Source organism: Triticum urartu, chromosome 2A (genome assembly GCF_056163025.1).
Source record: "Triticum urartu cultivar PI428250 chromosome 2A, HENAU_Tu73, whole genome shotgun sequence".
Classification (NCBI taxonomy): Eukaryota; Viridiplantae; Streptophyta; class Magnoliopsida; order Poales; family Poaceae; genus Triticum; species Triticum urartu.
This window is the reverse complement of record NC_141874.1, coordinates 332,904,762-332,976,850: the sequence shown is the minus strand read 5'-3', so window position 1 is coordinate 332,976,850 and position 72,089 is coordinate 332,904,762.

Sequence of the window (72,089 nt, the reverse complement as noted above, 5' to 3'; positions counted from 1 at the left end):
GAGAGGATCGGCCAATCTAGAAACAAGCTGGGATTGGATCGAGTAGCATCACGCAGAGAGAGAGAAGGGTTACTGAACTCCTCCTAGCAGTTCATCCCCCAGCCAAGAACAGACCCTCGCGAGGCTGTTCTTCCTTGTATTGCTCATCATCATCAGCCCAAGAGGCAATCCGCCACACCATAAACTAGAATAGGGTATTACACCACAATGGTGGCCCGAACTAGTATAAACCCTGTGTCTCTTGTGTTGTTCTTTCCATAGCTTAGATCTTAGCAAGGCGGTGGGGTGCAGGTAGGTAGAAGGCGGAATCTCCGCACGCACCCCAGTGTTCGAACCTCTAGGGTCTGCTGGAACCCGAAATCCGACATTTGGCGCGCCAGGTAGGGATGCGCCGGAATCCACCTTCTACCGATTCGTGTCCCATCGCGTCGTCATCACCATGTCCGGCCACCAGGCGGGCAACCCAGATCCTTGGACGGCATGGCCCGCCCGCGTAGAGCCACTCGCCTCGGGCGACCCCGTGCCCCAGGCAGCTCGCGGTCCGCTGGGCGCTGCGGGACGCGGGCGACGCGGACAGGCTTCGACAGCTCTCACACCGCGGCAGGCGCGGTCGGCAGCAAGGGCCTCCAATCACGCCGCGAGCACGACACCGTACACCCGCCGGGAGCAGGCGAACTCGAGGGCCGCACTCATGGTGGCCCAAGAGCTGCTGCAGTGCAGGCTGCTGGAGGGCGGCTGCGACGTGCTGCTGGAGCGGGTGGCAGAGCTCCTGGGCTTTGCCGCCTCGGGGGCTCACCCCTTCTGCACCCAGCTCCCATCTCAAGCCCAGGGCGGCCCGCGCGGGGGGCTCCGCGCGCGCCCGTGGGCTCCAAGGCTACTCCAACGCCAGCGAAGCTGTCGGCACCGGACCGGCGGCGGCGCTGCCCCCACTCCCGGTCCACGAAGAAGAAGGACTCGATGCGACCCACGGCCCCAGTGGACAGCCGCGCTACCACCCCACGGTGGGTGCGTCAAGCAGAGCCGCATGGCACGCGGAGCACTACGGCGTGGCCTTCGGGATGACGGCGCCAGAAGAATACGTGCCCCACATGATGGACCAAGGGCACCCTCACGTGGGCGAACAAGGCTCGCTCCTCAGCCCAAGCTGGGGGGACGAGGCGCCAGAAGCTGAGCTCTTCCAGGATCCACGGGACGGTCCCACTGGCCACGCTGGAGGCAACGATTATCGGGTACCGGTAATTCCACAGGAGCAGGCATACGCTAATCATGGATCGCAGGAGGTGTAGGTCGCCACAGCGAGCAGCTCCCCCGCTCCCTTAGTCTCCTACCCCTCGGGAGGAGGGCGCAGGGGGCTGCAGGAGAGGGGCCGAGATCCTACATCGCCACCGCGGCGTTCGGAGCAAGGTGTCCTCAGGAGGTAGGCCCTCTGCTGGGGAGGTGCCTCAGGGCCTGCCCCTGGCGGAGGACCCGTGGTCGTCGGGGGAACCGCTGGCGACCGCTCTACCCCATCGGCGGCGTCCTGGTTACCGGTCGTCGTTGATGGCACTAGAGTGTGGCACAAGGCGGGGCCCTCGTCTGGCGATATGAAGCAAGGCCGGTACCTATGAAGAAGGCCCAGTGCCTATGAAGCTCGCCGCCCCGTGACACTCTCACGTAATACTGAGTGGGGCTGTACATGCCCCGGAGTCTCAGGGGTGCCGGCCTCAGGCCCTGGGGCTCCCTCCCACGCCCAGTGGCAGCACTTAGCTCCGCGCTGGTGAGAAGACGTCCAAGACTAGATTAGGTGCCGGACGCGGCCTTTTGTCTGCTTTCATTGCTTTTCCCTTTGGTTGTCACTTTCCCCCGCTGGATTTAAGTTGGATTCGAATTTGAGATTTGCGTGTGTTCGAGGAAGGGGTGCTTAGTCTCGTTCGAGCAATTTCTCGCGTTTTGATTACCACTCCGCCTCAGCTGCCTCCCCTCGTGAGCCCCTCGCGAGCCGGGTCAGGCCTAGCTTGCGCGCAGCCCAGACAGCCGCCGCCGCATCCTCTCAGGAGGGTTTTTTACTACAGATCCTACGGATTCGATCAGGGAACACTCGGGACACCACAGCCTCCCACAGGCTACCTCAGGGCCCGCACGGAACGAAGGTAAAACTAGCCAACTAGCACGTCGCTTAGCCAACCACTTGGCGCGGGCGCATGGGCAATGCAACATCTACTAATACGATGAACACAAGTTTTACATGAGGGTCTCCCCCTCCCAAAATGCTCTCACAGCCATCAGGCCAAGACCTGAGTTCTATTCATGCAGGCTAAGGAAACAGGAACGATGCTTAATCAGTCGGATAAATCCCCCAATGCGTCCTCAGGAGCACCTCCCGAACCGTTGCTGGCGTCGCTGGACTCGCCATCGCTGTCTGCGTTGCCACCAGCGGTGTCAGGGCCGTTCACCACGCCGCACTCGTCGGTGGCCACGATCATGCCGTCGTTGTCAGAAGCGAAGGCCCTGACAAGAGCATCCACATTGTTTTCCACCCAGTGCGCCAGGTCGTCTCGGACGGCCTGGGGGACTGGGGCGATGGCGGCGTCGAAATCGAAGTGGGAATCCATGTTTCGGATATGGCTGAAGACGCGAGAAAAGGCGCGCCGGGCAGGGCGCAGCTCCTCTCCTCCACCAACCTGTCGGCCCTGACTGACCGCGCCTCCAGCTGCGTCACCACGTCGGTGAAGAACTGAAGATTGCCGGCGTAGTTGACTGCGTGCGGCTCGCCAACAGCTGCCTCGCAGATGTTGCCCAAGGCTGTGTTGGCTCTCTCCCGGAGCATGGTGAGCATGGGGCCGTGCTCATGCTCCAGGATCCGCCGCTGACGTATCTCATCCGCATTCTGGCGCGCGACGGCCTCAGCCTCCTCCACCCAATGGCGAAGAAGGAGCACCTCGGCATGGGAGGTGGTTGACTCCCCTTGCACTACCTCAAGGGCGGCCCGAAAAGCATCGGCCCGCCGCGTCGCTTCCTCCAGCTTGGCCCTCAAGGCAGCAGTCCTACCTTCAGCCTCGGCCCGGATCAACCCCAGCCTCTCCTCGAACTCGCGCTCGAGGTTCAAGCGCGCCATCGCCACCTAACGTCCGACCTCCTCCAGGACACGGGCTTCCCATGTAGCGACATCATCCTCCGCCTGCGTCACCAAGCGCTCCCTCGTCTCCAGACGCTCGTACTCGCGTGCACGTTCGGCGGCTTCCAGCATCAGCGCCTCCTCATGCTTCTGGAGCTCCGCTGGGTCGCCAGAGGCCACCTTCATCGACGCGAGGGCTGCCTCGCGCAGCTCCACTTGCTCCTCCAGTGAGTGGCACCAGGCCAGGAGCTCCCGAGCCCGCTCCTCCGCCGCCTCTCGCCGCCGGTCAGCTTCTCGGGCCTCCTCAGCGGCCAGAGATCGGGCCTCCCGAGAGGCCACTAGCGACGCCTTGGCCTCTTCGTCGTCAAGATCGCGCTGATGGCGTGCAAGGGCGATGGCACCCTCCAGCTCACGCCTCTCTGCAGCCAGGAGCAGGCCCTCGGCCTCAAGGCACGCGTCTTCATCAGCAAGCTCCTCATCGAGCAGGTTCACCGCGTCAGCCGCCCTTCGAAGGAATCCTTGTCGAAGAGCGCGACGCTCCCGGGTGCGCTAGAGCACGTCTTCCACACCATCATATGCCCCAAGCAAGCGCAGGGGGCCACGAATCAGCACACCCCCTCCAGGCTGGGGGCTGGCACCCTCATGACGGCCGGGCACGCCACGCCAAAAGCCCGGCCTGGAGCCAGCCCGTCCCCAGATGAAGAGCGCAGGGAGTGCCTCAGCCAATCGCAGTCCACGACCAGGCGAGAAGCCCACGGCAGGCTAGCTATGCCACGAGAAGGCCCGCGAGGGAGGATCACGAGGTGTGCAGGGCCTCGATGCGCCTCGGGACGGTTCGCCTCTCCAATCGCCCTCACCACAAGGGCTCTGCTGCTCAGAGCGCTTGAGGACGGTAGAGGGGGCGAAGCAAAGGGGGTGGCACCTCAGCCATCTCCGTAAGCTCGGCTGGAAGGGGCCTGCGGATCAAGGATCAGTAAAAGAAACAGAAGGATCGGGAGCTGGAAAAGGAGAAGGCTTACTCATAAGTGGCGAAGTACTTCCTACGCTTCAGCAGGCGACAAGGGTAATCATTGCCCAGGGCCTCCCTTCTCTTCCGGAGGGCCTCAAAGTCCACGCGGAAGCGGCCCAAGAGTTGAGCGCAGGGATCAACCTGCGACGAGGACGAAGCGTCAAGGCGATCCGCGTCAAGTGCGCCTGCCTGATGCGCACTGCCAGTCGCCTCGCCAAGAGAAGCGGCTGGGGCCTCAGCCGCAGGCGCTGAGGGCAGCTGCTTGCCGCCCTCAGCCTCAGCGGGACGGGCCCCAAGAGCTGCTCCCTCATGAGCATCGCCCGTCGCTGTCACCCTCCAGGAGCCCCCTCGGCCTCTGGCGCCTCATGCCTCCCTGCTCCGCCACTTGAGGAAGAGTCGCCTTGGCCGACTGAAAGGGCAGTCACCGTCACTGGGTTCTCGCGAGGCCCCTGGAGGCTGGCGGGGCACGGCCCCCACTCATCAAAGATAGGCATCTGATTCAGAAAATCGCCCCTGTTCTGGCAGAGGTAGAGCAAGGCCCCTCCTTGCTGGATGCTGCCAGGGTTGGGGTCCCCAGTCAGGATCAAGAGCACTGTCCTCAGCACTTCAGGGGTCAAGTCCTCTTCCTGGAGCCTCATACGATCATCACGCCCGCTGAAGGCCCACATCCAGTGGGAGTGGTGTTGGAGAGGAGAAATGCGGCGTAGCAGGAACTCCTTCACCACCTTGGGCGCTGTCACGCCAAGCGACCTCAAGAATGCGAAGCGGTGCCAGACGAAGACGAGCCGGGGACTCTCGAGTGTCTCCTGGCCCCAGCCTGAATTGGGGACGGCAGGCGAAGTTGGCTCCGATAGCAGGGGGCTGGGCACCCCTATTTCCACATACAGCCACCGCTCGCGGAACCCAACCGCAAGCAGAGGGAGCCTGAAGTCAATCCCTGAGGCCGCTGTCTCAGACGCGGCAGCGAAGCTCACGCACGCCGAGCATTGGGTAAGGTCGACAAGGCGTAGAGACAAGAAGTGGCGCAGCAAGGCAACCGAAGGAAGGATGCCCATCATTGCCTCGCAAACAAAGGCGAAGATCGAAATAAGGGTGATGGATTCAGGACCCAGATGCATCATGTGGATCTGATAGTGGGAAAGCACAGCATTGAAAAAATCAGAAAAGGGGGGAACCAAACCCGCCCACAGGGCGTCGGCAAAATACTGGACCTCGGTGACTATCCTGTCGATGGAGAAGTGAGACGCGGGCCAGGCCGTCGTCCTCCCACATTCGTTGAAGATAGTGGCCAGAGCCGAGCTGACCTTGCCCAAGCCCTCTCGATTGATTATGACCGACTGGTCAACGGCGGGGGCCGCCAACGGCGGCGAGCGAGGCGGAGGCATGGGTTTCTTCCCTCTTCCCTTCTTCGTCGAAGCCATGGCGATGGGAAGGGGGGCGAGGTTCGAGATTGGGTTGAAAACAGAAGCTGGAGTTCGAGAGGAGGAAGGACAGAGGGCGCTCGAGCAACAGAAAGGGGAGCGGCTGTGTACGACTACGAGTCCGCCTAGCATGGCGCAAAATAAGGGGTGCGTGGGGGAACAGTGCTGCCCACGCCCAATCAACCGCCACGCGGCGCCCAAGGCCGCGGGCTGTTAGGGCCCATGGCGCTCCGCCCTTGCCCTTTCGCCTCCCTGCACGGCCAAGTCCGGGCGCGCCTTGGGCCCGGGGGCTACTGTCGGCGTCCTGGGAACGGGGGTCCCCAGACTTGCTTGCCTGCGGCGTGGCTCAAAGTGGGGCCCAGCACGGCCCATCTTCATCAACACAGACCCAAGACCCTCGCGAGGGGCCAAGCCTCGCGGGGTGGACGACACGGAACTTCCTCAGGCACGGCCTCATCAGGCTGGCTCGCGAGGAGGCAGAGAGATCAAGGCGGGGTACCTCACGAGGTGCCCATGACGCAAGCCATGACGACCAAGGGCGCCAGGCGGGCGCCAGCCCGCGCAGTGTCCTCCTTTCCTCTTTCGTGCACAGGGAGCAAGCGCAGCAGAGAGCATCAAGCAAAGGCACGCGTTTCGGTGCAACGAGACCAAGACCAGCCCAACGGCAGGGAGGAAGTCATTGTGGAGCCCAACCCAGCGTCACCACCCGAGCCTTTGGCAGGCGAGGACCAACTTTAGTCAGGATAAGTGTACCAGATGTTCCCCTTCAAAATGGCCAATTGTTGGTGCCCTTCCCGCTCAATATTTGGGAAGAGGCCCAGGGCCTTTGCCTATAAATAGGACTAGCCACCGCCAGGGTAGAGAGGATCGGCCAATCCAGAAACAAGCTGGGATCGGATCGAGTAGCATCACGCAGAGAGAAAGAGAGAGAGAGAGAGAAGGGTGACTGAACTCCTCCTAGCAGTTCATCCCCCAGCCAAGAACAGACCGTCGCGAGGATGTTCTTCCTTGTATTGCTCATCATCATTAGCCCAAGAGGCAATCCACCACACCACAAACTATAGTAGGGTATTACACCACAATGGTGGCCCGAACTAGTATAAACCCTGTGTCTCTTGTGCTGTTCTTTCCATAGCTTAGATCTTAGCGAGGCGGTGGGGTGCAGGTACGTAGAAGGCGGAATCTCCGCGCGCACCCTAGTGTTCGAACCTCTAGGGTCTGCCGGAACCCGAAATCCGACAGCCGCGAGGACTTCAGTCCTTTTGTCAGCTAGCAGATCTTGATCTGCTTGAAGCTGCTGCTGCTTTTTCTTCAGGCTATTTGTTGTGGCCATAAGCCGGCACTTGAAGCGCTCTTGTTCGACGGGATCCTCTGGGACGACGAATTCATCGTCGCCGAGGCTTGCCTCATCTTCGGAGCGGGGATGTAATTGTCATCCTCCTCCTCTCCATCCGCCGCTCTCTCAGGAGAGCTGGCTCCTTCATGCTCCTGCTCTAAATCTTGCTGGAGGGGATTGTTGTTGTCTTTGGCACTATCCGGAGTATTATTATCTCCTGTGCCAGTATCACCACTTTTGCTTTGGCGGGACTTAGAGCGGCGCCGCTGACGTCGGCGCTTGGGTTGCTTCTTGGAGGGGTCATCCTCCGCTATCTCGTCGCCATTGCCTTCATTGGGTGTATCCACCATGTATATGTCATATGACGAGGTGGCTTTCGAGTGCCCTATAGGTGCTGGTTCATGTTCGTCTCCTACATCGTCGTCCATACCGTCGATGTATTCGAAGTCGAAGTCGAGCATGTCGGTTAAATCATCGACAGTGGCTACGAAGTGGGTGGTGGGTGGGCGTCGAATTTCTTCGTCATCCGCATCCCAATCCTGTTGGCCATAATCCGGCCAGGGCTCTCCTGACAAAGAGAGAGACCTTAGTGAATTCAGAATGTCACCAAATGGCGAGTGCTGAAAGATATCTGCGGAGGTGAATTCCATGATCGGCGCCTAATCGGATTCGATTGGCAGGGGCGCGGGCGGTTCGGAGTCAGAAAAAGAGTCCGGCACCTTGGAGTCACAGGCTGCGCAGAGGATTATGCTGGTGTTTGGCTCGATTGCTGTTGAGACTGCAGCCCCTGAGGCGGTGTCTAACCACCTGTCCTCGATTGGCACAGCTGGCTCCGAGCTAAGGGTCGGAGCTGGTGCGGGCGCGGCCTCTGGGGTACTGTTCGGCGACAGAGCTAGGTCATACCCATCGCGACAGTGCAGCGCGCCCGGCTGTGGCTCGAATCCATCGAAGATCAAGTCTCTGCGGATGTCGGCCATGTAGTTCAAACTTCCAAATCTGACCTGATGGCCAGGGGCGTAGCTTTCAATCTGCTCCAGATGGCCAAGCGAATTAGCCCGCAGTGCAAAGCCGCCAATACGAAGATCTGTCCGGGGAGAAAAGTCTCACCCTGGACCGCATCGCTATCGATGATAGTAGGAGCCATCAAGCCAAACGGCGACGACACAGAGGAACTCTCAATGAAAGCACCAATGTCGGTGTCAAAACCGGCGGATCTTGGGTAGGGGGTCCCGAACTATGCGTCTAGGACGGATGGTAACAGGAGGCAGGGGACACGATGTTTTACCCAGGTTCGGGCCCTCTTGATGGAGGTAAAACCCTATGTTCTGCTTGATTAATATTGATGATATGGGTGTTACAAGAGTAGATCTACCACGAGATCAGAGAGGCTAAACCCTAGAAGCTAGCCTATGGTATGATTGTATGTTATGATTGTCGTCCTACGGACTAAAACCCTTCGGTTTATATAGACACCGGAGAGGGTTAGGGTTACACAAGGTCGGTTACAAAGGAGGGGATATCCATATCCGTACTGCCTAGCTTGCCTTCTGTGCCAAGTAGAGTCCCATCCGGACACGAGACGAAGTCTTCAATCTTGTATCTTCATAGTCTAACAGTCTGACCAATGGAGATAGTCCGGCTGTCCGGAGACCCCCTAATCCAGGACTCCCTCAGCGGCCATGACGTGTTGCTAGAACATGTCGCTGAACTGTTGGATGCTGCATCCAGGGGTACACCACCTTTCTGCTCCCTACTTACATCTCAAGTTGTGGCCAGATTGCACGGCTGGCCTCATCGCGCTCGCATACTCCCACGTGCGCCAGGAGGGCTCGCATGACCAGCGGCGCCGGACATCCGACCATGCCTGTGCTTCCCTCAGGTGGCGTAGGAGCGGGCGTTGCCCCTCGCGGTCCCAATCGGGCACCAACCTATAGCCACCAGGGGCGCAATGGGCCTGGCGGCGTGGGGCGCGGGGCATCTCGGCGGGGGTTCTGGAGCGGCGTCTCCGGAACCCTATGTGCCTCGCATGATGGATCAAGAGTACACACCGAAGGATGACCCCAGCTCATTCCTCGAGCTGAGCTGGGAAGAAGAGATGCTGGAAGTGGAGGCATTTCGAGAACCACCCAGGAACTTCACCGAACCCGCCAACAACAACAACCACAGGGTACCACTAATATCTCAGGAGCAGGCTTACGCTAACCATTGGTCGCAGTTGGACACTGACATAGAGGCGGACGACGACCCCAGCATAACACCAACCCGGGGCTGCGCGCTGGGGGCTGCACGGGAGAGGCCTGGAGCAGGACCCTTCCCTGTGCCGCACGGAGCAAGGCATCGCCCGGAGGTAGGTTCTCTGCCGGGGAGGCGCCGGGGAGCCCTCCCCCCGGTGGAGGGCCCGTGGTCGCCGAGGGCACTGCCAGTGTCCCCTTTGCCCCTTGGCACTGTCCTGGTTTATGGATGCCCCAACGATGGTCGAGGGAGGCGCAGGGCGGGGCCCTCGTCTAGCGATATGAAGCATGGCTCACGCCTGTGAAGGTCTTCGCCCGTGACACTCTCACGTAATAATGAGTGGGGCTGTACACGCCCTGAGTCCCCAGAGAGCCACCCTCGGGCCTCGGGGGCTCCCACCCACGCCTTAGCGAAAGCCCTGACCAGAGCATCCACATTGTCATCCAGCCAACGTGCCAGGTTGTCCCGGATGGCTTCGGGCACTAGGGAGATGGCGGTGTCGAAGTCGAAGTGGGGGTCGAAGTTCTGAAGATAACTGAAGACACGGGAAAACGCGCGCCCAAGGAGGCCTCGGCTCTTTTCGTCCACGAGCTCGCGAGCCCTCTCGGCCCGGTCCTCCAGGCGCGTCACGACGTCGGTGAAGAAGCGAAGATGGCTGGCATAGTCCTCTGCGTGGGAGTGAGGGGCGTGTTCGTCGCAGATGGTACCCAGTGCATGATTGGTCCTCAGGTGCACCAGCATGATGTTCTTCACGTTTTGGAATGACTTCTTCAGCAGATTCTTCGGTAGGAATGACATTCTCAGTGGCCTTGAACTTAATGGATTCCTCAGGTGACATTTCATCTAGCACAGGAGGTGGGTGCTCTCTTTGTGAGACGTTAGTTTCATCGAACTGCACATCTATAGTTTCAACAAGCTTGTGGTGATAGGTGTTGAAGACTCTGTAGGTGTTTGAGTCCTTTCCGTAACCAAGCATAAAACCTTCATGTGCTTTCGGTGGAAATTTAGAATTGTGATGAGGATATCTAATCCAACATTTAGCACCAAAGACTTTAACTCACATTGGGTTTCTTGTCAGTGAGGAGTTCATATGAGGTCTTTTTGAAGAATTTGTGAAGATATACCCTGTTGATGATGTGGCACGCAGTATCAATTGCCTCAGGCCAGAAGCAAGGGGTGTCTTGTATTCATCAAGCATAGTGCGAGCCATCTCAACAAGAGTCTTGTTCTTGCGCTCCACGACGCCATTCTGCTGAGGAGTATAAGGAGCAGATAACTCGTGAGTAATACCAAGTTCATCAAGATAGTCATCAAGACTAGTATTCTTGAACTTGGTCCCATTGTCACTTCTGATGGCTTTATCTTCACACCAAAGTTGGTTGAAGCCCTTGAGGAAAATCGTTTGAAGACTTCCTGCACTTCAGTTCCATAAGTGATGATATGCACCCATGTGTAACGAGAATAGTCATCAACAATGACAAAGCCATATAAATATGCAACATTAGTGAATGTGGCATAATGATTAGGGCCAAAGAGATCCATGTGAAGCAATTCAAATGGACGAGTGGTTGTCATGATGGTCTTTGAGGGATGCTTGGCCTTGGTCATCTTTCCAGCTTCACAAGCTCCACACAGATGATCCTTGAGGAATTTGACACCCTCGATGCCGATGACATGCTTCTTCTTCGTGACTATGTGCAAGTTCCTCATGCCAGCATGACCAAGTCATCGATGCCATAGCCAGCCTTCTGAAGCTTTTGCAAGTAGACATGTAGCAGGTTGTGGTCCTGTAGACAAATCAACAATATACAAATATCCTCTCCTAAAGCCTTCGAAGACTTTGGAATTGTCAGCTTCCATGATCACAACACAACGATACTTGCCAAAGACAACAAACATATCAAGATCACAAAGCATTGCGACAGGCATGAGGTTGAACCCTAAGGACTCGACAAGCATGACTTTGTCCATGTGTCGATCCTTTGAGATCGCAACCTTACCTAGACGCAATACCTTGCTTTTGCCTCTGTCAGCGTAGGTGATATGCTTCAGATGCGATGGAGATAAAGAAGTGTCCATCAATAGGTTCCTGTCACCAGTCATGTGATTTGTACATCCACTGTTGAGGACCCATTCAGTGGCTTTGGGTTGATTATCCTGCAGATGAATTAGTGCATCTTACGAACTCATATACTTCAGCAGTGAAGAATATGACATCAAATTCATTAGATCAATTTCATCAAGCAATAGAACAGATATATCAGTATGAGGACGTGATAAATGAAAATCCATTTCTTCAATTTTAGCTTGTGTCCTTTCAAGCATATTCAGGTCTCCACCTATTTCTTCAGACGTTTAAGTTCGTCTGGAGACCTGACCCTGCATAAGACATTAGTTCTCTTTCTTCACCACCCACATCTGTAGGGGTAGCAAAGAGTTCAGCATTCTGCAAGCTCCATAAGGGAAAGGTGGCATAGAATCCAGTCCACTCCGTTTCACAGAAGAGGGGTTAGAGTAAGCATATGAATAAGCAGAGAAATTCTTCGTGGACTTATGAACATAATGATTTGACGAATAATGCATATATTCATAACCCTTAGATCTTCCTTGTAAAACAGAGGTGTTAGCATGATGGTGTTCATATGAAGTTCTGGATCCATATGAGGAATTTGATCCATGTGAGGAATTTGGTCCATATAAGGACTTGGATCCATATGAAGATTTTGGTCCATATGAAGAATTTGATCTGGGGTTTCTATTTTTTCATAGGTGGTGTCATGATGACATTCACCTAAAGACTTCCAAGGCACCTTTTGGGAACCCAGATTTTCTTCATAGGGGGGCCATTCCTATAGTTAGTGCCAACATATCTAGCAAATACTTGACCATTCTAATTTTTGAACAATTTATAGTTGGAGTCAAATGACTCATTAGAAGAATACGAAGATTCACATGTAAAGCCAGATAAAGTAGATAGATCCACTAAAGGTCCCTTTGCAGCAACCCATGAGGTTTTGGGATACTGCTCAGGTTTCCAGTAGGTCCCATCAGCATTGAGTTTCCTCTCAAAGGCAATACCTTCTTTCCTAGGGTTCCTCTTGAGGATCTTCTTTTTAAGCACATCACAAAGAGCCTGATGCCCTTTGAGCCTTTTCTACATGTCTGTTACATACAATTGCTTCAGCCCTGTATGGTCAGTGATACTAGCAGCATCCTTAGATGAGGAATTTGTGATAGCTGAGACAGTTGAAGAATTTGCAGCAATATTAGCATTTGAACTTTCAGGTGAATAATAAGAAGATTCACATGCAATGCATTTCAAACATGGTGGAATGAATTCAACCTGAGCGGAATTGATTTGTTGAGCAAGCAATGAATCGCGTTCCTTCTGAAGATCTTCATAACTCACCCTTAGGTGCTCAAGATCTTATTTTCTTTGAAGAAATTTATAAGGAAGCTTCTCATGATCAGATAAGAGAGTTTTGTGATGACTTCGAAGGTTATCAAACTTAGACTGAAGTCTGTGAAGATTTTCAGTCAAAGTTTTAGTATGATCCATTCTTCACCCAACATATCATCGCTCTCATCTAGCATGTTTTGAACTTTTTCCAAAGCACTTTGTTGTTTAGTGGCAAGGGAAGCAACTTTGGTATAGCTGGGTCCAAATTCATCACCAGATTCATCATCACTAGACTCAGATAGGTAGCATTTATTTACCTTGGCACCTTTTTCATAAGGCATGGTGCAGAGGATGATGATTCCGGATCGAAAGTCATCGCATGGAGTGATTCCTTGAAATCCTCAAACCAATGATCATGACAAGTTTGATGACCTTCATAGACCACAGCGAGTCGGTCCCAGATGAGCTACGCATGGCTGAGATGCATAATATTCCTGGACTGATTTTGGGAGAAACAGAAGCAGATGATGTGCTTCGGCGTGAGGTTAAGTAGAGTGAACTTGCGAATATCATCATCCTCTGCCATCTTGCATAGATCAGTAAGACCAATTGTCCACAGTTTGTTGTTTATCTTGATGAGGCTCCTCTTCATCATGGCCTTCCACTTGGGATAATCATGACCGTCAAAGATGTGGCATGTCACCGTCTTCATTCCTGTGGTTGACATAACTAAAACTCCAGGCGATTAAACCAAAATCACACAGAACAAGGGAGTACCTTGCTCTGATACCAATTGAAAGTGCGTTATATCGACTAGAGGGGGGTGAATAGGCAATTTTTACAAATTCATCACTGAGCAATTTCAGGGTGAGGAAATTCCTAAGCAACGAACTACTTAGCAGCGGAATAAGTACTCAGACACAAGCATAACAGAGTAGTAGCACAATCATCATGACGAAATGAAAACAAGCACAGAGTACAGGTAGCATAAACACATGATAAGCAGGTTGAAGACAAACTGACTGAAGAAATAGGATTGAGGAAATTGAGGAAGTCCTTAGTCAATGTCTTCAAACAGTAACGATCAAGTACTTCTACACAGAATTGAGGAAATGAATGGGTTGAGGAAATAGAACCAGTAGCTTGGTGAAGATGATCATTTGGTAGACCAGTTCCAACTGTTGTGACAGTCGTACGTCTGGTTGGAGCAGCTACATATTTAAACCTAAGGACACACAGTCCTGGACACATAGTCCTCACCGTATTCTCCTTGAGATAAGGTCACATAGACCTTGCCCAATCACTCGTGGTAAGTCTTCAGGTGACTTCCAAACCTTCACAGACTCGGTCACTCGGTGATCCACAATTTCCTCTTGGATGCTCTAGACCATGACGCCTAACCGTCTGGAGGATGCACAGTCCTCAAAGGTAACAAGCGTCGGTTCCACACAAGAACAATCTCTTTAGTGATTCTCATTCACTTTGGGTTTGTAGGTGTTTGGGTTTGGGTGTTCCTCACTTGATGATTTTTGCTCAAAGTCCTTAGAGGATGGGATGCTCTCAATGACAACTGTCAGTTTCTCGCAGAGCAGCCAACCAGCTAGTGGTTGTAGGGGGTGGCTATTTATAGCCTAGGGAGCAGCCCGACATGATAAGACATAAATGCCCTTCAATGATATGACCGTTAGGTGGGTAGATATTTTGGGATAGCTGGTGCGTAGCACAGCAACGGTCAGAAATTTGAGCTCTCAAATTCCTCAGGGCTATCATGTTCCACACTTGTAGGCAATCCGCACTGGTGAATTCCTAACTCCTCAGTCAAAACAAATTCCTCAGAGACCAGAAGATCTACGTCTCTGTCACTAAAGAAATTGACTGAACTGTATTAAATTTCCAATGGCTTCACTCGAAATGATTAGTAGGTGTAGGATTTTGAGATGAGCATCACTTGGAAACTTTTCCTTAGTTTTGCCTCGACCCCCTTTAATAGTACAGTGTTTTCTATGACTCAAGAAAGAGAAAAACAAAACTACGAAAACAAAAGTCTTCAAGCTTCATATTCCTCGCATGAATATCAAGTCTTGAGGATCACACCAATTTCTTCATTTTCAAAGTCTTCAGAAAGCCAAAGTGTTCAGTTGAAGACATTCATTTTTAGGGGTCGACTTTCTCTGTAAATATCAAACTCCTCATAGACTTATAGACCTGTGTACACTCACAAACACATTAGTCCCTTTACCTATAAGTCTTCAATACACCAAAATCACTAAGGGGCACTAGATGCACTTACATCTACCAGGATTCGAGCGACGTCGCCATCATCTATGCCAAGCACTGTTCGGAAGCCATGGCGTGGGCCCAACTCCTACTAAGATTCCCACCAGCGGCCGATCAAATGGATGAGTGGAGAGGCACTATCCAGAGTTTGATCGGCTTTGCTGAGGCGGAAGGATCACAGTGGGCAGGGCCATTGCGACGCCCACAAGCAATCACAATAGCCCGAGCTGCTAACCTTGTTGAGGGGGTCAGTCCAATGGTGCGGTCCCCTCCACGACAGCAACCGCCGAGGCTACAACTAGAACCATGCGACCAGGAGCCTGACGAAGCATCAATGTCTTCATCTAATCCACGAGCCCGTCGAGATGAGCGACAAGTCCTAGAAGATCGGCGCAGGGAAGACGGACATGTCACCATAGAGCGGCACCAGGAGACCCACTATCGTGGTGGAACATGATCACCTATGGGGCCGCTTGTGGTTTGGTGAGGGGGAAGGTCACATTGCGCAAAGAGAAGAAGCCATGAAGCAGCACAACAGTGGTGACACTAGTAGTTTTTACCCAGGTTCGGGCCGCCGAGAAGCGTAAATCCTACTCCTGCTTTGGTGGATTGAGCGAACATTTACGATGGGTACACAACATTCGCTCCCAGCAAGGTCTCCTTGGAGAGCAGCTACGCCCATACAAATGTGCAAGGGTCCGAATCCTTCTCTAGTTTGCCATGGCCCTCCTTTTATAGGCTAACAGGTAACCACAGTGGAAAAACAGTCATGGTCTAGTGATTAGATAGCTAACAATGCTATCATACCTAACTCCGGCAGTTAGGACAAAGTGCATTAAATGCACTCCTAGGTGTCATGCTGAGGAAGTAGCCCGACAAGCCTGCCGCGCCGCTTAATCATCTTCTGCTTATCTGCTTGACACGCCTCTGGACGGGTGTCATATAGAGGTAATTTGCCTTCCAAATGGCTGCCACGTCCTTAGTAGAAGCCAGTTAATCATCTTGAGGGCTCGACACTACATTGCTAGGTGATTTGCGTTGCGGCGTGGTGGAACGGTGGAGCCTTGGTGGGGACATTTGCCCTTGGCGGACCCAGCAAGCCTGCTAGGGAAATCTTGGACTTGCCTTCGGGGCGGCCTCGACCTGACAAGGCTCTCCTGCTCGGCAAGGGAGGCTTTCCCAAAATAATATATTGTTGTCTTGGCTTGCCTTGTTCTTCTTGATCCTCCCTTTGATCTCTCAAAAAGCTGCTTCTCTGGCTTGGTCTTGATTTGGATGCTTGGTGCAGTTGTATCCTTGCCATCGTGCCTGTGTACTGTCCGAGAAACATATGTGAAGGTTTGTTGCACCGACAAGAGCCCCCGGGCCTGGTCCAAACGTGCTGCCAAGCACCGTTGGGGTAGGCCCTATCAGGTACACAGGCCGGACACTTGTGATAACTTTCTCCTCTTCCTTGATAATTTCCTTGCTTCTTTGGTAACCTGTGCTTGAGTCAGTTTCTGGTTTTCTTGTGCGCCGTGCGAGACGTCGTGGGGAAATTTATGCCATGATCCACGGGCTGCCCACATCCCACATCCACGAAGCGGTAACTGCCATTTCGCTAGTTCTACCACTCCTGCCGTTTCCGCCAGGTATGTTGGCATAGGCAGATGGCGCGGGAATGAGTGCCATGGCAGAAAGCCATGCGCCACAGATAGGCATAGGAGGGCGGCCCTGATTCTGTGCGCCATTGGTGACGCGGAGGAGCCGGATTGGTGGAGTGGGTCGGTTGCCTCCTGGGTGACGAGCCAGCGCCGACCACGTTCTCCTATAAAAGGGGACGTGGGCGAGGTGCTCACACACATCTCCTCCTTATTTCACCTGGCATCATTCCTCCACAATGGTAAGGGGGAGAGGGTGTGGTGGCACTCTAGTGGTGGCCACGAGGGTCTCTGCTCGACAGCCTGTCCCTCCTCCCGCTGGGAACGCAGGTGATGAGGACATCAATACCATTGTCACACCCACAGCCCCTACTGTTACATATACTGGACCAATTACTAGAGCTCGCGCACGCCAATTAAATTACCAGGTACTTTCGTTTCTTGGTAATGATTCTAATGTTCATGAGATTATGATGCTGCCTAAATTGGATACATTTGTTTTGCTTTCAAATGAAGGGCCTAGCTTGGAGAAGGATGAACATTGGAGCAAGAACACGCATGAAGTTGATGGCATGCGCAAGGGGATCAAGAACGGAGTTACAAGTGATGATTTCAGGACTTTGAAGCCGCCATAAGGAGTGCATGAAGCCATGGAAGAAATATACAAGATGCCACTTCATAATATTCGTCCATAGGCTATTCTAGGTGCTGCGTCACCTTATTAATGGGCCAGGCCCATGTAATTTCGAAATACTTAAGTATAGGCTATTTTTAGAGTCCGTATGTGTGGGGAAACAAGAGTTAGGGTTGGTTTCGGACCCCACCCTCAAGGGCCACGAAATTCCCCTCTCTTCCTCCATATATACAGCCCTTAGGGCATCGTTTAGACTTTGGGGGTTTTGTTTAGATTAAAAGTTCGCCATAGCTGCAACTTCGCGTACTTCGTTTGTGTCCAACGACCAGACCAAGACGTCACAGAACCCCACCTTGATCAATAAAGCTTTCATCTTATATTCGCAATATCCAGATTGCAATCTCAGTTTCTTGCTTATTCTTCGTTTGCTCGCAGGAAACAGGCCCTCGTGGTCAGGTTGATCGTGCTCCGGCGTGGTCAATAACCCCTCGGAAGTTGGTTTAGCGATTGCTAAGGCGCGACGTCTCGCACGTTCGTAGTCGGATCGTCAAGGTCGACTCCCACAGAAAACGATAGCCACCATCTCATCGAAACATCGGGACACCTTTGCCTCTATCAAGTGGTATCAGATTTCCAGGTTGCTCGGTGAGATTTTACAGTTTTTCGTAGATTAGATCGAGTCTGTTCTTCATACCTACAGTCCACGAAAAAGCCACACAAAAAAATTAGGGTTAGTTCATCATATCCGAACCAATCTGAGCCTTTGCATAATCTTTTTAGGGTTTTTGCTTTGTTGAATTTGCGGTTGCATCGTCGTGTCAGGTTGCTGGTCTTAGAGTCTAGTCTTTTAGAGTTTCGAGTTCTGGTCATAAGTTGTCATGCCGCCGCCGCACCATCGTCATCGCCCATCTACCACTTTTGCTTATCCGCCACCGCTCTGAATCCTTATCCATATACCACTACCAATCCGTATCCATATACCACCATCAATCTCTATCCATATACCACCACCGCTACCATATACCACCACCGCTGCCATATACCACAACCATATATCCACCACCAATCCGAGTTCTTCTCATATTAGGGGTGGATCCCAGCCTGAGAGGAGGCAGTAGAGGACGAGGACGCGGTGGTTGTGGTGCCCGGGGTCGAGGAGGGCGTGGCGGTGGCTTGATAGCCCCTCCTCCAGTTGCCTTGGGCCCGAACGAAGGCCGCGCCGGGGACCAGCCGCTGGAATTCATCGTCAAGCTATGTGGACCTCTGTGCAGCTGTCTTCCGCTTCCAACCCCATTCGCAAGGGTGATGGAGGTAGCAGCCACCAGGACTGAGGTTGGACATGGGGGGCTGCTGCAATCGCAGCATGCGGGCGGACGTAGACTTCCCTACACCTCATGTCATGTTGCTCTGGTGCGGCTGCAAAACCTTTGCTCGTGCCCATAGCTTGGCGGTAGGGCACGTTCTTCTTTACAAGTTAATGGACGCCTCCCTGCTCTCTCCATCAAGGTCTTCACGCATTCGGGTGCTCGCTTAGGGCGCTACGCAGAGTGCTCGACCGACGACAAAAGCTCCTCCTCAAGCGACAACGACATGGAGGACAATGATGACGATGACGGCGACGCCGATGGGGAGGACGACGGTGCCGACTCCTAATGAACAACAGCCATACCGTCACCGTCAGCAAGGCGCTGGCAGCACCACCATCTGCACCTGCATCTTCTTCCCCTGGTAGAGCGATGTACCGAGGTGTTGGGTGTGGATGGTGTCTCCGCCTTCTCCAGCAGTTTTCCAGTCGGGCCCTGGCAGGCTTCCTCGTGGACTCCGGCTTCGTCTTCCCTGCCGGTGTCCATGTTGTCGTGTCCCTCTGGTCCTAGCGGTGGTGACTAGGGCATCACCTAGCCGCTCCCTCCGCCCATCACATTCGTCCGTGCTCTCCCGATCTTGTCAGGCTGCGTCCCGCGGGTCCTGACACGGTCAGGCTGGGCTTCTGCCCAGGCGCTCCTTTTGCCCTCTTTGCCTCCCACTATAGTTCCTAGGAGGAGAAGGACAAGAAAGGGATTACGAGGCACTTATCTTTTTTAATCTAAAATATGTAGGCATTTGCCAAACTTTAGTCTTGAATATGTAATCTCTTTTATCCATATTTGTTTTCTGTAAGGTTCGTACTTGCTTATCTGCATATTAATGAAATAAGACATATTTGCCAGGTACTTGTGCATGTATTACATCAATGCATAGGAGGAACGCATCTATACTTACAAGTAAACAAGTTTTTCTGATAAGTCATCTTGACGGTTCCATCCGTTATTGCCGTGAGGCTTGGCCTGTCGGGCGTAGGACTGTGGATGGGAACCGGCCCCTTGTCAAACCCTCTCTGCCAAATGCCACTTCGACCAGCCTAACCAAAGTAACATTCGGATCAATGGAAGGGATCACAAATGTTTTGATGGTGACATGGTTTTTCTATGCACAAGCTTTCCCCTTACAGAGGCACGTTATGGATATCTTGAAGGAAATTTATCTGTTTGGCTTGTCGAGGATCGATATGTAAGTTTGTTTCCATTTCTCCCTTTCGAGATTGAGTCCACGGCAAGAGTCCTATAATTAGTACAGAGGAAAACATAGCAGTATATGATCTCTTCTAAATGATCATGGCAATTTTATGCTAAATTAATATGCATGCAAGTTTTTAGGCGCCAGCGCTTCATCTTATTATCTTTGCACAGTGTCTGCACCTGGCTTTGAACAAAGGGTTACATGCGCATCGGCAAGGCTTGTACAAAAGGGTGGCTACCGGGGCTGGGCCGGGCAGCCGCGCCTTACGGGTAGAACTTGCGAAGATGCTCAATATTTAATGAGTTTTGCATCTTAATGCCATCTTCGATCTCCAGACGGACTGCGCCAGGTCTGGTGACTCGTGCTAGCCGATAAGGGTCTTCCCACTTCGCTGTTAACTTGTTGGAACCCTTGGTGGACTAAACTTGCCTAAGGAAAAGGCCTCCTTCCTCAAGGCTCCGCTCATGGCCCCTACGGCTATGATAGCGGCGCAAGGCTTGCTGGTAGCGTGCAGCACACATAGAAGCCCAAAGACAATCTTCCTCAAGGAGCACGACATTGTCATGTCGGTGTTTACTTTGCTCTACTTCGTGGTACGCAAGTACTCGAGGTGACCCATATATGAGTTTCGTGGGGAATACTGTTGCTGCCCCCATACACTAGGGAGAATGGAGTCTGACCGGTACCTCGATTTGTGTCGTACGGAGGGACCAAAGAACCACCGGCAGCTCGTCGATCCATCGTCAACCGCACTTATGCAACTTATCAAAAGTTCCTGTCTTTATCCCACGTAGCACTTCAGTGGTCATCCTCTCAGCTTGTCCGTTGCTCCTAGAATGAGCAACAGAGGCAAACAAAACCTTGCTTCCGAGGGTTTTAACATATTGCATGAAGGCGCGACTTGTGAATTGGGTGCTGTTGTTAGTGATCACTCTGGCGGGCACTCCAAAGCGGCACACCAATCCCTTCAAGAACTTGATAGCTGACTGTGTGGTTACCTTCCTTATGAGCTCCACTTCTGGCCACTTTGTAAACTTGACGATCGCTATGTACAAGAATTCAAAGCCCCCGGTAGCATGGGGGAAGGGGGCCAAGATGTCGAGCCCCCACACCGAAAATGGTCATGATAAAGTAATAGTCTGGAGAGCTTGAGCTAGTTGATGAATATTCTTGGAGTGGAACTGGTAGGCTTCACATCTGGTGACTAGCTCAATCACATCTTGGATGGCCGTGGGCCAATAGAAACCTTGCTGGAAAGCTTCTCCAACCAAGGCCCTTGATCCAATATGGGAGCCGCTCACGCCTTTGTGTATTTCTGCAAACAGTTCCTGCCCCTCTTCTCGGCAAATGCACTTCAATTTCACACCGTTAGTCCTTCTTCTGTATAATTCGTCGTCGATAAACTGATACATACTGGCCCTCTGGGATACTCTTTTGGCTTCTACTTGCTCTTCGAGAAGTTCTCATGTCTGAAGGTAGTGGACTGTGTGACGTGCCCAAGTTGGAGCCTGGGACTCGGTAATGAGAACCAATAGCATCTCTTCATTTGTGGGATCACATATCTCAACCACAAGAACCTGTAGTTCAGCGGTAGGGAGCTGCTCACCAAGCAAAGTAGAGTTGTTCCCGCCAACCTCTCTATCGGGGACTTCGGGAAGCCCTGCCGGAAGATGCTTGCCGGAGTCCAACTTCCTCATTTTTCTAGCCATTGTTGTTGCAGATACTGAGAGTTGAGTTAGGTAGAGAACAAAAGTTCCTGGTTCCAGATGAAGCTTTTGTGCAGCACACTTTGAAAGATGGTCAGGAATGTTGTTTTCCGCACACGGTACGTGCTCTCTTTGCAATCCATCAAAATGCTCCTCCAGCTTCCTCACTTCCTCTACATATGCCTCCATCAATGCGCTCTAGTAATCCTTGTTTACTTGTCTCACTACGAGCTGCGAGTCTCCATGGATGATCAACTTCTTGATTCATAATTCTATTGCAATTCTGAGCCCGGCAAGGAGCCCCTCATATTCTGCAGTGTTATAGGTGGCCTCCTCCCGAGGGAAGTGCATCTGGACCACATATTTGAGGTGCTCTCGAGTGGGTGCAACAAGAAGCACACCAGCCCCTGTGCCTTGCAATGAGAAAGCACTGTCAAAATGATTGATCCACTCTTGGGGTGCTTCCCTGCCGGGGATAACTGTTTCTGGAATTTCTTTATCCGGGGTGGGCGTCCATTCAGCGATGAACTCCGCACTGCCGTACTCGGGATAGTTGAGGTAGTCTCATACTTCAAATCAAAACTTGATAGCTCTAGTGCCCACTCAACTATCTTTACAGCGGCCTCAGGGTTCCTCGGTATGCGTTGCAATGGGAAACGAGTGACAACTATGATCTCATGGGCTTGGAAGTACTGGCATAGTTTCCTTGAGGCCATGATGAGGCTGAAGATCAACTTTTGCACTCTAGAGTACCTTGACCTAGCCCCTTGCAGCAGGGAGCTGAATAAGTACACTATCCGCTGCACCACTTTCTTCCTTGCCGTGGTCTTGGAAATGCCTTCGCTAACTTGCTCTTCTTTCTCCTAATCTGTGCTTAATCTTGCTGTGGCTGGTTCAGTTTCACCTCCAAAGGGGATGGCTGCCGCAACTGCTTCCTCATCAGTTTCCCGCTGCGCCACCAGCGCTGCACTCACCAATTAATTAGTTGCCACCAAATATAGCAATAACAAATCTTGTGGTTTAGGAGCGACTAACACTACAAAATAAAACCACTTTCGTGATGATACGTGTTTGTCATAGTAGGTCATGTTTTTGTCATGCATGTACATCCATGATGATTTTATGACAGAATCAAGATAGTCATACCTGTGCTCTCGTAGAAGTGTTCCATGACAATACCAAAATTATCATCACGGAAGTGTCCACTTCCATGACGATAAATGGCGCATCGTGGAAGTGTTTTTGTCAAGGGTAACCGACACATGGCATGCACCATAATGGGTCGCCGTTAAGCTATTGTGTTCCAGTTTGGATCCAATAACCCGTTAATAGCCCCGACCAATGGGGATTTTCCACGTGTAAAATTCTCATTCGCCGGAGGATCGACATGTTGGCTCAGCGTTGGGACAGATGTCATCCACTCATTATATGGGAGGTGCCTATGATACGTTGGCACATGGCAGGGCCCAACAATGGCCCATTTAGGTGAAAGAGGTCGGCCCAGTCAAAATTTGCAGGCCAACCCATATAGGGCCTACTTGTGTCTAGTCATTTAAGCCCATGACCCATACGAGATGTGCCAATTCGGCACGTCAATGGCCCGTTAACTATTTGACACCATTACAGCCCATCGTCAGTTCGAGCCCGTTAACTGCCCGCTATATATTTGGGCTCAATATCGGCCCCATGTGGTTTCGACCTGTTAACGACCGATTCAAGGGATGGGCCAATTTTCAGGATGTACGTCTTTCGTCCTTTAGCGACACATTTTAGTGTTGGGCCAACTTCCAGCCCGGTGTGTCTTTCAGCCTATTAACGGCCCATAGATGAGTTGGGTGATTTGTAGTCAGACCTGAGTTTTGGCCTCTTAACGACCCATGCTCTTCATGACTAATACTAGCCCGGTTTTGCTTTCGGCCTGCTAAGGACCCACAAAACAGTTAGGCCATATAAAGTTCGACATGACTTTTGGCCTCTTAGCGGCCCATGATCTTCATGGTCCAGTACGAGCCTGCTGTCTCTTTCGGCCTGCTAAAAGCCCAAAATACAGTTAGGCCATATATAGCCCGACCTTAGTATCGGCATGTTAACGGCCCGTGAAGTCAAATGGGCCCACTTATTGCTTGTTTCGATGTTGGCCTGTTAACGACCCGGGAGGTAACATGGCCGATCATTAACTGTTGGCTCATTTCAATTATAGCGGCCCAATAGTGCTTTTGGCCTGCTTACAGCCCATTAACTTAATGGGCCTGCTAAAGTTCGAACATGTCAGTAGGCCCAATTAGATAATGTCGATTCTATCCTAGCTATAATTTTAGCCCATTATGATGAGCAATTATGGACATGACCAAATCGGATCAATCAAAGGCGTATGAGAATTTTGGCCCATGCGAGCCCATTAGGGAAGCCCATTAAGGGTAGTGGGCACTTCCTTCATATAGGGCCCATGATTGTTCGTACTAACTAATAATTTCACATATTTTTTCCTTCCTAGCGACCAGTTAGCTGGAATGCGAGGCGCGCTAAGCAAACGTACGGCATACAAGGAAAAACGTTGCACATCCAGCATATATTATAGGAAATTACGTCCATTGGGCAATCAAGGATTGATGCCAGTGCAAATAAATGAACAGAACTTAACGGGCCACAACCTCACAATCTACAACCTCAGCGCGGATGACGCCCATAAGCATGTGAGGAAGTTCTTCCTTCTTTGCTACATTGACTCTGAAAACATTGATCAGTTGTTGTTGCGCAAGAATGTGCACCTCTGGTTCCTCCATGATTTACATGATTGCTTCAGCTAGTAATTCATTCACAAACATACATTTTTCCGTTGGATTTGCGATGGAGGAAACTCAATAGATTCATATGGCGATTTTGGTAGGCTTGCATTATTGATTGTGGAGAGTGTCTCGACCACTACATCATAACATAAATTAGGAGGGGAACTGAACAGATTAATCAAGACTTATTGCCATATTACCTGGCCTAGATTTATTAGAAATAAACAATGGGGTTGCCTTGCTGTTTTTAGAGTTTGTTTTCTTATCTTCAGCAGCCTACACCAAATTAACACACTAGCATTGCTATCATTGGACAGATCAGATAATAGGAAAGCAACATTGCCACAACGAACGTTTGGGTAACTAGACCACACCAGCCTACACCAAATTAACACAATATGGCATAGCTATCATCAGCCACGTAAGGTAATAGGAAATCAACATTGACACAATGAATGATTGGGCAACCAGAACAACACTACAATTTAGTAATGTGCATAATATGAGATAGTACACTCATGCAGCTCAGTATGCAAAACTATTAGGTAGTTTTCCTTACAAAAATCAACATTGTCCCCTTTGATTATAAATTTTGCTACAAGTAAATTTAGATCAGATATAGGTTGGATTCACGCTGATTAACAAAATACATGCTGGTGTAAAAATTTAGTGATATACAACAAGTACTTACATCAGCATTGGAGCACAGAGAATTCCCGCAAGAAACTTTCCTCGAACACGATCCCAGTTTAGAAAGTCTTATATCCTTTAAGCTTATTTACTAAAAGAGAGATGGGTTAGAAACATGTAGAAAATATAATCTGAATGCTATAAAATATCATGATGTGAGGATACGCACATGCTTTTTATAATGGAGTTGGCATATTTTTGTTGGACTGGAGTGGACTAGTTCTTTGGCCACTTTAATATGCTGGAGAAGTATCTATGAACACTGGAGTTGGTTTACTATCTCCTGGCTTTTGATATTTTGCAAAGACCTTGTTTGTAACCATTCAGATTCTACATAGCCGTCGTCCCCTTGCATGCCTTATATAGAAGAATGGTGATTTGGTTATAAAACATGCTACAAAAGAGAGATAGAATAGGTACTAAAGAATAGAAAGGCATGACATATTGACATGTATTACCTCCATCCGGAAATAAATGGATGTGTCTAGGCATATTTCGGTTCTAGATACATCCATTTTTATCGATTTCTATGACATGTAATCCGGACGGAGGGAGTATGATGTAACAACTAGGGATACGGCGGGACAACAGAGTAAAAAACACTAGTTGAATGTAAAACTATATGATAGCGGAATACATACAGAAAACAGTAAGGCAACATATGCTTTTATGATTGGGAAACTAAGATGTCATTGCAACAGACCACTGGAACAACACTACAATGTAAAAAAATGTGGTATGGTCGACAGATGAAGTACATACTGATGAATAACAATGCGTAAGATATTCAAAAGCATGATGTCCAAACTAAGCAGAAGGCATTGCGACAGAGTAGAATGACAATACTTGAATTTTAAAACATGTTATCATGAACGGAATAGGTACTGAAAAACATGAAGGCATGACATATTTACATCCATGATCAGCAGGCTAAGCACATGGCATTGCAACAGAGTAAATGCACTCTAGGACATTATATGCATGTTGTACCCATATCACGGGCCAAGTTAGAGCAAGGACCTTGTGGGGTAAATAGGATTTGGCATCTTTCTGCAAGTCTTCTGAAGAACTGCCTTTACATGTTCCATCATATTGGGTATCTTTGACATCAAGTTTGTTGGCCGTTACATAGCTCCATGAGGTTCTTGTGGATATATCAGTGTGTGCAATTGATGTAGGGCGGAACCCTAGATGACCGATCTTTCACGAAAGAAGCGGATCCCGTGAAGAATGCGAAGAACACGAGGGGAAACACGAGGGGAAAATCACAAGGGGAACACAAGAGAACACTCAAACCAACAAGTATGATCACACATGTTGAGGGAGTCCTGGATTAGGGGGTCTCCGGACAGCCAGACTATATCCTTTGGCCGGACTGTTGGACTATGAAGATACAAGATTGAAGACTTCGTCTCGTGTCCAGATGGGACTCTCCTTGGCGTGGAAGGCAAGCTAGGCAATACGGATATGTATATCTCCTCCCTTGTAACCGACCTTGTGTAACCCTAGCCCCCTCCGGTGTCTATATAAACCAGAGGGTTTTAGTCCGTAGGACAACATACAATCATACCATAGGCTAGCTTCTAGGGTTTAGCCTCTACGATCTCGTGGTAGATCAACTCTTGTAATACTCATATCATCAAGAACAATCAAGCAGGACGTAGGGTATTACCTCCATCAAGAGGGCCCGAACCTGGGTAAACATCGTGTCCCCAGGCTCCTGTTACCATCCACCTTAGACGCACAGTTCGGGACCCCCTACCCGAGACCCGCCGGTTTTGCCACCGACATTGGTGCTTTCATTGAGAGTTCCACTGTGTTGTCATCGTAAGGCTTGATGGCTCCTTCGATCATCGGTAACGATGCGGTCCGGGGTGAGGTTTTCCTCCCTGGACAGATCTTCATATTCGGCGGCTTCACACTGCGGGCCAATTTGCTTGGCCATCTGGAGCAGATCGAGAGCTGCGCCCCTAGCCATCAGGTCAGATTTGGAAACTTGAATTACATGGCCGACATCCGCGGAGACTTGATCTTCGACGGATTTGAGCCCATGCCAGGTGTGACGCACAGTCGCGACGAGCATGACGTAACTCTGCCGTCGGACAATGTTTGGGAGATCGCATCTGCAACTACTCCAGCCATCAATCCGGAGCAAGTCGCGCCATCCGAGAGCGGAGGGATGGACCCCACCATGGAGGCTGCACTCTTAGTGGCGATAGAGCTGGATACTGACTTCACCCCTTACGAGAGCCGTGTCACCGAACCACAGGATTTATCTTCGGCCACGGACTCCGAGCCGCTTACATCCGTACCCGTCGAATCCGACTGGGCGCTGATCATGGAGTTCACCTCTGCGGTCATCTTTCAGCACTCGCCCTTCGGCGATGTGCTAAATTCATTAAGGTCTCTCTCCATGTCAGGAGAACCTTGGCCGAACTATGTCCGGCTAGAATGGGATGCGGACGACGAAGAAATTCGCTGCCCACCCACCACCCACTTAGTAGCCACTGTCGACGACTTAACCGACATGCTTGACTTTGACTCCGTGGACTTCGACGGTATGGAAGACGATGCCGGAGATGAACAGGAACCACCGCCATAGGGCGATGGACCACCACCTCAGCATATGATATATACATGGTGGATACCCCCAAAGAAGGCAATGGCGACGAGACAGCAGAGGATGACCCCTCCAAGAAGCAACCCAAACGCCGACGTCAGTGGCGCCACTCTAAGTCCCACCACAGCAAGAGCAGTGATACCGACACAGGAGATAATAACACTCCGGATAGTGCCGAGGACAACAATAATCCCCTCCAGCACGATGTAGAGCCGGAGGACGAACAAGCTAGCCCCCTAGAGCGGGCAGCAGATGGAGAACCGGAGGAGGAAAATTACATGCCTCTCTCCGAAGACGAGGCGAGCCTCGGCGACGAAGAATTTATCATGCCTGAGGACCCTGTTGAGCAAGAGCGCTTCAAGCGCCGGCTTATAGCCACGGCAAATAGCCTCAAGAAAAAGCATCAACAGCTTCAAGATGATCAAGACTTGCTAGCAGACAGGTGGACCGAAGTCCTTGCGGCCGAGGAGTATGAACTCGAGCGCCCCTCCAAGAGTTACCCAAAACGTAGGTTGCTACCTCACCTCGAGGAGGAAGCATTGAAACCTCAATCACCAGTGTATGATGCGGCTGACCGGCCACCGTTTGGCCGAGCCAAAGAGGCGTTTCAGCCTGAAGTTCAGCCCGCACCCCTCCGCCACTCAATCAAAAATACTAATGCCCGGGACAACACAAGGGACCTGCGAGACGTATTGGACAGTAAGGCAAAAATCGCAAGGTCAATATACGGGTCACGGACACGCGCGCCAACACGGGACGATGATTGTCGCGTCTCATACACCAAGAGTAAATCCGGCCGGGCTGAGTACAGCAGACAATATTCATATGAATTGCATCGGGATATAGCTCAGCACAGAGGCACTGCACACCCCATATGCTTCATTGATGAAGTTATGAATCACGAATTCCCGGAGGGTTTCAAACCCGTAAATATTGAATCATACGATGGCACAACAGATCCCGCTGTATGGATTGAGGAATTTCTGCTTCACATCCACATGGCTCGCGGTGATGATCTACACGCCATCAAGTACCTCCCACTAAAACTCAAAGGACCAGCCCGGCATTGGCTGAACAGCTTGCCAGCAGAGTCCATCAGCAGTTGGGAGGATCTGGAAGACACATTTTTGACAACTTCCAGGGCACTTATGTGCGGTCACCAGATGCTGATGACTTGAGCCACATAACCCAGCAGCCAGGGGAATCGGCCAGACAATTCTGGACACGATTCCTGACTAAGAAAAACCAAATTGTAGACTGTCCGGACGCAGAGGCCCTAGCGGCATTTAAGCATAACATCTGCGACAAGTGGCTCGCCCGCCACCTCGGCCAAGAGAAGCCGAAATCTATGGCAGCCCTCACAACACTCATGATCCGCTTTTGCGCAGGCGAGGATAGCTAGCTGGCTCGCAGCAACAACACATTGAGGAATCTGGACACCTCGGATACCAAAGATGTTAACAGTAGGCAACGTCGTAATAGACCAAAGCGCCACAATAACGGCGATAACACCGAAGATACGACAGTAAATGCCGGATTCAGAGGCTCTAGATCCGGTCAGCGGAAAAAGCCATTTAAAAGAAATACTCCGGCTCCGTCCAGCTTGGATCGCATACTAGATCGCTCGTGTCAAATCCACGGCACCCCCGACAAGCCAGCCAACCACCAATAAGGAATGCTGGGTGTTCAAGAAGGCGGACAAGTTAAACACCGAAAAGAAGGACAAGGGGCTGCATAGCGATGACGAGGAGGAGCCCCGGCCACTGAACACAAGAGGACAAAAGGGGTTTCCCCCACAAGTGAAGACGGTGAACATGATATATGCAACCCACATTCCCAAGAGGGAGCGGAAGCGTGCACTAAGGGACGTCTATGCGATGGAGCCCGTCGCCCCAAAGTTCAACCCATGGTCTGCTTGGCCGATCACCTTCGATCGCAGGGACCACCCCACTAGCATCTGTCATGGCGGATCCGCCGCACTGGTCCTAGACCCCATCATTGACGGATTTCACCTCACTCGAGTCCTTATGGACGGCGGCAGCAGCCTGAACCTGCTCTATCAGGATACAGTGCGAAAAATGGGTATCGATCCCTCGAGGATCAAACCCAGCAAAACCACCTTTAAAGGGGTCATCCCAGGTGTAGAGGCCCATTGCACAGGCTCAATCACACTGGAAGTGGTCTTCGGATCACCGGACAACTTCCGAAGCAAAGAGTTAATCTTCGATATCGTCCCGTTTCGTAGTGGCTATCACGCACTGCTCGGACGGACATCATTTGCAAAATTTAGTGCAGTGCCGCATTACGCATACCTCAAGCTCAAGATGCCAGGACCCAGGGGGGTCATAACAGTAAATGGAAACACAGAACGCTCGCTCCGCACGGAAGAGCACACTGCGGCCCTTGCAGCAGAAGCACAAAGCAGCCTTTTAAGGCAGACCACTCATTCGACGTCATAGCCCTCGGACGCCTTCAAGCGAGTTCGGAACAAGCTACAACAGGATCGCCTGGCACGATCAGAGCTCGCCTAGCAATTCGGCCCCCGTCCCAGTACTAGTCAAGCGACGAAATCTATGTCGCGCGTACATAACTACGCACTGAAAATACCATGGACATAGGCGGGGGCACGTTCAGGACACGCCTCGGAATGTGGCTTAACTGCCCTAGGGGCTGTATACCTTTATCATTCCTTTTCTCTTTCAAGGACTAAATGTCTGGAAGCCCTTTCCGGCAGTGTAATTGCCGGACACATTCCGGAAGCGACAACCAAGGCGGCAAGAAGCTCAGATGAACAAGGGAACCCCCAGGTGGTCTCTAATAATAATTAATATACCCGTTTTTTACTATCTATGCGCAGCTCGCCCTGGGATAGGACATTTTGAATTGTCCTACTTTCTGCTTATTGCACTACTTCTACCAGTACGCTTCGACGTATTATTTAAATAACAATGCATATCGATAGTCCATCGTTGCATTATTTAAGTTTTTTTTCTTTTCTCTCTTATATGTCCATTTACGACAATCCGCACTCGTACGTTCGGGTATGGTAAGTACGCCAGGGGCTCTCGTTTACCCCATAATACAGCGCAAGAAGTCTGAACACTTTCGACAGTGAGGCACCCCGAACTTATAGCATTATATGCATCAGCTCTGAATCATGTCTTTGGTCAAATGTTGGGTTTGCCTGGCTCCCATGCTTTGGTACCTTACGTTCCATTATATAGGCTAAGGTAGCGGTGGGAGAACTACTGCGATTGTGTCCTGGTTCTTCCGGACGAGCACCTCAGTAGAGAAAGCCGAAAACTGACTGTCATGATAAGGCGAGAGACTGGTCACTGTTCAAGAGGTCTCAAGTCCTTCAAGAGTTTTTTTTCTTCGAGCGAGGAGTCGGCCTTGTCCGGCTTAGGTGTGTATAGCGCCCCAAATTCGGCCCTCCGAATATCAGGGGCTTCACCAAAATTTAAAATTGTAGACTTCCACGGCTAAGTGAGAGTGACAAAGCATTATAGTCTAATTGCCTGGTTCGTTGCGCTGAACATTTCCCTCGAAGGACCCAAAATTGGGATACAGAGTGCTCAGTTTTATCCCGAACACCCCAGTACTAGTTACATGGGTGTAGAGGCCGACGACTGGCCAACTCTCAGATTTTATAAACGGCCGCACAGAAGGTAATATTTTAAATTAAGAAAGTGTCTCATGGCGCAAATGAACTCGTTTCATATTACAGGATCACATGAGCATGTTCATTCAAAAATTACATCCTTGGCACACTCATCCGCCACTAGGCGGGAACCCTTCAGGACACTCTCATAATAACTCTCGTGGCAACGATGCTCCTTGCCCTCCGGCGGCCCCTCCTTCACTAGCTTCACGACGTCCAGCTTCGCCTAGTGCACCTTCGCCCGGGCAAAAGCCCTGCGTGCACCCTCGATGCAGATGGACCGCTTTATGACTTCAAGCCGTGGGCAGGCTTCCACAAGCTGCCTCACCAGACCGAAGTAGCTGCCGGACAGGGGCTCGCCAGGCCACATCCGGACTATAAGGCCCCTCATGGCCTATTCGGCCGCCTTATGAAGCTCGGCCAACTGCTTCAGCTGGTCGCTCAAGGGCACGGGGTGTTTGGTCCCAGTATACTGACACCAGAACAACTTCTCCGTCGAGCTCCCCTCCTCACCTCGGTAAAACTCAGCGTCATCCAGTACACTGCGGGGAAGATCTGCAAATGCTCCTGGAGAGCTTCGAACTCCGGTAAGAAAAAGGAATGTCTCCTTCACATGCTTGCTTTGCATTATGAATGCATTACCCACTGCTATCTTCTTCACCGCGTCAATCTCCTGAAGGGCCTTGTGGGCTTTGGCCTTGGCGCTCCGAACACTTTCAAGCGCCTGTGCGAGCTCGGACTCTCGCGTCTTAGAGTCAAGCTCCAAGGACTCGTGCTTTTTGGCAAGAGCCTCGAGTTCTTGCTGCACCTTGCCTACTCGGGCTTCTTGCTTCTCCCGTTCAATGCGCTCCTTGGCCTCTTTGTCTTCTGCCTTGGCCAACGCCTTCCTCAGGGTCGCCACTTCGGTCGTGGCCCCTGACAAATCCATGATGATCCTATTACTTTACACCCGAACTTCTTGTTAAATATATAGACAAAGGTATTGCTTACCTTTGTTCTCCTCAAGATGCCTCTTGGTAAGGTCGAGCTCGGTCTCGGACCGCTCAAGATCCTGCTTCAGTGCAGAGACCTCCGCAGTACGTGCGGCAGCGGCCAACAGTGAAGCCTGCACATCCACATAGATACATTCTGATTAGACTCCTGAATCATCATTTGATCCTCTATTCGTCTTTTTTTATTGAATGCCGAACCGAGCATCAGGGCTACTATCTATGCGGTAACATTTTCTTATATTTGATTTCTTACCTCAAAGCCTGTTAGGAGACTGGCGCAAGCTTCGGTCAGTCCGTTTTTGGCGGACTGAACCTTCTCGACCACCACACTCATGATAGTGTGGTGCCCTTCGTCGATGGAAGCGCTGCGAAGCGCTTCCAGCAAGTTGTCCAGTGCCTCTGGATGGACAGAGAACACCGACACGGATGGTTGGCCCCCCTTAACGGGGGACCGCTTGCCGGAGTCCGGAACCATCGAAGGTTTCGGCGCAGTGTCCGGCTGGGGCCCGAACTCAGAGCCCTTAGGAGCCTCGATCCCTTAGTACCCAGGGTTCGGGAAGTCGCCGCGAGGCGCCCTCAGGACCACCTCCCCTTGGCTCGGTGCCTTTTGAGACAACACCTCGGCATTGTCCGTAGGGCAAGGGGTGGAAGCGGTTGGAAGAGAACCGCTGTTCATATCTGACGAGTCCAAAGAGGCGCTCGACGAGGGTACGTCGAGATGAGCTCGGTACGGACTGCATAATCATGTTTGACATGAGGAGAGGCGGTGCAATAAAACATACCATGAAGTACTATGGTGTCCGGACACTTACAACTTTGCCAGGGGCTTGTCCCTGGGTAGCCACTTGTCGCCGCTGTCGGCGGCCGTCGTGGCGCAGTCCGGAGGAAGAGTCCTTCCTTTCTTGGACCCTTCGGACTCCCCGGATGGGTCGGCCTTCCTTTCCTTGTCTCCCCCGGCTGGGTGGGAGAACTTTTCTCCTCCTCCTCCTGCTCCTCGTTTCCGTGGGAGGAGTGCGCGTCGGAGTCATCGGACGATGAGTCCGATACAACCTTGCACCGGAGACCCTTTCGGGTCCCCGTGGCCTTCTTCTTGGCCTTCTTTGCTGGCCGTATAGTGTCGGAGTCAGCATATTTGTTAGAAGAGCATCTGCAGGATCTTCAGGCAGGGGGGCTGGGCAATCAAGCTGCTCCGTTGTCTCTATCCAGTCCTGTTAATGACATGGAAGCCTAGATCCTGCACATAACTAAACCGGGGCAAAGAAATACCCTGAGAGATATAAAAGCCTACCGGATTGGCACGTCACTTTGCGCTGAGTCCGCGGTCCTCGGTGAGCAAGGGAGGAATCTCGGTGCTCTTGAACAGCACCCTCCAGACGTCCTCGTGCATCGTGTCATAGAGCACTCGTAGCGTCTGGTTCTTGGCCGAGTCGAACTCCCACAGAACAAATGCCCGTCGTTGACACGGAAGGATCCGGCAGAAGAGCATAACCTAGACCATGTTGACAAGCTTGATTTTCTTGTTCGTCATGTTCTGGATGCAGGTCTGGAGTCCGGTCAGCTCTACCGAAGAACCCCAGGATAGACCCTTCTCTTTCCAGGAGGTGAGCCGCGTGGGGACTCTGGATCGAAATTTGGGGGCCGCTACCCAGTTGGAGTCGCGCGGCTTGGTGATGTAGAACCACCCCAATTACCACCCCTTTATGGTCTCCACACAGGAGCCTTCGAGCCAGGTGACGTTAGGCATCTTTCCCACCATGGCGCCTCCGCACTCTGCCTACTGGCCGACCACCACCTTCGATTTGACATTGAAGGTCTTCAGCCACAGGCCGAAATGGGGCTTGATGCGGAGGAAGGCCTCGCACACGACGATAAACGCCGAGATGTTGAGGACGAAATTGGGGGCCAGATCATGAAAGTCCAGCCCATAGTAGAACATGAGCCCGCGGACGAATGGGTGGAGGGTAAATCCCAGTCCACAGACGAAATGGGTAAGAAAAACTACCCTCTCATGGGGTTCAGGCGTAGGGATGATCTGCCCCGCATCTGGCAGCCGGTGCGCGATGTCCGCGGCCAGATATCCGGCTTCCCGTAACTTTTTGATGTTCTCCTCCATGACGGAGGAGACCATCCACTTGCCTCCTGCTCCGAACATGCTTGGAGTGGTTTGAGAAGAAGGACGCGAGCTTGGGCGCTAGAGCTCGAGTGTGCGGGAATGGGTAAGCGAGGAAGAAGAAGGCGTGGGTGAAAAGGGTAAATTCCTGACCCTTTATAAGGGCGGAAGAGGCGATGTGTCTCCCCACTCACCTGGTAAAAAACGCTTATTCCCCAAGCACCGTAATTGATGGCGTGGTTGGGTTACCCACGTCCGTATTGATGAGAATCTCGTGATAAGGGGAACACGATCTCTACTTTGACAAGACGTGTGAAGAAAACCGCCTCGCGATATGTGCGGTGCTGGTTGAGAAAAACGGTTTGAATAATGACCGGGCCGTGGCGTGATGTCATGCCATCAGAACGTGTCAGCAGATTAGATTTGTGGAAATATTATTCTCTCTATGGTGGTATGTGGAACTTGTTTTGCAGGGTCGTTCACTATCCTTGTGTTCAATCTCTTCCATGGAGTATTCGGAGGAGGAACCCGCCTTGCAATGCCGAAGACAATACTGCACGCCGGACACATCGTCATTGAAGCTTGGTTCGGGGGCTACTGAGGGAGTCCTAGATTAGGGGGTCTTCGGACAGCCGGACTATATCCTTTGGCCGGACTGTTGGACTATGAAGATACAAGATTGAAGACTTCGTCTTGTGTCCGGATGGGACTCTCCTTGGCGTGGAAGGCAAGCTAGGCAATACGGATATGTATATCTCCTCCCTTGTAACCGACCTTGTGTAACCCTAGCCCCCTCCGGTGTCTATATAAACTGGAGGGTTTTAGTCTGTAGGACAACATATTATCATACCATAGGCTAGCTTCTAGGATTTGCCCTCTACGATCTCATGGTAGATCAACTCTTGTAATACTCATATCATCAAGGATAATCAAGCAGGACGTAGGCTATTACCTCCATCAAGAGGGCCCGAACCTGGGTAAACATCGTGCCCCCTGCCTCCTGTTACCATCCGCCTTAGACGCACAGTTCGGGACCCCCTACCCGAGATCCGCCGGTTTTGACACCGACACATGTGCTAGATCCTCGGAACACAAAGACATACAAGATCCGAATCCAACAAAGGACGGTACATAGGGTAACCGGTTCTTCTTTGTTAGGAGGTCTTGATGGGGCCGCCCAAGAGGGGGTCTTGAATCCAAGGTGGATCTTCTCCAAAGAGGGACCGCGGTCTCTCTCAAGGAGTAGATCCGTATGGATGAGCGAAGCTCTATCTCTCAAATGAGCTATCACAACTCTAACCCTAAAACGTAGGTGGAAGGGGAGTATATATAGTCTAAGGGGCGAAGGGGTACATGGGCCTCGGCCCAGATGCACTGCACGCAGGCAGGGATGAAAGGATCGAGAAGAGGTGTCTAGAGGGGTGTGATTAGACACTAAGTGCCAAAAGTTGCAGTTTTTAATATTCTTAAGTTTAAGTGGAGTTTAAGCACAAGTTTAACGAACACAATACATATCAAGCATGCATGCAATGAGTACATGATCAGCGGAAAGTAAAGCATGCAACTTGCAAGAATGTAAAGAGAAGGGTTTGGAGTATTCAAACGCAATTGGAGACACGGATGTTTTTGTCGTGGTTCCGATAGGTGGTTCTATCGTACATCCACGTTGATGGAGACTTCAACCCACGGAGGGAAAACGGTTGCGCGAGTCCATGGAGCGCTCCACCCACGAAGGGTCCACGAAGAAGCAACCTTGTCTATTCCATCACGGCCGTCGCCCACGAAGGACTTGCCTCACTAGCGGTAGATCTTCATGAAGTAGGCAATCTCCTTGCCCTTACAAACTCCTTGGTTCAACTCCACAATCTTGTTGGAGGCTCCCAAGTGACACCTAGCCAATCTAGGAGACACCACTCTCCAGGAAGTAACAAATGGTGTGTTGATGATGAACTCCTTACTCTTGTGCTTCAAATGATAGTCTCCCCAACACTCAACTCTATCTCACAGGATTTGGATTTGGTGAAAAGAAGATTTGAGTGGAAAGCAACTTGGGGAAGACTCGAAATCATGATTCATATGGTTGGAATTGAATATCTTGACCTCAACACAAGTGTAGGTGGTTCTCTCTCAGAAAATGTGTATTGGAAGTGTAGGTATGTTCTGATGGCTCTCTTTATGAATGAAGAGTGGGTGGAGGGGTATATATAGCCTCCACACAGAATCTAACTGTTACACACAATTTGCCAAACTCGGTGGGACCGAATGGTTAAACTCGGTCAGACCGATTTAGCAAACCTAGTGACCGTTAGGATTTTCGGCGGGACTGAGATGCAACTCGGTAGGACCGATATGGTTAGGGTTAGGGCATAACGTAATCTCGGTGTGACCGATTACACAAACTCGGTGGGACCGATTTTGGTAATAAGCTAACCAGAGAGTTGGTCAGGTAAACTCGGTGGGACCGATTCGCTCATCTTGGTGAGACCAAAATGTTACGAAAGGGAAACAGAGAGTTTACATTGCAATCTCGGTGGGACTGATCGCTCATCTCGGTAAGACCGAAACGTTACGAAGGGAAACAGAGAGATTACAATCCCATCTCGGTGAGACCGAGATCCCTATCGGTGAGACCGATTTTCCTAGGGTTTGTGGCAGTGGCTATGACATCTGAAACTCGGTGGCGCCGGATAGAAAGAATCGGTGGGGCTGAGTTTGACTTTTGGTTTAGGTCATATGTGGATGTGGGAAGGTATTTGAGGGTTTTGGAGCATATCACTAAGCACTTTGAGCAAGCAAGCCATTAAGCAACACCTCATCCCCTCTTGATAGTATTGGCTTTTCCTATAGACTCAATGTGATCTTGGATCACTAAAATAGAAAATGTAGTGTCTTGATCTTGAAGCTTGAGCCAATCCTTTGTCCTTAGCATCTTGAAGGGGTTCCACATCCTCTAGTCCATGCCACTCCATTGTTGAACTTATCTGAAACATACTAGGTAAAAGTGTTAGTCCAACAAGAGATATGTTGACATTAATTACCAAAACCACCCAGGGAGCACTTGTGCTTTCAATCTCCCCCTTTTTGGTAATTGATTACAACATACATCAAAGCTTTAGATAAAGATATAGAGAATAGCAAGTAAAGCTTTGGAAAGACATGTAACATGCATAGGCTCCCCCTACATGTATGCAATCATGTGAATATTGAATATAGGAGCATGTGAATGCATAAACATGACAGAGTAAGCAAAGTGTTACATGTATCTTGGCTATATGCATCAGAGAAAATGATGTGAATGTGAGAAATGTACCTTCATGCTCATGAGTCCTTCTTGCAAACAGTATGTACATCAGCAAGAACTTCTCATTCACATGACTGTGATGCATATACTTACCTTGTGGTCTTGAGTTGGCTTAGGATGGGATGAACCTGCGCAAACAAGGTTAAATGACACAGATACACCTACTAACCAGAGAAAGCAAGAGAAACCACAAGAGAACCAAGACTGGGATGACACGTAGAGTGAGTACTAAGTACCACATTGGATATAGACATGTCCCCAAAGATAAAGATATGCAATAAAATCAGAGATTTCCATCCCTTAGATGTCTTGCTCCCCCTGAATCTGCATGGGATATTGGGAGAAGATAGGGAACAGAAAATACGAGCAACAAAAAAACAACAGAGCTTGAGCTAAAGCAAGCAACCAAACATGTCTTTCCCCTCTTAAAGACATGTGACATCTCTCCTCTTGAACACCAAGCATCTGGGGTCTTTGATGATTTTACTTTCTCCTAGTTGAGAAACTCTCTCCCCCTGAGTATTCTCTCTTTCTCCCCCTATAGGAAGGATTAAGCTTTGATGTGATCTCTCTCTCCCCCTTTGGCATCAATTTCCAAGAAGGGCTCTTTTGGACATGTGATACAAATGGGTTGGTCCTCGAGTCACAGAGCAAAGCAGCATGTCTAATATGATGCTGGTAGAGGAAAAGAATCATTGAGTGGAGCTGGAGCAAACAGAAATCAGGAATAAGTGGCAAGTTGGTTTTCCTATGGTGGAATCGGTGACTCCGAGTTGTGTGCTTCGGTTGCACCGAAAGATTTCGGTTGGGACGAAGAGAACAAACCGGTGTGACCGAGTTCATTAGAGTGAAACCACTTGTCACCTCACCTCACTAGACAAGTAAGATCTCACAAGGATATGCAAGGAATTTACTGAAAGATTTGCAATGAATTGGATGCAGAAAATGCAGAACAAAAACGAAAGAAAAGAAACTAAAAGTTCTAGATGAAGTTTTTTTTGAAAGGGGAAACAAATATGCAAATGCAAAAGCACGGAGAAACACTAGAGAACTTCATCTAGAAATGGTTGATGACAAAGTCACCTATGTTAGAGTATGTTGACTTAGGAGTCAAGTGAGAGCACTTGATCATAGGTCATACTCATCGTTTAAGCTCAAAATGGGGTTACCATTTTTCGTTTAAGAATCTTGATGTATTCACATATTGTCGAGTTGCTTTGACTCATGACTTGGAGTAAAGCTTCTCTAAGATGGAATAACATACCTTGGGTGGTGGTGTTGTAGTTGAACTTGTGTGGGTTGCTCAAGGTTGATGTAGTTCATCAAGGGTTGGGAGCACCGCTTGGAGTTTGAGTTCATCTACCTACATGGGTTAGCTTTGCAAGGAAGAGCACTTGGGTATCCAAAATGACAATTATGAGACTCAACATAGAATTTGCCAAAGGATATGTTTGAATGGTTTCGTGCTTCCTTGTCTTCAACCACCATTGTGTAGAGACTTGGTGATGTAGAGATTGCTCAAGATGTGAGTGAGTTGCAATCTCATAGATTTAGATTCAACCAAGTACCTACACGGGTTAGATAACATGCAAGGTACAAATATATCCAAGACATATGAATAGCATCATAAGAGAAATATCAAGGATTAGTCATAGGCTCATGCCCCGCATGTATCAAATGGAGTTCCTACTCCAAGTTTGAAGCATCAATGATGTTCAATTCACCTCTCAACCTGCAAAACACTTTCTCATCAAGTGGTTTAGTGAATATATCCGCTAATTGCTTATCAATGCGAACATGCTTAAGGTTAATGTCCCCTTTGGCAACATGATCTCGAATGAAATGATGATGAACTTCAATATGCTTAGTTCGAGAATGTTGCACGGGATTGTGAGCAATCTTAATAGCACTTTCATTGTCACATAGAAATGGAACATGTTTCACATATATCCCATAATCTTTAAGAGTCTGGGTCATCCAAAGTAATTGAGCGCAACATGAACCAGCAGCAATGTATTCCGCTTCGGCAGTGGATAAGGATACCGAGTTTTGTTTCTTGGAAGACCAAGACACAAGAGATCTACCAAGGAATTGACAAGTACCCGAAGTGGATTTTCTATCAACCTTGTCTCCGGCATAGTCCGAATCGGAGTAGCCAACAAGATCAAAAGAGGACCTCTTAGGATACCAAATGCGAAAATTTGGTGTATGGATTAGGTATCTCACTATCCTTTTCACAGCCTTAAGATGACACTCTTTAGGAGCAGCTTGATATCGTGCACACATGCACACACTTAGCATAATATCGGGAAGAGAGGCACATAGATATAACAATGAACCAATCATAGAGCAATAAACCTTTTGATCAACCGGTTCACCATCTTTGGTCAAATCAAGATGTCCACTAGTAGGCATGAGTGTAGTCATACCTTTGCATTCTTGCATATTGAACTTCTTGAATAAGTCCTTGGTGTACTTCGTTTGATAGACAAAGGTACCTTCCTTAGTTTGCTTGATTTGCAAACCGAGAAAGAATTAGAGTTCACTCATCATAGACATCTCAAACTTCTCCGACATTAGCTTTCCAAACTTCTCACTAAAATGAGGGTTAGTTGAACCAAATATGATATCATCAACATAAGTTTGGCACACAAAAAGTTCTCCATTAACCCTTTTAGTAAAAAGAGTAGAATCAATTTTACCAATTTCAAAGCCTTTTTCAATAAGGAACTTGGTCAAGCATTTATACCATGCTCTAGGAGCTTGTTTAAGACCATAAAGGGCTTTGTGAAGTTTGTAAACATGATTAGGTTTCTTAGGATTGACGAAACCAGGAGGTTGCTTAACATAAACTTCCTCCTTGATTTTGCCATTTAGAAAAGCACTTCAATGTCCATTTGGTATAAGGTGATATTATGGTGATTAGCGTAAGCAGGTAAGATGCGAATGGACTCAAGTCTAGCAACGGGAGCATATGTCTCACCATAGTCCATACCTTCAACTTGTGTGTAGCCTTGGGCGACGAGACGTGCTTTGTTGCAAACCACTTGTCCATCTTCATCTTGCTTGTTGTGAAACACCCATTTGGTACCAATGATGTTGTGGTTGTTGTCGGGCTTCTCGACCAATGTCCACACTTGATTTCTCTCAAAGTTGTGTAGCTCTTCATGCATAGCGTTTATCCAGTCCGGATCCTCCAATGCTTCTTCAACCTTCATAGGTTCAATGCTAGAGATGAATGAGTAATGTTCACAAAAGTTAGCTAAACGAGTTTTAGAGCGAGTGATTCTCCCGGTTTGGATATCATTGTAGATTTTCTCGATGGGATGATCCTTAGCAATTCTTGCTCGAACTCGTGAAAGCTTTTGCTTGGGTCGGGGTGGAACATCCTCTTCATCTTGTGCTTCTTCTTGGCCTTCTTCATTGTTGACGTTGTCGTTCTCTTGTCGTGGTGGAGAAGGAGGTTGTTGATGTTCATCTTGGTGCGCTTCCTCGTTTTCTTCATCTTGGCGTGTCCCACTTGTGGATGCTTCCGTATCAACTCTTGGTTCACCTTGTCGTGAGGTAGAAGCTTCCACTTGGACGGACGAGGTACTCTCCTTCACTTCCGTTGGACGAATCTTGCCAATGGACAAGTATTGAATTGCTTCCGAAGGGTCTTTGTCTCCTACATCAATTGGCAATTGCTCTACTTGCGAGCCGTTAGATTCATCAAACTTCACATCTACCGTCTCTTAAACCTTTCGGGTGAAATTGTTGTAGACACGATAAGTGTGAGAGTTTGAGCCATAACCAAGTAGGAAACCTTCATGAGATTTAGGAGCAAATTTAGAATGACGATGCTTATCAAGAATGTAGCACTTTGATCCGAATACTCGGAAGTATCCAACATGGGGTTTGTTACCGGTGAGAAGCTCGTATGCCGTCTTGCCGAGTAGCTTGTGAAGATACAAGCGATTTGTTGCATGACAAGCTGTCTCAACCGCTTCCGCCCAAAAGTGCTTTGGCGTTTTGTACTCATCAAGCATCGTTCTTCCCATCTCGATAAGAATCCGGTTCTTCCTTTCAACAACTCCATTTTGTTGAGGTGTGTACGTAGCCAAGAACTCGTGTGAAATCCCTTCTTCGTCAAGAAAGGTGTCCACATTTGCGTTCTTGAACTCCGTTCCGATGTCGCTCCGAACCTTCTTGATCTTCACGTCAAACTGATTTTGGGCCTTCCTAGCGAAGTTTTTTAAGATCTTTTGGACCTGCGATTTGTCATCAAGAAAGAACACCCACGTAAATCCTGAAAAATCATCAACTATGACTAGACCAAATGAGTTACCAACGAGACTCTTGTAGGCATTGGGACCAAAGAGATCCATGTGAAGTAGCTCGAGTGGTCTTCTTGTGGTCATGATGTTCTTCGCGCGGTGACTTCCTCCAACTTGTTTCCCTGCTTGACAAGCACTACAAAGTCTATCCTTGTCAAATATGACATCTTTTATTCCAAGGATATGATCACCTTTAATAAGCTTATCAAGATTTCGCATACCAACATGACCTAGTCTTCTATGCCACAACCAGCCTTTAGAAGATTTGGCAATTAAGCAAGTTTTAGGTTGAGCCTTTTTAGTGAAATCAACAATGTAAAGATATCCTCTACATATACCGGTAAAGACCATTTTATGATTATCTCTACGAAACACTTGGCAGTCTAATTCAGTAAATAGGACATTGAAACCGAAATCGGCAAGTCTAGATACTGAAAGTAAGTTGTAGCCAAGAGATTCAACAAGCATGACATTTTGTATGGAGCTATCATGTGAGATGGACACCTTACCAAGGCCAACCACCTTACCCTTTGAATTATCACCAAAAGTGACATACTTTCGAGGGCCGTCATTTTCAGCAAGCTCACGGAACATGTCTTTATCTCCGGTCATATGATCAGTACATCCACTATCAAGGACCCATTCCTTTCCTCCAGCCATGTAGCCGCGAAGATTTTCCATAAGACCAAAGTGTCTCATCGCATCATCAAGATCATAGTCACTATCATCATCATCATCATCCTCATCTGAGTATTCATGTTCAACATCTACTTGTGATTGATCAATTCCTAGAGAGGGCAATTCATTAGATAAATGATCATTTCTATAGTTATCTTTATGAATTCTAATAGCTCTGGAAATGATATTGCTAATGATTCCAACATCTCCTTTGGCATTCGTAAGATTAGTAAGCTCAAATAAGCAGTCACCAAATTTGGGATCATTGGAACTCATCTTAATCAAAGCAATAGACTTATGGAGGATTTCATCTAGATCTTTCAAGGAGTAATTAGGAAAGAGTTCCTCAATAAATTTCCATATGGTGTAGGCACACTTGAGAGTAGGCAAACATCTAATCAAGTTTCTAGGCAAGCCTCTAATGATGAGCTCAACAGTTCTAAGATTGCGAATCATGTCAATATCTTCATCTAGGGTAGGGTGCAAAGGATCAACATGAGGTGCACAAGGGCTAGTAATGTACTTGTTCAAATGATATTCATTGAAAATCTCAAGCATTTCAATTTTCCACTCATGAAAATACTCTCCATCAAGAATAGGCACTCTATGTCTAAGACTCCCCGAAGTAGACACATCCATCTTCCCCCAATGATGTTTAAACCAAGGCAATGGAGACCAAAGCTCTGATACCAATTGAAAGGATTGAGAAGAGGTGTCTAGAGGGGGGGGTGATTAGACACTAAGTGCCAAAAGTTGCAGTTTTTAATATTCTTAAGTTTAAGTGGAGTTTAAGCACAAGTTTAACGAACACAATACATATCAAGCAAGCATGCAATGAGTATATGAGCAGCGGAAAGTAAAGCATGCAACTTGCAAGAATGTAAAGAGAAGGGTTTGGAGTATTCAAACGCAATTGGAGACACGGATGTTTTTGTCGTGGTTCCGATAGGTGGTGCTATTGTACATCCACGTTGATGGAGACTTCAACCCACGGAGGGTAACGGTTGCGCGAGTCCACGGAGGGCTCCACCCAGGAAGGGTCTGTTGGAAATATGCCCTAGAGGCAATAATAAAAGCATTATTATTATATTTCTTTGTTCATGATAATTATCTTTATTCATGCTATAATTGTATTATCCGGAAATCGTAATACATGTGTGAATAACAGACACCAACATGTCCCTAGTAAGCCTCTAGTTGACTAGCTCGTTTATCAACAGATAGTCATGGTTTCCTGGCTATGGACATTGGATGTCATTGATAACGGGATCACATCATTAGGAGAATGATGTGATGGACAAGACCCAATCCTAAGCATAGCACAAGATCGTGTAGTTCGTTTGCTAGAGCTTTTCCAATGTCAAGTGTCTTTTCCTTTGACCATGAGATCGTGTAACTCCCGGATACCGTAGTAGTGCTTTGGGTGTACCAAACGTCACAATGTAACTGGGTGACTATAAAGGTGCACTACAGGTATCTCCGAAAGTGTCTGTTGGGTTGAGACGGATCGAGACTGGGATTTGTCACTCCGTATGACGGAGAGGTATCACTGGGCCCACTCGGTAATGCATCATCATAATGAGCTCAAAGTGACCAAGTGTCTGGTCACGGGATCATGCATTACGGTACGAGTAAAGTGACTTGCCGGTAATGAGGTTGAACGAGGTATTGGGATACCGACGATCGGATCTCGGGCAAGTAACATACCGATTGACAAAGGGAATTGTATACGGGGTTGCTTGAATCCTCGACATCATGGTTCATACGATGAGATCATCGTGGAGCATGTGGGAGCCAACATGGGCATCCAGATCCCGCTGTTGGTTATTGACCGGAGAGCGATCTCGGTCATGTCTACATGTCTCCCGAACCCGTAGGGTCTACACACTTAAGGTTCGGTGACGCTAGGGTTGTAGGGATATGTATATGTAGTAACCCGAATGTTGTTCGGAGTCCCGGATGAGATCCCGGACGTCACGAGGAGTTCCGGAATGGTCCGGAGGTAAAGATTTATATATGGGAAGTCCTGTTTCGGGCATCGGGACAAGTTTCGGGGTTATCGGTATTGTACCGGGACCACCGGAAGGGTCCCGGGGGTCCACCGGGTGGAGCCACATGGGCTGTAGGGGGTGCGCCTTGGACTACATGGGCCAAGGGAACCAGCCCCAAGAGGCCCATGCGCCTAGGGTTTCAAGGGAGGAAGAGTCCTAGGAGGGGAAGGCACCTCCTAGGTGCCTTGGGGAGGAGGGATTCCTCCCCCTTGGCCGCACCCCTAGGAGATTGGATCTCCTAGGGCCGGCACCCCCCCCCCTTGGCCCTCCTATATATAGTGGGGGTAGGAGGGCTTTTCATCCACGCCTTTGGTTGCCTCCTTCTCCCTCTCCAACACATCCTCCTCCTCCATAGTGCTTGGCGAAGCCCCGCCGGAGTACTGCAGCTCCATCAACACCACGCCGTCGTGCTGCTGCTGGTGCCATCTCCCTCAACCTCTCCTCTGCCCTTGCTGGATCAAGAAGGAGGAGACGTGGCTATTCCGTACGTGTGTTGAACGCGGAGGTGCTGTCCGTTCGGTGCTAAGATCTTCGGTGATTCGAATCACGTCGAGTACGACTCCCTCATCCACGTTCTTTGAACGCTTCCGCTCGCGATCTACAAGGTACGTAGATGCATCTAATCACTCGTTGCTAGATGAACTCCTAGATGGATCTTGGTGAAATCGTAGGAAAAATTTTGTTTTCTGCAACGTTCCCCAACAGTGGTATCAGAGCTAGGTCTATGCGTAGTTCTTCTTGCGCGAGTAGAACACAATTTGTTGTGGGCGTAGATGTTGTCAACTTTCTTGCCGCTACTAGTCTTATCTTGCTTCAACGGTATTGTGGGATGAAGCAGCCCGGACCAACCTTACACGTATGCTTACGTGAGACCGGTCCCACAGACTAACATGCACAAGTTGCATAAGGTGGCTGCCGGGTGTCTGCCTCTCCTACTTTAGTTGGAGCGGATTCGATGAACAGGGTCCTTATGAAGGGTAAATAAAAGTTGACAAATCACGTTGTGGCTTTCACGTAGGTAAGAAAACGTTCTTGCTAGAACCCTACTTCAGCCACGTAAAACTTGCAACAACAATTAGAGGACGTCTAACTTGTTTTTGCAGCTAGTGCTTTGTGATATGATATGGCCAAAGTTGTGATGAATGATGAATGATCTATATGTGATGTATGAGGTGTTCATGCTATTGTAATAGGAATCACGACTTGCATGTCGATGAGTATGACAACCGGCAGGAGCCATAGGAGTTGTCTTTATTTTTGTATGACCTGCGTGTCATTAAGAAACGCCATGTAAATTGCTTTACTTTATTGCTAAACGCGTTAGCCATAGTAGTAGAAGTAATAGTTGGCGAGCAACTTCATGGAGACACAATGATGGAGATCATGGTGTCATGCCGGTGACAAGATGATCATGGAGCCCCAAGATGGAGATCAAAGGAGCTATGTGATATTGGCCATATCATGTCACTTTTATTATTTGATTGCATTTGATGTTTATCATGTTTTTCATCTTGTTTGCTTAGAACGACGGTAGTAAATAAGATGATCCCTCACAACAATTTCAAGAAGTGTTCTCCCCTAACTGTGCACCATTGCTAAAGTTCGTCGTTTCGAAGCACCACGTGATGATCGGGTGTGATAGATCCTTACGTTCACATACAATGGGTGTAAGACAGTTTTACACATGCAAAAACACTTAGGGTTAACTTGATGAGCCTAGCATGTGTATAGACATAGCCTCGGAAGAAAGAAGACCGAAAGGTCGAGCATGAGTCGTATAGAAGATACGATCAACATGAAGATGTTCACTGACGTTGACTAGTCCGTCTCACGTGATGATCGGACACGGCCTAGTTGACTCGGATCATGTTATACTTAGATGACTAGAAGAGGGATGTCTATCTAAGTGGGAGTTCATTGAATAATTTGATTAGATGAACTTAATTATCATGAACTTAGTCTAAAATCTTTACAACAAGTCTTGTAGATCAAATGGCCAACGTTGTCTTCAATTTCAACGCGTTTCTAGAGAAAACCAAGCTGAAAGACGATGGCAGCAACTATATGGACTGGGTCCGAAACCTGAGGATCATCCTCATAGCTGCCAAGAAAGATTATGTCCTGCAAGCACCGCTCGGTGATCCACCCGTCCCACAAAACCAAGACATTATGAACGCTTGGCAGACACGTGCTGATGACTACTCCCTCGTTCAGTGCGGCATGCTTTACAGTTTAGAGCCGGGGCTCCAAAAGTGTTTTGAGAGACATGGAGCATATGAGATGTTCGAAGAGCTGAAAATGGTTTTTCAAGCTCATGCCCGGGTCGAGAGATATGAAGTCTCCGACAAATTCTTCAGCTATAAGATGGAGGAAAATAGTTCTGTCAGTGAGCACATACTCACTATGTCTGGGTTGCATAACCGCTTGACTCAGCTGGGAGTTAATCTCCCGGATGACGCGGTCATTGACAGAATCCTCCAGTCGCTTCCACCAAGCTACAAGAGCTTTGTGATGAACTTCAATATGCAGGGGATGCAAAAGACCATTCCTGAGGTATTTGCAATGCTGAAATCAGCAGAGGTAGAAGTCAAGAAGGAACATCAAGTGTTGATGGTAAATAAAACCACCAAGTTCAAGAAGGGCAAGGGTAAAAAGAACTCCAAGAAGGACGGCAAGGAAGTTGCCGCGCCTAGCAAGCAAGCTGCTGGGAAGAAACCAAAGAATGGACCCAAGCCCGAGACTGAGTGCTTTTATTGCAAAGGGAAGGGTCACTGGAAACGGAACTGCCCCAAATACTTAGCGGATAAGAAGGCCGGCAAAACCAAAGGTATATTTTATACACATGTAATTGATGTGTACCTTACCAGTACTCGTAGTAACTCCTGGGTATTTGATACCGGTGCCTTTGCTCATATTTTTAACTCACAGCAGGAGCTGCGGAATAAACGGAGACTGGCGAAGGATGAGGTGACGATGCGCGTCGGGAATGGTTCCAAGGTCGATGTGATCGCCGTCGGCATGCTACCTCTACATTTACCTACGGGATTAGTTATAAACCTCAATAATTGTTTTTTAGTACCAAGTTTGAGCATGAACATTGTATCAGGATCTCGTTTAATACGAGATGGCTACTCATTTAAATCCGAGAATAATGGTTGTTCTATTTATATGAGAGATATGTTTTATGGTCATGCTCCGATGGTCAATGGTTTATTCTTAATGAATCTCGAACGTAATATTACACATATTCATAGTGTAAATACCAAAAGATTTAAGGTTGATAATGATAGTCCCACATACTTGTGGCACTGCCGCCTTGGTCACATAGGTGTCAAACGCATGAAGAGGCTCCATGCAGATGGACTTTTAGAGTCTCTTGATTATGAATCATTTGACACGTGCGAACCATGCCTCATGGGTAAAATGACCAAGACTCCGTTCTCAGGAACAATGGAGCGAGCAACCAACTTATTGGAAATCATACATACTGATGTGTGCGGTCCAATGAGTGTTGAGGCTCGCGGTGGCTATGGTTATGTTCTCACCCTCACTGATGACTTGAGTAGATATGGGTATGTCTACTTAATGAAACACAAGTATGAAACCTTTGAAAAGTTCAAGGAATTTCTGAGTGAGGTTGAGAATCAATGTGACAGGAAAATCAAGTTTCTGCGATCAGATCGTGGAGGAGAATACTTGAGTCACGAATTTGGCACACACCTAAGAAAATGTGGAATAGTTTCACAACTCACGCCGCCTGGAACACCTCAGCGTAATGGTGTGTCCGAACGTCGTAATCGCACTCTATTAGATATGGTGCGATCTATGATGTCTCTTACCGATTTATCGCTATCTTTTTGGGGCTATGCTTTAGAGACTGCCGCATTCACTTTAAATAGGGCTCCGACGAAATCCGTTGAGACGACACCGTTCGAATTATGGTTTGGGAAGAAACCTAAGTTGTCGTTTCTAAAAGTTTGGGGATGCGATGCTTATGTCAAGAAACTTCAACCTGAAAAGCTCGAACCCAAGTCGGAAAAATGCATCTTCATAGGATACCCTAAAGAAACTGTTGGGTATACCTTCTACCTCAGATCCGAAGGCAAGATCTTTGTTGCAAGAAATGGATCCTTTCTAGAGAAGGAGTTTCTCTCGAAAGAAGTAAGTGGGAGGAAAGTAGAACTTGATGAAGTATTACCTCTTGAACCAGAAAATGGCACAACTCAAGAAAATGTTCCTGAGGTACCTGCACCGACTAGAGAGGAAGTTGATAATAATGATCAAGATACTTCTCATCAAGCTCCTACTGAAATTCGAAGGTCCACAAGGACACGTTCCGCACCAGAGTGGTACGGCAACCCTGTCTTGGAAATCATGTTGTTAGACAACGGTGAACCTTCGAACTATGAAGAAGCAATGGCGGGCCCGGATTCCGACAAATGGCTAGAAGCCATGAAATCCGAGATAGGATCCATGTATGAAAACGAAGTATGGACTTTGACTGACTTGCCCGTTGAGCGGCGAGCCATAGAAAATAAATGGATCTTTAAGAAGAAGACAGACGTGGATGGTAATGTGACCATCTATAAAGCTCGGCTTGTCGCTAAGGGTTATCGACAAGTTCAAGGAGTTGACTACGATGAGACTTTCAAACCGGTAGCGAAGCTAAAGTCCGTCCGAATCATGTTAGCAATTGCCGCATTCTACGATTAAGAGATATGGCAAATGGACGTCAAAACGGCATTCCTTAATGGTTTCCTTAAGGAAGAGTTGTATATGATGCAGCCAGAAGGTTTTGTCGATCCTAAGAATGCTAACAAGGTGTGCAAGCTCCAACGCTCGATTTATGGGCTGGTGCAAGCATCTCAGAGTTGGAACATTCGCTTTGATGAGATGATCAAAGCGTTTGGGTTTACGCAGACTTATGGAGAAGCCTGCGTTTACAAGAAAGTGAGTGGGAGCTCCGTAGCATTTCTCATACTATATGTGGATGACATACTTTTGATGGGAAATGATATAGAACTCTTGGACAGCATCAAGGCCTACTTGAATAAGAGTTTTTCAATGAAGGACCTTGGAGAAGCTGCTTATATATTAGGCATCAAGATCTATAGAGATAGATCAAGACGCCTCATAGGTCTTTCACAAAGCACATATCTTGATAAGATTTTGAAGAAGTTAAAAATGGATCAGTCCAAGAAAGGGTTCTTGCCTGTTTTGCAAGGTGTGAGATTGAGCTCGGCTCAATGCCCGACCACGGCAAAAGATAAAGAAGATATGAGTGTCATCCCCTATGCTTCAGCCATAGGATCTATTATATATGCCATGCTGTGTACCAGACCTGATGTAAACCTTGCCGTAAGTTTGGTAGGAAGGTACCAAAGTAATCCCGGCAAGGAACACTGGACAGCGGTCAAGAATATCCTGAAGTACCTGAAAAGTACAAAGGACATGTTTCTCGTTTATGGAGGTGACGAAGAGCTCGTCGTAAAGGGTTACGTCGACGCTAGCTTCGACACAGATCTGGATGACTCTAAGTCACAAACCGGATACGTGTATATGTTGAATGGTGGAGCAATGAGCTGGTGCAGCTGCAAGCAGAGCGTCGTGGCGGGATCTACATGTGAAGCGGAGTACATGGCCGCCTCGGAGGCAGCACATGAAGCAATATGGGTGAAGGAGTTCATCACCGACCTAGGAGTCATACCCAATGCGTCGGGGCCAATCAAACTCTTTTGTGACAACACTGGAGCTATTGCACTTGCCAAGGAGCCCAGGTTTCACAAGAAGACAAGGCACATCAAGCGTCGCTTTAACTCCATTCGTGAAAATGTTCAAGATGGAGACATAAAGATTTGTAAAGTACATACGGACCTGAATGTAGCAGATCCGTTGACTAAACCTCTCCCTAGGGCAAAACATGATCAACACCAGAATTCCATGGGTGTTCGATTCATCACAATGTAACTAGATTATTGACTCTAGTGCAAGTGGGAGACTGTTGGAAATATGCCCTAGAGGCAATAATAAAAGCATTATTATTATATTTCTTTGTTCATGATAATTGTCTTTATTCATGCTATAATTGTATTATCCGGAAATCGTAATACATGTGTGAATAACAGACACCAACATGTCCCTAGTAAGCCTCTAGTTGACTAGCTCGTTTATCAACAGATAGTCATGGTTTCCTGGCTATGGACATTGGATGTCATTGATAACGGGATCACATCATTAGGAGAATGATGTGATGGACAAGACCCAATCCTAAGCATAGCACAAGATCGTGTAGTTCGTTTGCTAGAGCTTTTCCAATGTCAAGTGTCTTTTCCTTTGACCATGAGATCGTGTAACTCCCGGATACCGTAGGAGTGCTTTGGGTGTACCAAACATCACAACGTAACTGGGTGACTATAAAGGTGCACTACAGGTATCTCCGAAAGTGTCTGTTGGGTTGAGACGGATCGAGACTGGGATTTGTCACTCCGTATGACGGAGAGGTATCACTGGGACCACTCGGTAATGCATCATCATAATGAGCTCAAAGTGACCAAGTGTCTGGTCACGGGATCATGCATTACGGTACGAGTAAAGTGACTTGCCGGTAATGAGGTTGAACGAGGTATTGGGATACCGACGATCGGATCTCGGGCAAGTAACATACCGATTGACAAAGGGAATTGTATACGGGGTTGCTTGAATCCTCAACATCGTGGTTCATCCGATGAGATCATCGTGGAGCATGTGGGAGCCAACATGGGTATCCAGATCCCGCTGTTGGTTATTGACCGGAGAGCGATCTCGGTCATGTCTACATGTCTCCCGAACCCGTAGGGTCTACACACTTAAGGTTCGGTGACGCTAGGGTTGTAGGGATATGTATATGCAGTAACCCGAATGTTGTTCGGAGTCCCGGATGAGATCCCGGACGTCACGAGGAGTTCCGGAATGGTCCGGAGGTAAAGATTTATATATGGGAAGTCCTGTTTCGGGCATCGGGACAAGTTTCGGGGTTATCGGTATTGTACCGGGACCACCGGAAGGGTCCCGGGGGTCCACCGGGTGGGGCCACATGTCCCGGGGGGCACATGGGCTGTAGGGGGTGCGCCTTGGCCTACATGGGCCAAGGGAACCAGCCCCAAGAGGCCCATGCGCCTAGGGTTTCAAGGGAGGAAGAGTCCTAGGAGGGGAAGGCACCTCCTAGGTGCCTTGGGGAGGAGGGATTCCTCCCCCTTGGCCGCACCCCCCTAGGAGATTGGATCTCCTAGGGCTAGCACCCCCCCCTTGGCCCTCCTATATATAGTGGGGGTAGGAGGGCTTTTCATCCACGCCTTTGGTTGCCTCCTTCTCCCTCTCCAACACATCCTCCTCCTCCATAGTGCTTGGCGAAGCCCCGCCGGAGTACTGCAGCTCCATCAACACCACGCCGTCGTGCTGCTGCTGGTGCCATCTCCCTCAACCTCTCCTCTGCCCTTGCTGGATCAAGAAGGAGGAGACGTGGCTGTTCCGTACGTGTGTTGAACGCGGAGGTGTCGTCCGTTCGGTGCTAAGATCTTCGGTGATTCGAATCACGTCGAGTACGACTCCCTCATCCACGTTCTTTGAACGCTTCCGCTCGCGATCTACAAGGTACGTAGATGCATCTAATCACTCGTTGCTAGATGAACTCCTAGATGGATCTTGGTGAAACCGTAGGAAATTTTTTGTTTTCTGCAATGTTCCCCAACAGGGTCCACGAAGAAGCAACCTTGTCTATTCCATCACGGCCGTCGCCCACGAAGGACTTGCCTCACTAGCAGTAGATCTTCACGAAGTAGGCGATCTCCTTGCCCTTACACTACTAGGAAAAGGGCTAAAGATGAAATTGACACTAATGGCGCACCAGAGAAGTGGTGCGCCACTACTATATACTAATGGCGCACCATGTGGAGATGCGCCATTAGTGTGGAAGACAGTAATGGCGCACTAGGCACACGGTGCGCCACTAGTAACAAAATGTTTTTTTTTCATTTTTTCAAACATACTAATGGCGCATCCGGGCAGAGTGCGACATTAGTAGTTAGAACTACTAATGGCGCACCAGCCATAGAGTGCGCCACTATTGTATTTTTTTACTTTTTTGCAAAACTACTAATGGCGCACCGTTGCATAGTGCGCCATTGCTAGTTTAAACTAGTAATGGCGCACTGTGCCACGGTGCGCCATTAGTATAATTTTTTTTTACTTTTTTGCAAAACTACTAATGGCGCATGTCTGTGTGGTGCGCCATTAGTAACCTGGGACCAGCTAGATATTTTTGGACAGCCACACCTACACACTCACTTTCCCCACTTCATTCCCCCCACCTCCTTCTCTAAGCTTGTCGGCTGCCTCCTCCTCCTCACCTCATTTGCACCATAGATTCATCAAAATTAAGTGTTGAAATTACCTTTTTTTGATAGGTAAGTAAGGGGAAAGCTATCTTCATGTTGTAGATCTACTTTTTTTCTCCCTAGCTCGCTCCAACAATGTGCACATGCACTTTTTGTGGCCCAGCTAGATCTATGTATGTTTGTGGTGTTGCATATGTTTGTGGTGTTGCATATATGTTTGTGTTTGCAGGTACCGGTATTTGAAATGCGATAGTTGCCAATATTTTGCCGGAATGTTGATTCATTTCCGTTTCGGCGAGAATTTTGGCACTCTGCATTCTTTTTGGTCCTATTTTTAGGGAAACTCATGCCAAATTTTTTCTTGGTTCTAAAATATCGTTTTGCTCTACCCCGCAGGTGCCATGGTCCGCACGATGACCGAAGGCATCGTGAATAGGTTTTTTAGCTTCACGAAGGCCGAGATGCTTCAAAAGAACGAGACAGAGATAAGATGTCCGTGTCGAAGATGCAAGCTGAAGAGCCTTATCGCGGACCCGGATTCCGGGCAGGTGCGGGACCACCTGCTCTTGCGTGGTTTCATGGATGGCTATCGGTGGCAAGGTGATGAAGATGACTATGAAGTCGTCCATGGGGGCCGGGCAAGAAATGAGGAAGGGCAGCAAGACAACCACCGCGGCTCAGGCGGGCGAGAAGACGAAGAATATCCAGGACATGATCACGACGGTGATGTTGTACACAGTCATCATGTAGAAGATGCCGGACATGATGATGAGGAAGATGCCGGAGCAGGCGAAGGGCATGATCATTGATAAAGGCGAGGGTCCCGATCTTTCGATGAGATGATAACTATCGATTTGGTGGAGACGACTTTGACGATCCGACTACAAACGTGCACGACGTTGCGCCTTAGCAATCGCTAAACCAATCTCCTGAGGTTACTGACGATGCTGGAAGCACGGTCAGCCTGACCACGAAGGTCTATTCCTGCAAGCAATCGAAGAATGAGCAAGAATGTGATAAAGCAATCTGAATATTGCAAATAAATATGAAGTATTGATAATGGTGGGGATCCGGAAGCGGTCTTGGTCTGGTCGTTGGACACAAACGAAGTACACGAAGTTGCAATGGCTAACTTTTAACTAAACAAATCCCAAGCAAAAAGCTACTAGATGGATCTACTTATTTAGGAGCAAGGGGTGGCGGCCAAGGAGGTGGGAGGACGTCCCAAGGCAGCCTAAAACTAACCCTAGGTCGTACAAGGCTCATGGGCCCAAGTGGAGGTGATGCAACACCTTTGGGCTTGTAGTTTGACTCGGATTTTGCTGCAACGTCAGATTGTTTCGTCCGTAACTCAACGCTCCGGACGAATTTGAAGGTGAATCCAATTGAGTTGGAAAGAGCACGAAATCTAGTTTCCAACAAAAAAAGAATCACCCAATTCGGAGTCCGTATGAAAAAGTTGTTGGCGTTTTGAGTCAGGTATGTCTGTGCAGTCCGAATCTGAATCCAGAACGTGAGAGACTTGGACTCTATCTTCTCTTGGCCCAAAAGTGACGTGAGAGGACTTTTTGAACACAACCTAAACTTCTCCTTTTCCCTTATCTTCATATGTGGATTGTACAAATGTCCCATACACCTGCAATTAGACAAAACACAAAAGTGTGTGAAGTATTTTTGTTCTGGATAACATAAATAGATTATTGAATAGCTTGCATTAGAAATCACCTGACAAATATGCATGTATGCAATATTTTTGGTCGTATCCAAGGTATTCATGTCCTCATCATCCTCCCCTTTTTGAAAACAAAGCTGTCCTCGGCGTTGCTTAATCTGAAATGTGGCTAACAAAAGAGACAAGGTGTACATGTTGTATATGTATATGTCATCCATTTTAACTTCCCTTGATTTTTGCACGTATGACACATGTATACATGAGTAAATTTCATAGTTCATAAAAACTAAAGCCAAAAAATTATCACAAGAAGTAGAAGGCATGAAAATATTACAACTCAGTTTGCACATATAAGTGAAGCTCTTATTCACTTCAAAAGATTGGCAATGTTCATCATTAAACCATCCTAACTTCGATGAATAAACCTTACTTGCATCAAATTTACATGCTACATCATGCTTAAATAAGCAAACATGCAATAAGTCATTGGACATAGAATCATCATCAAGATTAGAGGTCATATCAAAATGATTAAACATTGGTTCTTTTGCATCAACAGTTAATTCAATGGGTGCACTCAAAATTGTTGATATTTCAGTTGTTTGATCACATGACGCATTCATGACAGTAACAAGAGTCTCTAAAATAGGTGGTGTGCTCAAATCAACAGGTAACTCAACACATGATGCATTCAAGTTAACTAGGCATGCTTCATTCTCATGTGAAGTTATATCATCAATACCTTTACTGTTACCTTGCAAAGATGTAGCTGATGTAGGTACGGACGTTGACAATGTACCATACTCTTGAGATGATATCGCGCTCACAATCCGAGGTGGGGCTGCTCTAGTAGGTGCAATAGTGGAGTAACCAACCGGCGGTGGTGAGCATGAACTAGAATAGTAGTTGTTGTAGTCACCCAATGCATCCTCCTGTATTTGTCTCTCAAAGGTACAAGCATGGACATACATACCAGTAATGCAATGAGGAATATACTGAAATCTTGCCTGAATATCATGGTTCAAACCACCAAAAAATCTATTCATTGTATCATCCTCAGATTCTTTTATGTCATAATGATGCATATAAGATTTGAACTCTTGGTAGTAAGCATGAACAGTGTTACTGCCTTGTTTTAATTGCTCCAATTTGCGACGCAATTCACGATGATAGTAAGGAGGAAAAAATTGTTGTCTCATTACAGCTTTCAAAACTTTCCAAGTTGTGGGTTGGTTATCAATGTTTTTCTTACAATGTACACTCCACCAAACATAAGCAAAACCAGTAAATGCTCTAATGGTAGCTCGTACTCTCTCAAGTTCAGAAAAATCATGGTGACTAAAAACTTGTTCTACTTCAAGCTCCCAAGCTAGATAAATAGCAGGATTAAATCTACCCTCAAATGATGGTAAAGAGATAACCTGACCATATGCTTGTGTGTGTTGTCCCAACTCTCGTGATGGTGAAGATGTGTCCGTCGTCCAAGAACTTCTATCTCTGCAACCTGTCATGATTAGTAGAAACAAGAACCAAAATTCGAGAATAATGTTCCTATGAACTACTAGGATGTGGTTGTAAAGTGCTCACAGTAAAGCAAATATCAATATCTTACAAGTTCTTACCATGCGGCAGGTGGTGACAGGCAACCAGCAGTGTCAAATAACTCCGAAGATTGTGTAAAACGATTGCCAGGGGAACGTACGTATACACGGTGTAGAAATATGTGGAGCTGGGTTGGCTATATATGGTAGCAAAAGATTAGCAATAATCAATTCAGAGATGCAACGTTGAATAAACGCTCAACGACGGTACTGTGCTGGTCCTAGGCTAGACCGAACTAGAGACGCGAGCCTAGAACACTAATGAGGTCACGTCATAGCACAACTAGCATCAATAAAGGATATGAAGTAGCTCTGGACAGCAAGATATAAGTGAAGATCACAATAGCAGTAGACCTATTTATAAGCTGATGTTGAGGTGCCAAATACTGAACTAGCTTCTGCAACTATTTAGATGCGGCTCGTCGCTAGCTTTCATTTGAGTACTCGCGGAGCCAAAACGGACTTCATATGAGGAAGTTATGCCTGTTTTACTGAACAGTGCACAAAACAGATTCCAATCCGAATTCAACTACGAGATTGAGTCTAGATAGATCCGAATTTTGTTTTTTTTTCTCCTCTCTTTTTTTTCCTCACACTTTTTTTTCTTTTCCTTTCTTTTTTTTTTCTCTAACTTTTTTTTACTTTTTTTCTCTCGTTTTTTTTTCTCTGTCTTTTTTTCTCTCTCCCTCTTTCCAAAACAAACTAGATAAGATGTAGATTGGATCAAGCGAAGATGGGAACGATCTCAACTATGATTATGACAATGAACGATGGGTAGCACGTGGAGGAAATTGATGGATGGGTGGTGGACAGCGGAAGGGATAACGATGCAGCGGCGACGTGACTAATGTGAACAGAACTCGAAACTCTAAACGACCTAGACACTAAGACCAGCAACTCGACACGACGATGCAACCGATAATTCAACTATGCAAGCAATAAAAAGAACATTGCAAAGGCTCAGACTGGCTTGGACCAAGGATGAATAGATCTAACTCTTTTTTGTGACTTTTTCTTGGACAATAGGTAAGAAAATAAATCTAATCTAGGAAAACTGGAAATTCTCATCGAGCAACCTGAAAACTGATACCACTTGATAAAGGCGAGGGTCCCGATCTTTCGATGAGATGATAACTATCGATTTGGTGGAGACGACTTTGACGATCTGACTACAAACGTGCACGACGTTGCGCCTTAGCAATCGCTAAACCAATCTCCTCAGGTTACTGACGATGCTGGAAGCACGGTCAGCCTGACCACGAAGGTCTATTCCTGCAAGCAATCGAAGAACGAGCAAGAATATGATAAAGCAATTTGAATATTGCAAATAAATATGAAGTATTGATAATGGTGGGGATCCGGAAGCGGTCTTGGTCTGGTCGTTGGACACAAACGAAGTACACGAAGTTGCAATGGCTAACTTTTAACTAAACAAATCCCAAGCAAAAAGCTACTAGATGGATCTACTTATTTAGGAGAAAGGGGTGGCGGCCAAGGAGGTGGGAGGACGTCCCAAGGCAGCCTAAAACTAACCCTAGGTCGTACAAGGCTCATGGGCCCAAGTGGAGGTGATGCAACACCTTTGGGCTTGTAGTTTGACTCGGATTTTGCTGCAACGTCAGATTGTTTCGTCCGTAACTCAACGCTCCGGACGAATTTGAAGGTGAATCCAATTGAGTTGGAAAGAGCACGAAATCTAGTTTCCAACAAAAAAAGAATCACCCAATTCGGAGTCCGTATGAAAAAGTTGTTGGCGTTTTGAGTCAGGTATGTCTGTGCAGTCCGAATCTGAATCCAGAACGTGAGAGACTTGGGCTCTATCTTCTCTTGGCCCAAAAGTGACGTGAGAGGACTTTTTGAACACAACCTAAACTTCTCCTTTTCCCTTATCTTCATATGTGGATTGTACAAATGTCCCATACACCTGCAATTAGACAAAACACAAAAGTGTGTGAAGTATTTTTGTTCTGGATAACATAAATAGATTATTGAATAGCTTGCATTAGAAATCACCTGACAAATATGCATGTATGCAATATTTTTGGTCGTATCCAAGGTAGTCATGTCCTCATCAATCATGAAGATCAAGATGTCGGAGGAGCAGACGATGATGGACCATTGATGGGCTGGGTGCAGGACCCTCATATTCAAGAGCTGCTTCTCAAGCAGACGGATAACGCAAGAGCTGCCGCCCGAGAGAAAGCCAAGCTGGATCAACTGGAGATAGACGCGGTTACTCCATTGTATGAAGGATGCAGACCCGAGGATACCCACCTGAAAGTAACGCTCATGGCTTTGGAGATAAAGGTAAAACACAAAATGACCGACGCATGCTTCGACGAGAACATGTCATTCTGGCACGAACGTCTTCCCAAGGGGAACAAGTGCCCGACTAGTTTCGAGGAGGCGAAGAAAGTAGTGTGTCCTCTGGATTTACCGCACGTGAAATACCATGTGTGCATGAACAATTGTATCATTTATCGGGGCGAGCACGCGGAGTCTACCATATGTCCGGTGTGCGGCATCACTCGATACAAGAAGAGGAAGAAAGCTCCTCGAAAAGTGGTGTGGTACTTTCCGATCACTCCTCGTCTGCAGCGGTATTTCGCGGACGCTAAGGTAGCAAAGCTCCTACGTTGGCATGCGGATAGGGAGGAGAAGAAGCGAGAAGATGACGCAAATGATCCGGAGATAAATAAAAAAGACAAGATGATGAGTCACCCTAAGGATGGGAGCCAGTGGCAAGCGTTGAACTTCGAACACCTAGAATTTGGGAAGGATCCAAGGAACATCGTGCTGGGCGCGAGCACCGATGAATATTTTTACATTTCATGGGCACTTTTTGAATTCATGAATATTTTTTCAAATTTGATGATATTTTTTCATATTCAATATGATAAAATATTGAATATTCATGAGGACACTCGATCTCGATCCCCCTCCATCTCGATCGCTATCCCCCTCCATCTCGATCTCGATGCCCCTTCATCTCGATCGCTATCCCCCTCCATCTCGATCTCGATCCCACCCGCACCCTCCCCCGCTAGCTTCACCGCCGCCGACGACCCACCGCACCCTCCCCCGCTCCACCGCTGCCGACGAGCACCCCCCGCACCCTCCCGAGCACCCCCCGCACCCTCCCCAGCTCCACCGCCGCCGACGAGCACCCCCCGTTTCATATTCATATTCATTTTTAAAAAAATAATAATAATAAAGTGTAGACTACAATTGTTGTTAAACAACAATTATTACTGTTTTATAAAAAAATATTACTGTTTCATATTCATATTCATTTTCTAAAAAATTATTACATGCAACAAAAAATAAAAATAAATTACTTATGGCGCACCTCTGGCTGGTGCGCCATTGCTATTTATAAAAAAAGATTACTAATGGCGCACCTCTGCCTGGTGCGCCATTGCTATTTATAAAAAAAGATTACTAATGGCGCACCTCTGCCTGGTGCGCCATTGCTATGTAAAAAATATATTACTAATGGCGCACTGACCGCGGGTGCGCCATTAGTACGCTTCCCCCCCAGCTAATTCCTCCCTCTCCCTCTCGCCAGATCCCCTTCGTCCCTCTCCCTCGCCAGATCCACCCGTGCGCTGCCCCGACGCCGCCGCCCCGACCCTCGCCGGACTCCACCCCCGCCGCCCCCGCGCCCCCCACCACCGCAGGTCCCCCGCACCGCCGCCCCCGCGCCTCTGTGCCCCCCACCACCGCAGCTCCCCGCGCCGCCGCCCACGCGCCCCCGCGCCCCCACCACAGCAGCTCCCCCGCGCCCCCGCCCCCGCGCCCCCGCGCCCCGAGCTGGAGGAGGACGACCAGGAGGAGGAGGAGACGACGACCGCCTCTACCTCAGCTCAGCCAGGCCACGCGACGCCGAGCCGAGCGCCGCCTCCCTCGCCGTCCCCCCTCCGCACGCGCCCGTGCACTCGACGTCCTCCCGCCCAAGCCCCTCCGCCCGTGCCCGCACCCCCGACGTCTTCCTCCATCCCCTCCCCCAGGTGATTCCTCCCTTCTCCTCCACCCCCTCCCCTGCAAACCCTAGGGCCACCTAGAGCTAGTAGCTAGATTGACAGTGATGGTTAGGAAGGATGGATCATGCCTTGATCGAGGGCATACATTTTTTGGGGATTTGGTTTCCTTGGCCTTTCTTTACCTTGTTGTCAAGATCAGCATGGCACTCATGAACGCGGGCATCATTGGGTAGCTCTTCTCTGTAGCTTCGTGTATTGTAGCTGGATTAGCCGTGCTCGCCTTGTCTTTAGCTGAAACCGGGTTAGAGTTGTTTCTTCCTATGGACACTTTGGTGCCCTGATGCTTTGCAAAAGTGAGTGAAATGGGCCGCTAGTGAAATGGAGCACTCCCAATCAAATTTCTACTATTGGTCTCCTATAAAATTATGAATCATGCAATATACCTTGTTACTAAGTGCATAATCAAGTGCCCTTTAGTTATTTACTATTTCAGAATGTCTTAAGCTGACACCTACTCTCAGCATATGACTCTAGCAGCTACTTGTTGTACCTATTTTGTTTCATACAGTACTGAATTTGTATGCCTATGCTTGATAATTTTGTTTCATATAGCTTTCTAGCTCCTTAGGGGGGTTGTTCCTCTTTACATGTGTGTTAAACAGGGTTTTATGTGGTCATATGGAGTTTATTAGGTAGAGAAAGTACCTTGTGATTTTTCTAATTTTGGACATATATCAAGTCTCACCAAGACATCTTCATTACAACACTCAGCTTATCCAAGACATCTTCATTACATTCTAGACAGGATAGAAGCCTACTTTGTTTAGAAATAGAGTCAGAATTTGAAAAGGAAAACCCTTAAGCCAAACATACAACAAGCATTGACAACATAAGTGGAGACACTAATTTTCTCTGACTTGTGGAGGCTCTAATCCTCAGGGATCATGGCTAAAATAATTTTCCATGCGTGATTAATGATTATCTGAATTAGTTTGTAAACTGTAGAGGTGGTTAGGCTCTGGTTAAAAATAAAATCAATAATAGAAGTTTTGTATTTTCTAAGTAAAAAACCCCACATATGCACGAGGATGTGATCTGTCAGAACCAAATTAGACCTAGCTCTGCATTAGTTGTTTTGTGCTTCAAGTGTCCCAGTCAAGGACAAACTGAGTGGTTGCAAAATAATATTATGTGGTCAATGTGGATTTACTATTTTCTGGTGATAGTTCTGAACTGGTAAATAAGTTAACATGCGTAAGTGAGACTTGGCATTTTAAAGCTTAGGGTCTTCAACTTCAACCATGAATTGGGATGATAATGTTATTTTGCCTTCTTAACAGAATGGTGTCATAATCAGAACAAAGCTGCTGCAAATGCATACCTTTTTTTTACAAGTGCATCTGCACCTTCTGATCCATTTAGAGTTATCATAAATATATTTCCAAGGTTTTTTCATTTACTGTAGAGTCTTTGCTTCTGGACTCAATGCACATTCATCAGTCATAAGAGATAAATACTAGTAAGTCAAGGGCACCAGAATTTGATCATGCCTCTTTTGAGAAGTATGTCTATTGATTCAAAATTGATGATCATCTTGGTCTATGTCGGTGAGCTTGTGTTATGCACTTCTGTGTTTGACAAGTAATGACTTGCAAAGATGATGATCATCTTGCTAGTTTGCTGGGTTTTGTCTCCGACCATTGTATCGTGATGAATTTGTAGGTACCCCGAGAGGCCCTTGAGTTTGCTGGAATGTCGATTAACTTCCGTTCCGACAAATTCGGGTACTCCATGTGTCCTATTTTCAGCAAAGGTCATGCTGAAATTTTCCGTGAATTTTAGCATGACTTTGCTAAAAATAGGACATATGGGGTACTTGCGACTAATGCATGGGCCGGGGTATCTTAGTACTTAATTAAGTAGGATCAACTGCCCCTTTATTCTTGATGCATTAAACCATAGGTTTTAGGGTGCCTCGGTGTCGATAAGAACCTAAATGATGAAAGCTTAGGCTTTTAGGGTGCCTCGGTGTCGATAAGAACCTAAATGATGAAAGCTTAGGCTTTTAGGGTGCCTCAGCGTCGACAAACCCTAAATGATAAAAGCTTAGCTTTTAGGATGCCTCGGTGTCGGCAAACCCTAAATGATGTAGTTTTGAATTATGAATGTAGGATATGTCATCATCGGACGACGAAAGTCTCCCGGGGGAGTGCGACTGGTGCCACGACGATCGAGGTCTGTGCGACATGCCTCACCTGGACGATGATCGACGCTTCAGCATTAAGCTCGAGGAGATCTTCGAAGTTGAAACGGTACACAATGACAACAAGTGTTATTTCATAATTAAGCATGACTTCAACTATTTCAACATGTAATTTTCATATTTTACAATTCGAGTATAGCTTATCCCATGCCATGCAAGACGCTATGTCTTGGAGAGGATGGATTTTGAAGACCATGAAATTTCTGGAACAAAGAAAATTCACCTAAGGACTCATCACGATGTGGACTTTGAAATAAATCTATATAATTCTGAGAGCGTAACCCATTTTGGTTGCAAAAATTGGGAATCATTTTGCAAGATGTATGGTTTTGATGAGGGTATGCTTATCACCATGGATCTTGGTAATCCTGACATCAACCAAGACAATATGGACATTTGGGTCCTTGTTGATACACCTCCAGTTCTACCGCTATGTGAGTTTCTCAAACATAGTTATTAGCTAATTCATATTGTTTATTTCAAAATAGTTGACAACTTATTTCCATTGACAGCTTATTTTTATTGTTCAAAGAATGTGCGGGAGATGGTAGACAAAACCCACTACACCGATGGCTCCGAATTAACAACTTACAAGGAGAAAAATCATCTGGTCGGATTTTGTACTGACATTGAGAATTACAATATCCACAATCAAACTCCTCAACATTATGGTAAATACGTGCCACTAGTGCATGTGTTCAACTACGGTAACTACCATGGAGATACCCTGGTAAGATTTTTACTATTACGACATCCGTGCATCTTTTGCATACTTCTAAAACTAGTACATCATTGCTAACTATGAAGTTATTACTATGTTTTTCAAAAGATAATCCCAGAGAATTGTGTGCCTCATTTGATGTATAAGAAAGGTAGTATTAATGTTTTGAACATACAACCAGGTCATCCTACGAATCTCAACTGTCCATACGAGATTTCTAAAAGAAGTGGAGACATGAAAATCAAAGGATGGAAAAAAATATGGACAGTCGTAAGGAGGTTCTTGGAAGCAAAAGGAAGCGAAGCGCAAGAATTGGAGAAAGGATGTTCTCCATTCTCCATAATGGAGAGTCAGGGTCTATATTGTTTTATGCTATTTTAGCTTAAATAGGGTATTTAGGTCCTGCCTAATACTGATGATCATGTGCTAAGAACAATTAAGTAGGGTTGGTTCGATGACTATCAAGATGATGATCGTATGACTTGTTATTAATAACGAGTAGAAGTTGTATGATGATGATTAGTAGGAATTGTTAGGATTAGTATTACTTCCGACAAACTTGCTACTCGCGGTCTCGAGACTTATAATGTTCTATCTTTGTTCGGTCTTTTGAATTCAGAGACTAAATGATGAATTGTATTCGGAGACTAATCTTCTATTGTATTCGATGAATCTGCTGTTGCTGTGTGCTACTGTCTATATTCTGTCAAATAATATATTTTGTAACCTGTGCAAAAATCAGAAAAGTAAAAAAAAATAAAACCTAATATTCATACTAATGGCGCATCACTACAGAGTGCGCCATTAGTATGCCAAAGTATACTAATGGCGCATCACCAAACAGTGCGCCATTAGTATGCCAAGTATACTAATGGCGCATCCATCCGCAGTGCGCCATTAGTGTGCCAAAGCACATGGTTAAATATGGCCCCTGGGAGGCATACTAATGGCGCATGGTGTTATATACTAATGGCGCACTGGGTGGTGCGCCATTAGTATACCAGATACTAATGGCGCACCAGTGGTGCGCCATTAGTAATAAATACTAGTGGCATGATACTAATGGCACACCAGTGATGCACCATTAGTAGGCAAAACTAGTGCGCCATTAGTAGGCCTTTTCCTAGTAGTGTTACAAACTCCTTGGTTCAACTCCACAATCTTGTTGGAGGCTCCCAAGTGACACCTAGCCAATCTACTAGACACCACTCTCCAAGAAGTAACAAATGGTGTGTTGATGATTAACTCCTTGCTCTTGTGCTTCAAATGATAGTCTCCCCAACACTCAACTCTCTCTCACAGGATTTGGATTTGGTGGAAAGAAGATTTGAGTGGAAAGCAACTTGGGGAAGGTTAGAGATCAAGATTCATATGGTTGGAATGGAATATCTTGACCTCAACACAAGTGTAGGTGGTTCTCTCTCAGAAAATGTGTATTGGAAGTGTAGGTATGTTCTGATGGCTCTCTTTACGAATGAAGAGTGGGTGGAGGGGTATATATAGCCTCCACACAGAATCTAACTGTTACACACAATTTGCCAAACTCGGTGGGACCGAATGGTTAAACTCGGTGGGACCGAATGGTTAAACTCGGTCGGACCGATTTAGCAAACCTAGTGACCGTTAGGATTTTTAGTGGGACTGAGATGCAACTCGGTAGGACCGATATGGTTAGGGTTAGGGCATAACGTAATCTCGGTGTGACCGATTACACAAACTCGGTGGGACCGATTTTGGTAATAAGCTAACCAGAGAGTTGGTCAGGTAAACTCGGTGGGACCGATTCGCTCATCTCGGTGAGACCGAAATGTTACAAAAGGGAAACAGAGAGTTTACATTGCAATCTCGGTGGGACCGATCGCTCATCTCGGTAAGACCGAAACGTTACGAAGGGAAACAGAGAGATTACAATCCCATCTCGGTGAGACCGAGATCCCTATCGGTGAGACCGATTTGCCTAGGGTTTGTGGCAGTGGCTATGACATCCGAAACTCGGTGGCGCCGGATAGAAAGAATCGGTGGGGCCGAGTTTGACTTTTGGTTAAGGTCATATGTGGATGTGGGAAGGTAGTTGAGGGTTTTGGAGCATATCACTAAGCACTTTGAGCAAGCAAGCCATTAAGCAACACCTCATCCCCTCTTGATAGTATTGGCTTTTCCTATAGACTCAATGTGATCTTGGATCACTAAAATAGAAAATGTAGAGTCTTGATCTTGAAGCTTGAGCCAATCCTTTGTCCTTAGCATCTTGAAGGGGTTCCACATCCTCTAGTCCATGCCACTCCATTGTTGAACTTATCTGAAAATACTAGGTAAAAGTGTTAGTCCAACAAGAGATATGTTGACATTAATTACCAAAACCACCCAGGGAGCACTTGTGCTTTCAAGGGAAGGCCGACGTCCGGGCGACGGGCCGGATGTCCGGGGCTTCACGGAGAGCCGGATGTCCGGGCTGGCAGGCCGGATGTCCGGGCTGGAGGAGCTGACTTTGTTGCTCTCTGTTTGGAGGGTGCCGGATTTCCGGGGGCGAGGTCGGATGTCCGGGGTTGACGCCGGATGTCCGGGGTTGACGCTGGATGTCCGGGGCCTGTAGCACTTGGCGGCTAGGAGGCTGTTGCTGTAGGGGTCGTCTCCAGCGGCCGAATGTCCGGGCCTGGGGCCGGATGTTTGGGTCCTGGAGTTGTCTCCGTATTTTTCCATCGTCGCTTCCGCGCACGCTTGGCCTTGGTCCTTGGGTTCTACATGGTCTCCTCGGGTGTACCTGAGTGTGCACAAGATCCGCGCTTGAAGTAGCATCCATGTATTATATGCGGAAAGGGAAGATTCAGAAAGGAGCGAGTTCACCTTAGGCCCAAAGGCGTATGCTTGAGTGTACATGGGGATGATCGTAGGATGCTCTGCATCATCTCCCTTCGGGAAAGATCCGACCTCGGATCGTGATCCTCATCACCATGGAAACAGTTGTTGTGGATGGACTTGTAGTTGGACGGAGTTGAAGACATTGTGCAATCCAGGTACTCCAAGTTGTCGCCGGAGTGGTATACATGCAAGAAAAGAAAACACAAACGACACTCAAAAATACAATGGTTAGTGCACACAAAGTGTCCATCAAGGAAGTATTAGTCTGTGTGGCAAGAATGTTCGTAACAAAACACATGAAGCTTTGCAAGATGATATGGAATGAGATGTAAAGCATTCATGGGAGCAAAATCATTCATTGTGCACACAAATGTATTTTGAATGTGATCAATGCAACCACGGTGCAAAATGATGTCATAGAGAGACGGTTTATCAATATCATGAATATGGCAATGGATGCTCAATATGAATAAGTTATCATGCAATTGATGGTAGGCAATATGCTCATGATGTATGAACATGCCATCAAGGTATATCACAGCAAATTTTCTAAGGAAATGCACAAGGTCATATATCATGGATGACATAGAAAGACAAGATGCAACAAGGCAATCATAATATGAGTCAATCCATGCATAATATGCAAATTTGTCATGTGTATGATATGTCCATCGAGCATGACATATGTTGGTGTACCAATGCTCGATGTCGTGGCATGAGTGGAGGTTCGAAGGTGCATCCAGTAAGTCCAAGCGCTCCTCAACTTGAAGGTCCATGGGTTCCATCTCCAATGTCGGTCCTCCATCTAATAGATGTAACATGTAGACAAGAAGGAGGAGACAACAATGAAAGAATGACCCATCCAATATGCTTATTTTAAGATGGCTCAAAGGGAAGGAGGTCACCTTTAGAAATGTCCCAAGGATGTTGGAGTTGCGCATCTTCTATGCCTTCACATAACCAATATGTCTCATAATGGTACCACCTTGTGAATCCTTCAAAAGGAAAGAACATGACAAACACTCACAAAAACAAATGAGGTTAGCGGAAGTGTAAAACCTATCATTCGGTTGGTAAGATACCCAACAAGTGTATGCATCATGCTCATCATAAGAAAGGACAAGGGATCATTTCATAGTATGGAGGCATATGATGCGAGAACAACTAAATACAATAGGCTCAATCAAACAAGCATGCATGACAAGTAATATGTCCAAGTCTCCATGATCAATAAGCATAGCAAGTTGGCACTCAATACAAGGTGATATGAGGGATGCCACTAATGGAGACAAGAGACAATGATCAAGATAAATCATGTGAGAGGCAAGAGCATATATGTCATCAACCCAAGAAAGAGAGTAATAGTGGAACATGGGTGAGGGAGTCCTGGATTAGGGGGTCTCCGGACAGCCGGACTATCTCCATTGGCTGGACTGTTAGACTATGAAGATACAAGATTGAAGACTTCGTCTCGTGTCCGGATGGGACTCTACTTGGCGTGGAAGGCAAGCTAGGCAATACGAATATGGATATCTCCTCCTTTTGTAACCGACCTTGTGTAACCCTAACCCTCTCCGGTGTCTATATAAACCGAAGAGTTTTAGTTGTAGGACAACAATCACAACATACAATCATACCATAGGCTAGCTTCTAGGGTTTAGCCTCTCTGATCTCGTGGTAGATCTACTCTTGTGACACCCATATCATCAATATTAATCAAGCAGGACGTAGGGTTTTACCTCCATCAAGAGGGCCCGAACCTGGGTAAAACATCGTGTCCCCTGCCTCTTGTTACCATCCGGCCTAGACGCACAGTTCGGGACCCCCTACCCGAGATCCGCTGGTTTTGACACCGACATTGGTGCTTTCATTGAGAGTTCCTCTGTGTCGTCGCCGTTAGGCTTGATGTCTCCTACTATCATCGATAGCGATGCGGTCCAGGGTGAGACTTTTCTCCCCGGACAAATCTTCGTATTCGGCGGCTTTGCACTGCGGGCTAATTCGCTTGGCCATCTGGAGTAGATTGAAAGCTACGCCCCTGGCCGTCAGGTCAGATTTGGAAGTTTGAACTACACGGCCGACATCCGCGCAGACTAGATCTTCGACGGATTCGAGCCACAGCCGGGCGTGCCGCACTGTTGCGATGGGTATGACCTAGCTCTGCCGCCGAACAGTACCCCAGAGGCCGCGCCCGCACTAGCTCCGACCCTTAGCTCGGAGCCAGCTATGCCAATTGAGGACAGGTGGTTAGACACCGCCTCATGGGCTACAGTCTCAACAGCGATTGAGCCAAACACCAGCATAATCCTCTGCGCAGCCCGTGATTCCAAGGTGTCGGACTCTTTTTCTAACTCCGAACCGCCCACGCCCCTGCCAATCGAATCCGATTGGGCGCCGATCATGGAATTCACCGCCGCAGATATCTTCCAGCACTCGCCCTTTGGCGACATTCTGAATTCACTAAGGTCTCTCTCTTTGTCAGGAGAGCCCTGGCCGGATTATGGCCAACAGGATTGGGATGCGGACGACGAAGAAATTCGACGCCCACCCACCACCCACTTCGTAGCCACTGTCGATGATTTAACCAACATGCTCGACTTCGACTCCGAAGACATCGACGGTATGGACGACGATGTAGGAGACGAACATGAACCAGCACCTATAGGGCACTGGAAAGCCACCTCGTCATATGACATATACATGGTGGATACACCCAATGAAGGCAATGGCGACAAGATAGCGGAGGATGACCCCTCCAAGAAGCAACCTAAGCGCCGATGTCAGTGGCGCCACTCTAAGTCCCGCTAAAGAAAAAGTGGTGATACCGGCACATGAGATAATAATACTCCGGACAATGCCGAGGACAACAACAATCCCCTCCAGCAAGATTTAGAGAAGGAGGATGAAGGAGTCAGCTCTCCTGAGAGAGCGGCAGATGTAGAGGATGAGGATGACAATTACATCCCCCCTCCGAAGACGAGGCAAGCCTCAGCGACAAAGAATTCGCCGTCCCAGAGGATCCCATCGAACAAGAGCGCTTCAAGTGCTGGCTTATGGCCACGGCAAATAGCCTGAAGAAAAAGCAGCAACAGCTTCAAGCTGATCAAGATCTGCTAGCTGAAAAATGGACTGAAGTCCTCGCGGCCGAGGAATATAAACTCGAGCGTCCCTCCAAGAGTTACCCAAGGCGCAGGTTACTACCCCGACTGGAGGAAGAAGCGTATGATACGGCTGATCGGCCACCTCGTGGCCGCGATAGAGAGGCATTCCAGCCAAAAGCTTAGCCTCCGCCCCAATGCCATTCAAATAAAAAGGCATGGGGAGATACGCCAGACCTGCGAGACATATTGGAGGACAAGGCAAAGCATTCAAGATCGATCTACGGATCACGAGGGCGCACCACTCTGCGAGACGATAAACGTCACGCCGGATACAGTAAAAGCAAATCCGGCCAGGCCGAACACAACGGGAAAGACCCATTCGAGCTGCATCGCGATATAGCCCAATCAGAGGCGCCACACACCCCTTGTGCTTCACAGACGAAGTAATGGAACATCAATTCCCAGAAGGTTTCAAACGTGTAAATATTGAATCATACAACGACACAACAGATCCCACAGTATGGATTGAGGACTTCCTCCACATCCACATGGCCCGCGGTGATGACTTACACGCCATCAAATACCTCCCACTAAAGCTCAAAGGACCAGCGCGACATTGGCTTAACAGCTTGCCAGCGGACTCCATTAGTTGTTGGGAAGATCTGGAAGCCGCATTCCTCGACAACTTTTAGGGCACTTATGTGCGACCACCAGACGCCGATGACTTGAGCCACATAATTCAGCAGCCAGAAGAATCGGCCAGGCAATTCTGGACTCGATTCCTTACAAAGAAAAATCAAATCGTCGACTGTCCGGATGCGGAGGCCCTAGCAGCTTTCAAGCACAACATCCAAGACGAGTGGCTAGCCCGGCACCTTGGTCAGGAAAAGCCGAAATCTATGGCAGCCCTCACGACGCTCATGACACGCTTTTGTGCGGGAGAAGACAGCTGGCTGGCTCGCAGTAATAACATATCAAAGAACCATGGTACCTTAGATACCAAGGACGGCAATAGCAGGTCACGTCGCAACAAGCATAAGCACCGCATTAGCTAAGAAAATACTATGGATATGGCAGTTAATGCCGGATTCAAAGGCTCTAAACCCGGTCAGCGGAAAAAGCCATTCAAACAAAGTACGCCAGGTCCGTCCAGCTTGGACCGTATACTCGATTGCTCGTGTCAAATAAACGGCACCCCAGACAAGCCAGCCAATCACACCAACAGGGATTGTTGGGTGTTCAAGTAGGCCGAGAAGTTAATTGCCGAAAACAAGGACAAGGGGCCGCATAGCGATGACGAGGAGGAACCCCGGCAGCCACACACTAGAGGATAGAAGAGGTTTCCCCCGCAAGTACGGACGGTGAACATGATATACACAACCCACATCCCCAAGAGGGAGCGGAAGCGTGCGCTCAGGGACGTATATGCATTGGAGCCAGTCGCTCCAAAGTTCAACCCTTGGTCCTCCTGTCCGATCACCTTCGATCGCAGGGACAACCCCACTAGTATCCGTCATGGCGGATTCGCCGCAATGGTCCTAGACCCAATCATCGACGGATTTCACCTCACTCGAGTCCTTATGGACGGCGGCAGCAGCCTAAACCTGCTTTATCAGGACATAGTGCGCAAAATGGGTATAGACCCCTCAAGGATCAAACCCACAAAAACGACCTTTAAGGGCATCATTCCAGGCGTAGAGGCCCATTGCACAGGCTCAATTACACTGGAAGTGGTCTTCGGATCCCCGGATAACTTCCAAAGCGAAGAGTTAATCTTCGATATAGTCCCGTTCCGCAGTGGTTATCACGCGCTGCTCGGGCGAACCGCATTTGCTAGATTCAATGCGGTACCGCATTATGCATACCTCAAGCTCAAGATGCCAGGACCTCACGGAGTTATTACAGTCAATGGAAACACAGAGCGCTCTCTCCGAACAGAGGAGGACACCGCGACCCTCGCAGCAGAAGCGCAAAGCAGCCTCTCAAGGCAATCTACCAGTTCAGCGTTTCAAAGCCCGGACACCTTCAAGCGCGCTCGGGGCAATCTGCAAATAGACCGCGTGGCTCGATCCGAGCTCGCGTAGAAATACAGCGTCCACCCCAATCCCATCCCAACGGCGATATTCGTGCCGCGCGTACATAATTACGCATTAAAAATACCATGGGCACATGTGGGGAGGGGGGCACAACTGCGGCACGCCCCAAAATGCGGCCTAAACCGCACTAGGGGCTTCCCATTTGGTTATTTTTCTTTTTTCTTTCAGGACTTTAATATCTGGAAACACTGTGCGGTAGCACTATTGCCGAACACATGATGCAACAACCAAGGAGGCAGACAGCTACATTATACAACGGAATTCCCAGGTTGATTACAGATTTCATATCATTCCTTAGCTCGCCCTTGGAAGGGACATAGTCCTACTCTTTTTCTTATCGCACTATCTGTATCACTCTGCTTTAACGCAATTTTTCAATAAACAATGCATGACATTACGACTATTATTGCATTCTTGTTTTATATATATATATATATGTGCTCATTAATGATGCCTTGCAACCGTACACTCTGGTACGGCCATTACACCAGGGGCTTACATACCCCACAATGCGGTGTGAAAAGTCCGAACACTTTCAGCTCCGAATCATGTCTTTGGTCAAATTTTGGGTTTGCACGGCTCCTATGTTTTGGTACCTTACGTTCCGCTCTATCGCCTAAGGTAGCGCTAGGATAACTACTGCGATTGTGCCCCGGTTCTGCCGGGCTGAGCACCTCAGTAGAGAAAGCTAAAACTGACTGTCATGATAAGGCGAGAGACTGGTCGCTGTTCGGCGAGGTTTTTCGAGTCCCTAAAGACTTATGCCGCTTAGGGCGAGGGGCCGGCTCTGTCCGGCTTACAGGCGTGTATCGCGCCCCGAATTCGGCCTTCCGAATACCAGGGGCTTCGCCGAAATTTAAAATTATAGAATTCTATGGGTAAGTGAGAGTGATAAAGCATTATTAGTCCAG